The sequence below is a fragment of the Petaurus breviceps genome, unplaced genomic scaffold, assembly GCF_028583685.1.
Source record: "Petaurus breviceps papuanus isolate PSGF00001 unplaced genomic scaffold, PetGlider_PUasm1.0 90847, whole genome shotgun sequence".
Taxonomy (NCBI): domain Eukaryota; kingdom Metazoa; phylum Chordata; class Mammalia; order Diprotodontia; family Petauridae; genus Petaurus; species Petaurus breviceps.
Window position 1 is genome coordinate 23,184,859 of NW_027187360.1, and position 72,089 is coordinate 23,256,947.

At 38.0% G+C, this 72,089-nt stretch overlaps 1 protein-coding gene across 4 annotated transcripts; it reads right to left on the minus strand.

Moving 5' to 3' along the window:
• Positions 1 to 34,144: 34,144 nt before the first annotated feature.
• YTHDF1 (YTH N6-methyladenosine RNA binding protein F1) lies at positions 34,145 to 58,713 on the minus strand. 4 transcript variants are annotated; one of them, XM_069072582.1, is made up of 6 exons: positions 58,626 to 58,712; positions 58,049 to 58,073; positions 56,564 to 56,643; positions 54,549 to 54,593; positions 40,499 to 42,022; positions 34,145 to 35,625 (listed from the first exon to the last, which is right to left on the minus strand). In XM_069072582.1, the coding sequence occupies exons 1-6, from the start codon at positions 58,650 to 58,652 to the stop codon at positions 35,599 to 35,601; spliced, it is 1,728 nt and encodes a 575-aa protein (XP_068928683.1). In that variant the 5' UTR covers positions 58,653 to 58,712; the 3' UTR covers positions 34,145 to 35,598. The 4 variants fall into 4 exon arrangements, with proteins under 4 accessions (XP_068928683.1, XP_068928684.1, XP_068928685.1 ...); XM_069072584.1 differs by lacking the exon at positions 34,145 to 35,625 and adding an exon at positions 40,220 to 40,319 and having other exon boundaries at positions 40,491 to 42,022; positions 58,626 to 58,713; XM_069072583.1 differs by lacking the exon at positions 54,549 to 54,593.
• Positions 58,714 to 72,089: the final 13,376 nt, after the last annotated feature.

Consider the following 72,089-nt stretch of genomic DNA (forward strand, 5'->3'; position numbering starts at 1 on the left):
GTTTTACCTACATTACATGGGGATTGTGAGAATCAAAGGGGATTGGAAAGTGCGTTTAAAGGCACAAAGTGATAATCACACATAAGAAGTTATTGTTAGAAACCTGGGGGTGGGGGTGGGGACCGCAGCTAGGTGGAGCAGTGAATAGAGCACCAGCCCTGGAGTCAGGAGGACCTGAGTTCAAATCCAGCCTCAGACACTTAACTAGCCGTGTGACCTTGGGAAAGTCACTTAACCCCAATTGTCCTCCCTTACCCCCTCCAAAAAGACAAAAAAAAAAGAGAAAGCTGGGACCCAGCACCCTCAAAACCTGTCTTTAAACAAGAAGTAGGTAAGTGGTGCAGTGGAGAGCACTGGGAAGAAGAAGGAAGAAGAGTTCAGGTTCTGTCTCAGATACTAGTGGTCACTTTACTTGGTCACTCAGTTTCTTCATCTATAAAATGGGGATAGTAATTGAGCCTCTATTTTGGTGCTCTTATGAGGATACAATGAGATATTTGTAAAGTGCTTTGTAAACCTTAAAGTTCTATATAATTGCTAGCTATTATCATTATTAAATAGATTTAGTTTCATGTTGCAGGTGCACCCTCCAAATCATATTTCTTCTTTTTTTTTTTTTTTGGGTGGAAGGCAATTGGTGTTAAGTGACTTACCCAGAATCACACAGCTAGTGTCTGAGGACAGATTTGAATTCAGGTCCTCCTAACTCCAGAGCTGGTGCCACCTAGCTGTTACTGTGCCACCTAGCTGCCCCAAAATCATATTTCTTTGACTCGTGCTGCCCTGACCCAGAGTTTCTTTTGGAAATCTCTGATGATAGATTATATAAAGGGTTCCACAGATGTGGGTTAAAGGGCCCCTGGCTTCCAAGAGAGCTCTCAAGGTAACAATACAAATTAGATACAGCATAACTTTCAAGTAACCCCATAAAAATACAGAGAACAAATCAAGGATTTGAATTAGCCCAATGATACATATTATCTTTCCTTTATGATAAATATCACTTCCTTCCCAGACACCTATATAATCCCCATATTCATAGTACACCCTAAGTCTGAACTCCCCTTAGAGGGAAGAAGGAAGGGAACTTGGGATTCTTAAAGAAGCCACTTCTATCCCTAACATGCTGGAAAGTTCTTTCTTCATTCTAAGAGTCAGCAAAGGTAACAGGAGCCAGGAAGGTGTGGTATCTCACATGTATCTGCAGTTTGGAGATCTCTCAAGCCTGAGCTCCAGAGTCAGATCAGAGACACCTGGCACCTCACAGGGCTCATTTCCCAAGGAAGGTCCAAACTAGATCCTCCTTTAAAATGAATGAAAAGGGCATTTATTAAATGCTTAGTATGTGCTAAGCACTGTGTCCTGGGGACACAAATACAAGTGAGAAAGTTTGTCCCCTTAAGAAACTTACTTTCTGACAGGAGGAAACAGTATACCTAATGGCTTGGGGGCTGGGCAGGAGGATGGGCTGGGAGGGTGTCTGGAAAGTCACCTAAACAGTGAATGAAACAATAGGCAGTCATAGCAAACAGAACTGAGTATCCACTCCTTGATGAGATATACCACTCTCTTTTCTAATACTTGCCATTACTTCTGTGTCACCTTTAATGTGTCCTGATCTCTTCCCAATTGTTTAATGTATGAATATTCCCCACTCCTGATCCTTTTCTCCTTTGTCCAAATTCTCTTATTGACAATTTTCTTCACTCCCTTCAAGGACCATTTCTCTGTAAAAGACTTTGGACTCTATTTTCTGCCCTGACCTACCTGCTGAGTTTGATGTTTGTATGTCCACCTTGCTTTCTGGACAACTCTAACTAGATGGACCAGCAATACTTCAAACTCACCTCAAAATCAAGTTCATTACTTTTTCCCCTAAACTTTTCCCCTTCCTTCTTGATTCAATATGTCTAAATGTGCCACCTCATTTGCCTGGTTCCCTGTAACAAATAATACTATGGGTTCCTTATTGGACCTCTCCCTCTACTTCACCCTTACCTTTCATGTCTAGGCAGTTACCAGGTTCTACAGATTCCACCTCTACAACATTTAATGAATCTCTTCCTTTATCCTTAGCTCATTGTTACTGCCACTAAACAAGTCCTCAGTACCACTTATCTGGTCTAGCCTTCTAACAATTCTTCCTTCCTCTACTCTTTTCTAATCCAATCCATCCTTAATACTCCTGCTGGAATAAATTTCTTAGGCCTGGATCTGGCCTTGTCACTGCTCTACTTAAAAATATTTAATAGTTCCTTATTCCTGGGGCGGCCACATAGCACAGCGAGTAAGAGCATCGGCTCCAGTGTTGAGAAGACCTGGAGATAGAATCCCGGGCTCAGACACTTGGCACCCACCCAGAAACACCTGGCTATGTAACCTTGAGCAAGTTACTTAACCCCGATTGCTTTAAAAAAAAAATAGTTCCTTATTCCTGCCCCACCCTCATCTCATTCCTAGCAATGTTCAAACTCATTTGACTGGAATTTAAGGCCTTTGGGTGCTATCCCTTCCAGAATTGTCTGGTGTTTCTCCCCTCTATGAACTCTATTCTCCAACCAAACTAGCCATGTTCTGTTCCCTAAATATATGCTATACTGACCCATCTGTGCCTTTGTTCAGGCTGTTATTTATATCTAAGATAAATACTAAATATACTGTCTCCTCCATGAAGTCCTCCTGGATAACTTACAAATGGTAATGACCTTTTTCATATGTTATGTAGCATGGGGTGGGGGTAGGGGTGATCTCTTACAAATTTTTTATATGATACTGTGATTCTGGATTATTTCCCTCCTATACTACTGAAGAGAAGGGACAGTGTCTTACCTAAACATTCTAACTTTCCCAACATTGTGGTCTTCATATTTTTATTCATTTTTAATTTTTTATTGCATTTTAAGGTTTTGTGTAAGCAGCACTATAGGGGGGATGAGGAAAGTATATAGAAACAAAATTGTGTTTTTTAATTGGCAGGACCTTGAAGGATATCTAATCTAAAATATCCCTAACAGCAGTACTCTCTTTAATATCCCTGACAAGTTGCCATCCAGTTTCCAATGAAAATGAATCCATTACCTCCCAAAGCAAACCTTTTCACTTTAGACAGCTCTAATCTCAGCCGTGCTCTTTGGTACTGGTGACCTTGGGCAAGTCACTTAACTTTTTTTTTCAAATGCTTTATTAACTTCTGATTTTTACATCATTCATTTCCACCAGATTTTGAGTTACAAATTTTCTCCCCGTTTTTCCCCTACCCTGCCCCAAAATAGCAGTCCCACAGGATATCCCCTCCTCCAATCTGCTCTCTCCCATATTTTCTCCCATACCCCTTTCCACTTTTCCAGTAGGGCATGGTGGATCTCTATGCCCCAGTACCTGTATATCTTATTTCACAATTACATGTAAAATAGTATTAATAATACTATATATATATATATATATATATATATATGTACATATCTATATTTAAACATTTGATTTTAAAACTGAATTCCAGATTAATTCCGTTCCTCCCTTGTCACCCACCCTTACTGGGAAGATAAGAAGCTCAGTATAGGTTGTACATGTGTGGCTAATGCAAAACAATAACATAGTAGATACATTGTAAAAGACTGACTATATTTCCCTCCCTCATATCCCACCTCCCACTTGCTCTATTCTCTATTTTGATCCTGTCCCTTTTCAAAAGTGGGTGCTTTCAACTTCCCTCCCCCTCAGCCTGCCTTCCCTCTCATCCTCTTCCCCCCTACTCTCCTGGAGGGTGAGATACCCTATTTAGTGTGTATTTCACTCCCTCCTCAAGCCAAATTCAATGGGAATAAGGTTGACCCATTCCCTTTTGCCTTCCTATTCTTCTCCTCTATTGTAACCATTTTCCCTTGCCTCTTCTATATGAGATAGTTTACCCCATTCTGTCTCTCTCCATCTCCTCTCATTATATTCCTCTCTTACCTCTTAATTTCACCTTTTAAGTATCATCCCTTCCTGTTAAGTTGGTCCTGTGCCCTCTATCTATATATACCTGTAAACATATATACACACATTCACATATGTATTCATATGCCCATATACCCTCATATATAGACATAAATATATTTCTATTCCCTTCAACTATTTTCATACTGAGAAAAGTTTCATCAGTTACAATTATTGTTTTTCCATGTAGGAATGTTAATAGTTCAACTTTGATAAGTTCCTTATGATTTCTTTTCCCTGTTTACCTTCTCATGCTTCTCTTGCTTCTTGTATCTGAATGTCAAATTTTCTATTCAACTCTGGTTTTTTCATCAAGAATGCTTGAAAGTTCTCTATTCCACTGAATGACCATATTTTCCCCTGAAACATGATACTCAGTTTTGCAGGGTAGGTGATTCTTGGTTTTAACCCCAGTTCCTTTGACCTCCAGAATATCATATTCCAAGCCCTTTGATCCCTCAGTTAGAAGCTGCCAGATCCTGGGTTATCTTGATTGTGTTTCCACAATATTCAAATTGTTTCTTCCTGGCTGCTTGTAATATTCTCTCCTTAATCTGGGAATTCTGGAACCTGGCTATAATATTCCTAGGAGTTTTCTTTTTGGGATCTTTTTCAGGAGGTGATTGGTGGATTCTTTCAACCTCTATTTTGTCCTCTGGTTCTAAAACATCAGGGCAGTTTTCTTTGAGAACTTCCTGGAGGATGGTTTCTAGGTTCTTACTTTGATCATGGCCTTCAGGTAGTCCAATAATTTTTAAATTATCTCTCCTGGATCTATTTTCCAGGTCAGTGGTTTTTCCATTGATATATTTCACATTGCCTTCTATTCTTTCATTTTTTTGGATCTGTTTAATAGCATCTTAATTTCTCATAAAGTCATTAGCCTCCATTTGCTCCAATCTAATTCTGAAGCAATGATTCTCCTCAGTGAGCTTTTGAGATTTTTTTTCCATCTGGCAAATTTGGCTTTTTAAGGCATTCTTCTCCTCATTGCCTTTTTGAGCCTCTTTTGCCATTTGAGTTAGTCTGTTTTTTAAGGTGTTATTTTTCTCAGTCAGGCTATTGACTCTCATTTCATAATTTTCTTGTATCATTCTCATTTCTCTTCCCAATTTTTCCTCCACTTCTCTTATCTGCTTCTTAAAGTCCTCTATGGCATGTAACCAGCTAGTATTTTCCTTTGAAGCTTTTGGTGCAGGAGTTCTGACTTCACTGTCTTCCTCCTGTTCCATGCTTTGCTCCTTTTTGTCCCCAAAATAGGAGTCTAACATTAGAATCTTCTGTCTGCTCTGTTTCCTTTGCATGGTCATGTTGCCCCTTAGTCACTTGACCCCTGGGCTTTTTGCCACAGTAGGACTCTGCCACCAGACAGGGGAGCTTTCGTCCCAAACATTGGCGTTTTCTCAGCTGCTGGAGGTATTAGATGGATGCCCTCTCTGAGGTCTCCACACACTCTGGAAAGCTAGACTCACACCCCAGGACCTCCACCCTAGACTGCAATCCAGACCCAAGCAGGTTAAAGCAAGAGCGATTACCCCTCAGACTGGTCACTTGCTCCCACTACACTCTGCAGGCCAGGAGCTGAAGTTGCTATGTGGCGCTGGCACAGTGTCTCAGAGGCTTCTCACCCTGGGGGCAAAAGCCACGTACTCCCTCTTACTGGGTCCCAAAGTCCAGACTGCACTGACCTCTCACTTTGTCCTTCGCATCCATGTGTTGATAATTCTGGAAACTGCCAAAGCCTGGAGTCCCTCCTGCCAGTGGTTCCACTTAACTTCTTTAAGCATCACTTTCTTAATCTATAAAATGGGAAGAGGGATATTATAATAGATTAATCTTAAGATCCCTTATAGGTCCAGATTCTCTAAGCCTATCATCATCACCAGGAACTTTGTCCTTATCTGGAGCCTGAGTCTCTCTATGTAACTTCCACCTATCATTTCTAGTTCTCTCTGAAACCAAGAATTACAAATCTAACCCCCTTCTGCATAGTGGTCCTTAAAGTATTAGAGGAAAGTTAGCATTTGACTTCCAAATTTTCTCCTCTCAGGGGCAGCTAGGTGGCACAGTAAATAGAGCACTAGCCCTGGAGTCAGGAGGACCTGAGTTCAAATCCAGCCTCAGACACTTAACACAAACACAAAACTAGCCATGTGACCTTGGGCAAGTCACAACCCCAATTGCCCTACCTTCCCCCCTCCAAAAAGGAAAAAAAAACCTAAATTTTCTCCTCTCTGGTGTGGACACCAAAAGTCCCTTTAACTGATAACCTTCTAACTACTGATCTCCCTGCCTCTAGACTTTCTCTCCTCAAATCTTACAGACTAACTACTTCCAGATAAATCTTCTTTAAACATAATCCTAATCACATCATTGCTCCCTCTCAAAAACCTTCAATGGCTCCCTACTAAATTAAGCTTAAATTCTTTATCTCAGTATTCAAGACTTTCTACAATTTGGAACCAACTTATCTTTATAACTTTGTCTCCCATTCCACCCCTTCACACTCTTCCATATGCCTTTGTTCACTTATTATTTAAATTCTCCATTAAATCTGAGATTTTAATGATATGGGTATTCCCTCCAATGATACACACTGTAACTCATCTATGCTTGCCCATATTATAAGACTCTCATCCACCATGAGTCAATCACCTCCCCGGTATTCAGAGGTCCTTCATTGACTTCTGACATCCCAAGGACAGCAGTGTAAGACAAGACATGAGTTATTTATTAACTATCTCTCATTCTTATAATATGAACAGGCTCTCTTTTAGAACCTAAAGATTTTGATGATATCATTTATATTACTTCTTTTTTTGTAACATGTTCCTAACTGTTTGCATTGACCATGTTCTCTTTCATTGCCTTTTTAGGTATCCTTAACTTGAGTTATTCAGTCATTGTTGTTTTCTCTGTTTTGTGTCTACAAATCACAGAGTACTGCTAAAAAGATGGACCTTTGTTTTAGGGAAAAAACTTGGGATTATTAAAAGTATTTCACTATTTACCAGAGCCAATACAGCCTGCTCTACTCCTGTTCAATATTGCCCATTCATTCATAGTTTTCAAGATACACACATATCTATCTACCTATTATCTATATATGTGTATATACATACATATAGGCATATGTGTATATACACATGCATATATGTATATGTGTGTATGAGGAGCAAATGATAGATGAAAATATATAGAACTCTTACTAAAGGAAGAGTTCTATAATGTATCCACCCAGCTGCACATCATAGCATGTATTGAAAACAGGCATTCCTTATACATATGGATTTTCCTATGTGGAGAGTTAGGTCAGAGCCTTTTGAGTGACTGTGGATCTCATATTAGAGTCCTCATACAAGGTCCTAATAAAAGCATTCACAAACAGAAGCAGATATCAGGAAGACTTCCCCATCTTGGAATTCTTCCACTTTGACTCTGCTCTAAATCTCTTCCATGTCAGTGGCAAGCCCTTCCAAGAGTTTTCTCAACTTTATGCCTTATTTGATAATAATGATTAGAGGGTCATCAAACAAGAATATCTCTGTTGTTATATCTTTCAAGGAATCTTATATTCCTTGGACATAGGGCATAGGAGACACTTTGATGGAGAAAACTGTTAAGGTAATATTTTGTTTTACTGTATAAAATGTTTTTATAATAAACAAAAATAATATATAAAAAGGGATTTTATATTTTCTACATCTTTCATCTAATTGTATAATTACAAAATGTGGCATATCATGTAATATTTCTTATGGAAACTTTCCTGTATACTTCTAATATCATCACCTAGAATGCATTCCCCAACTGATAGTCAAAGGTTATGTATAGACAATTTTCAAAGAAATCTAATTGATTTAGATTAATGACTAATTGATAGTCATTTTTTAAAACTGCTCCAAATTACTAATATTTAGAGAAATCTAAATTAAGTAAAAGTCTGAGATTTCACTCCACACTCATCAAGTTGACAAAGATGACAAAAGAGGAAAATGACAAATGTTGAAGGGGCTATGGGAAAATGGACACACTAATGCACTATTAGTGAAGCTGTGAATTGGTCCCAGCCATTCTGGAAAGCAACTTGGAACTATATCCCCAAAGCTGTTAACCTTTAATCCAGTGATTCTACTACTAGGCCTAAACCCTAAAGAGATCAAAGAATGAGGGAAAGGACATATAAGTATAAAATATTTATAGCAGTTTATTTTCCCCTGGTGGCAAAGAATTGGAAATGAAGGAGGTGCCCATTAATTGGGAAATGGCTGAAAAATTATGGTACATGAATATAATGGAATATTACTATGCCCTAAGAAATAATAAAAGGGACAGTTTCAAAGAAACTTGGGGAGACAGATGAACTAATGCAGAGTGAAGTGAGTAGAGCCACTTAAGTAATGACAATGCAAAAATAAAAGCAACTTTAAAAAACTTACAAAAATCTGATTAATATAATAAACATTTGTGATTCCAGAGTATGGATCATGAAGCATAGTGCCCATGCCCTGACACAGAGCTGATGGACTCAAGATGAAAAATGAGATAACAGTTTCAGACAGGACCAATCTAAGAATTTTTTTGACTATGCCTACTTTGTTACTAGGATTTTTCTTTCTTTTTTTTCTTTTTTCAAATGGGGTGAGGGGAGGATATCAGAGGGAAATGGTAAAGAAGGTTCCAAACAAAATAAAAAGAGAATATAAGAAGACTAGAAGAAGTCACACTCCTCCTTTTCTGTTCCACAGTGCATATGGAAATGCTCATTTTATTTGGAGTTTAAGTTCAGAAAAAAAAAGCATTAAAAATAAATGACACGGAAAGCTCAGGAGGACTGAGATAGGTATGCACAGGGCCACAGGGGAAGTAGGGACAAATCCAGAAGTCTGGCCCCATTGCTTTAGCACTCCCTTCTAATTTCAATTTGTTCTTCTCTCTGTGGCTTATGAAAGAATAATAACTAATGTTTATACAGAAATTTAATTATTGTGAAATTCTTATATATCATCTCATTAGAGTTTATAAAGCATTCAAATTATAATTCATTCAGTACATCTATAGGTTATTTTCATTAAAAATGTATGTATAAGGGGAGGCTAGGTGGCACAGTCAATAGAGCACAGGCCCTGGAGTCAGGAGGACCTGAGTTCAAATCTGGCCTCAGACACTTCACACTATCTGTGTGACCTTGGGTAGGTCATTTAACCCCAATCACCCTAACCAAAAAAAAATGTATGTTCAAGAGATAGAGCCAAGATGGCAGAGTAAAGGCAGGGACTCACCTGAGATCTCTCTCAAACCTCTCCAAATACCTTTAAGTAATGACTTTAAGCAAATTCTAGAGCAGCAGAATCCACAAAAAAACAGAGTGAAACAATTTTCTAGTCCAAGACAACATAGAGGTCTGCAGGAAAGATCTGTCACAACAGTGTGAGAGAGGAGTGCAGTCCAGCACAGGCTGCACCAGCACAGATGGAGTCAGTGAAGGCTGGGCACAGACCAAGCCCCAGAAGAACCAGGAGCAGGCCTCTGAATGACTGAATCAGTGGCAGCAGCAATAATTTCTAGGCCTCTCAGGTCACAGATGGTAAGGGGACAGGACAATGGGTCAGAAAGAGATTTGCAGGGGTCTATTTGCTGGCACCAGGGGCAAAACTCTGCTGCATTATCTATACTTAGATTTGGGTTGCAGTGCTGGGTCTTAGCCCAAGTGTGAGGAAGAGCACTAGCACAGCAGAGCTTTCAACTAAAGGGGAGCAGGGACCCTGGTCACAGTTGCATTGTTGACAAGAGTGCTTGTGGTAGTTCAAAAACCAGTGCACAGTTCAGGAGAGGAGTAAATACACCTCTCCCTAGATCATACCACCTTGGAAAAGCAAAAAACTTACAGGTCCCCAGAATTACCTCTGAAAAGAGCTGCACAAAAGACTTGAGGTTTGGGACAGTGCTCCTTCCACTTGGAAAGAATAGCCCCACTTTAGCATAGCATTAAAAGTCAAGAAATAGGCTAATAATGAGAAAGCAACAGAAAAAAAAATCTGACCATAGAAAGCTACTATGTTAACAAGATCAAAACACACACTCAGAAGAAGACAACAAAGTCAAAATTCTTGCATCCAAAGCCTCAAAGAAAAATATGAATTGATTTCAGGACATGGAAGAACTCAAAAAGGATTTTTAAAATCAAGTAAGAGAGATAGAGGAAAAATGGGAAGATAAATGAGTGTTGCAAGAAAATCATGAAAAAAGAGTCAACAGCTTGGTAAAGGAGGTACAAAAAAAAGTACTGAAGAAAGCAATGTCTTGAAAAAAATAGAACAGACACAAAAATCCAATGAAGAGAAGAATGTCTTAAAAAGCAGAATTGACCAAATGGAAAAAGACACACAAAAATTCTCTGAAGAGAATTCCTTTAAAAAGTAGAAATGGCCAAATGGGAAAGGAGGTACAAAAGTTTACTGAAGGAAACAATACCCCAAAATTTAGAACTGGGCAAGTGGAAGCTAATGGTTTTACAAGACATCAAGAAACAAACAAAATCAAAAGAATGAAAAAATAGAAGAAAATGTCTCATTAGAAAAACAACTGACTTGGAAAATAGATCCAGGAGAAATAAATTAAGAATTACTGAACTACCTGAAAGTCACGATTATAAAAAGAGACTAGACATTGTCTTTCAAGAAATTATCAAGAAAAAACTGCCCTGATATTCTAGAACCAGAGGGTAAAATAGAAATTGAAAGAACCCACTGATCACTTCCTGAAAAAGATTCCAAAATGAAAACTCTCAGGAATATTATAGCCAAATTCCAGACCTCCCAGAACAAGGAGAAAATACTACAAGCAGCCAAAAAGAAACAATTTAAATATCATGGAACCACCGTCAGGATAACACAAGATTTAGAAGCTTTTATATTAAAGGGTTAGAGGGTTTTGAATATGATATTCCAAAGAGCAAAAGAGCTAGGATTACAACCAAGAATCACCTAGACAGCAAAATTGAATATAACCCTTCTGGTGAAAAATGGATATTCAATAAAATAAAGAACTTTCAAGCATTCTTGATGAAAAGACCAGAGCTGAATAGAAAATTTGCCTTTCATATACAAGATGAAAAAGAAGTATATAAAGGTAAACAAGAAAGAAAAATCATAAGGGATTTGATAAGGTTAAATTGTTTACATCCCCACATGGGAAAATTATATGTATAACTCCTAAAAACTTTCTTTTTATTAGGGCAGTTAGAAGAAGTATACATAGACAGAAAGCCAAGGCATGAGTTTAATGTGATGGTATGATTGTCTTAAAAAATAAAATTAAAGTACGAGGAAGAAAAATTGCACTAGGAGAAAAGGAAAGGTAGAATAGGATAAATTATCTGACGCAGAAAAGACCTGAAAGAGATTTTACTGCAGAGGAGAAAATGGGGCAAGGGGGGGGGGGGGGGAGCACATGACCTTGCTCTCATTGAAATTGACTCAAAGAGGGAATAACATAAACACTCATTTGCATGTGGAAATCTATCTTACCATACAGGAAAATAGGAAGGGAAGGGGATCAGAGAAGGGGGTGAAGCTAATAGGTGGGAGGGCAGTTTGGAAGAGGTAAAAATTAGAAGCAAAACACTTTTGGGAATGTACAGGGTAAAAAGAGAGAGAACAGGATAAATGGGAGGGACATAGGATAAGAAAAATACATAGTTGGTAATGATTACTGTGAAAAAAAATTTTACAGTAAGTTTCTCTGATAAAGACTTCATTTCTCAAACATACAGAAAACTGAGTCAAATTTATAGAAATAAGAACTATTCCTCAGTTGATAAATGGTTGAGGGATATGAACAGGCAATTTTCAGATAAAGTAATCAAAACTATCAATAGTCATATTAAAAAACATGCTCTGAATCACTATTGATAGGAGAAATGCAAATTAAATGTCTCTGAGCTACTACCTCACACCTGTTGGATTGAGTGGTATGACAGAGGAGAAGGATGGCAGATGTTAGAGGGGATATGGGAAAATTAAAACACCAATGTACTATTGGTGAACTTGTATATGATTCAGTCATTCTGGAGAGCAGTTTGGAACTAAACCCAAAGGGTTATAAAACCATGCATGCCCTTTGACCAAGCAAAACCACTGCTAGGTGTGCATCCCAAAGAGATAGAAAAAAGAAGGAAAGGGACTTATGTGTACAAAGATATTTGTAGCAATCAGTTGTTTTGGTGGTGGCAAGGTGTTGGAAGTTAAGGTGGTGTCCATCAATTGGGGAATGGCTGAACATGTTGCTGTCCATGATTGCAATGGAATACTATTATGCAATGGAGATGATAAGTTTCAGAGAAACCTGGGAATATTTACATGAACTGATGCAAAGTGAAATGAACAGAATCAGGGTGACATCATAGAGAGCAGCAGTAGTACAGTATGACGATCTGCTATGAATAACTTGGCTATTCTCAGCAATACATTGATCCAAGACAGTTCTGTAGACTTATGATGAGGGGTATTGTCCATCTCCAGAGAGAAAACTGCTTAAAGCCTAAATGCAGATCAAAGATACTTTTTCTTTACTTTCTTTATTTTTCTTGGGGGGGGGGTTGTCTTTTTCTTTCACAGAATGACTCACATGGAAATGTGTTTTGCATGACTACACATGTAAAGCCTATGTCAACTTGCTTGCCTTCTCAATGGGAGGGGGAGGAGAAGGAGTGAGAGTATGTAGAGCTCAAGATTTGAAAATAAAGGAATGTTAAAATTGCTTTTACATGTAATTGGGAAAAAATAAAATATTAGATATATGAAAAAGTATGTAAACAGAGGCAACTAGGTGGTGCAGTGGAAACAGTACCAGCCCTGGAGTCAAAAGGACCTGAGTTCAAATCCAACCTCAGACGCTTACTAGCTACGTGACCTGAGGCAAGTCATTTAACTCCAATTGCCTCCAAAAATAAAAATAAAAAATATGTGTGTATACATCATGGGCATGACCAAGGCATGTGAGCACCTAACCTTAAACTCTCCTCTTTCTAGGCAATCTTGCTAGCTCAACCTGCAAGATGCTGGAAAGTCAAGGAGATTTTTCTAGAGAGAGTCAGTCATGCTGCTGCTACTACAACTTACTCTCGGGGTCCTAGTGGAAAACTTACTGTTAAGGAGCTACAAATTTATTATACACAAGTGTAGCTTGGGAGCACTCACCCATGTATTTTCATTTACACCATCAGCCAAGATGATACTATTAATTCTTAGTCATAAAACATAAACTATACTAAATACAAAATAATAATAATAACCTGATCATTCACTCATGATCCTGAGTCACTCTCCCACAAATGCAAATAGTAACATCCATTGGGAAACAGGTATAAACTTGTAAAAACCTTGCAAGGAGTAATATGAGTAGGAAAACATATGTCCCTGGAGAAACTCATAATTTTTACATCCCCAAGCTCTTTAGTAGAATAGTCTACCCCAAAAGTCATCTAATGGGAAGGATTGCTCCTCTACAGGCTACTTTACTCAAACCCTTCCTTGTCTACCTTCTAAGACAATTACATGCTTGTTTTGTGGTGTGATTTTTTGGGAGGTTTTTTGGTTTGGGTTTTGGTTTTTTAATAAAAGCATTTCCAAAAGCTTGGAATCTGCAGAGTTATTCATGTTTGCACTCTTGGCTTGGGCTCTGGGGAGTTTTCTTTTTCTTGAGCCTGATGTTCCAACAAAGAACAAGGTAGAAAAGCCTCTGATGGGATTTTCCTCCACTCTTGATGCAGATGACATTGAAAGGGAAGACAAACAATCCTCCACTTGCCCTAAAAAAAGTTCTGTTAAGGTGCAGATAAATTTTTTTCTTCCAATCAGCTCTCAGCAACAATACTTTTCTTTCAATCATCTCTTCCAGTCAGTACAATTGTTCTTCCAACCAAGTCCCAGAAGCAATAAAAGCAGTGTCTGTCTTTTTCCAATTAGCTTAGGAAGTAGGGGTTATAGACTCTAGGCCTTTCTCTCAGTTCTCAAGATTTTTTTTATGTTTGTTTGGTTTTGGTTCTTAATGAGCCATCCATTCAGCTGGGCTCTGTAGTAAAGGTATGACACTAAATAGGTAAATTGATTTAGGCCTTACTGAACTTTTTATTATATTGGTTCAGTCTATTAATGAGTCATGAATATTTCTTTAAAATTTTATTTTTGTCTTTATTTCTGTAAGCAATGATCTTGTGTTTAGCTTAGTAGATGCCCAAGTATTTAATACATCATATAATTATTCTAAATGGAAATTTTCTAGCTCTTCTTGCTGGGTATATTAGTATCATAAAGAAACACTTGGGGTGGGGGGAAGAAATGCTGATGATTTCTGTAAATGTTTTTTATACCTTACAACTTTACTGAAGTTATTGTTCATTTAATTTTAGGTGACTCTCTAGGGTTTTCTAAGTATACCATGGATACTTACATAAAATTATCATTTTGTTTCTTCTTTACCTAGGCTTTTTCCTCAACTCCTTTTTCTTCATTTGTGTGTCAAATAGAAGTAGAGACAATGGACATCCTTGCTTCACCCTGGATCTTATTGTAAAGGACTTTATCTCATTTCTACTATGTATTAAGGTTCACTCTTGGTTTCAGGTATATTCTATTTGCCATGAAAGTTAAAGTCCATTTATTCTTGTATTTTTCTAGTTTATTTTTAAACAGATTTGTTAAAAAAAAAAACTTTTTTCAGCATCTATTGATAAAATAATGTGATTTTTGTTTTCTCACTATGAATCTAGTCAATTATTTTTATAGTTTTCCTAATATTAAACAACCCTGCATTCCAGGTATTCAACCTGGCCATAGTTTATAATCTTTGTGATATGTTGCTGTAGTCTCTGCTAATATTTTATTTAAATTTTGCATCTATGCCTCAGTTCTGAGCTCACCATTCAATGGAGCTTAGCTCTCTTCAAATAAATGGGGCAATCCATTCTCTAATTCATTTTTTCAGGTTTTTCCCTGTTTCTCTGCTTTTGTTTCTAGTCTCCTTTGGTCTCCCTCAGTTTCTGTCTCAGTCTCATGAACACCAAAGCAGGGTCTCCTTATGTGAAGTGATTCATCTTTCTTTTAATGTAAGACACCAAATTCACATGTCTTTCATATAAATAAGAAATGTCAATTATTAAATAGCCATCAAAAAGTAAATTTTCAGAATTTCCCAGCTATCAACCTCAAAGTCTTCATAACAGTCATATGCAAATTAGCCGTTAAGAAACAAGACATTTCCTTGATCTTTGCCTTCTGCAAGTACTTTTCTCTGAAGATTATTTTTCTCTCTCAGGTCCTCTGAAGAGCTGCCTTCTCAGTGGTTCTCTCAGAACTGTTCATGTTTCTGCCTTTTTTCTACAAATGAAATTGTCCAAATATGAAAGAGGAAGTAATTTACATGTAAATGCGAAAGTAAAACAAAACAAAACAAAACAAAACAGAAACAAAAAAATGAAAAAGCAAAAAGCCATAGATGAAAAAATAATCTTATGAGTAGGTTGTTGCTGATGTTCTTTTAGTCAGTCTTTGTGGGTAGTAATAAGGTTTGAAATTTTTTCCATGTCTTTTGTGTCTTCTTCTATTTCAAGTGAAAGAATATATTAGAAAATATGGTTCAAGAGTAAAGAATGACAGAGTCCAAAGGACTTTAAGCTACATTTCACCTATGCACACCCTTGCATTGATACTAAAAGATAAAAGATGAAAAAAGCAGTCAGACTAGATCAGGTATATAGAGAGGAGGCCATTGTTAAGGATAAGACAATTTTGAGGGATTTGATGTTAGAGTCTAAAATGTGGTGGCTCCATTGTCCTCGATGGTGAAAAGAGTTTGTAATAACATTCTTTATAGATCTTTTTCATATTTGATATATTCATTGTTCTCTTTCCAGTTTTACTGTGAAAAACAAACAAAGTGAACTAAAGATTCTAAAAATTTGACCTCAGAAGTGACATGGAAACTTTAAGAAATGATATCCATGACTAGAATATGGCTCAGAAAAAGTATAGTTTATTGAGAAGGAATGGGGCAAGTAAAGGGGTTTGTGAAAGTAGAATATCATAGCATATTTAAAAGATAGAAATTCAGGAAAAAGAGCAAGAAAAAGTGACCAAAAGCATTTGAGTAAAGATCAATGGAGCCATAAGTAAAAGTTAGAGCATAATATAAAATACTTGCAAAGAAAGAGCAGATAGCCGAAGAGTTCAGAAAATAGATCACAAGTCTGGTATGGATACACAATGGAGCAGTAATAAAGAACTTCAATCATCTATATACTGAATTTCTTTTTCTCTTCCCCTTACCTTTTTCTCCTCCCCCCCCCCCCTTTCTCTTTCTCTTCCTTTCCCTCTCTCTTATCTTTTCCTCTCCCTCTCATTCTCCTCCCTTTCTCCCTTCCTCTCTCTCATGCCTTTATCCCTCCCCCCCCTTTCTGTCAATAGTAGAACAATTAAGGATTTCTCCACTTTTCTTAATAAGGATTTCATACTTTAAAAAGTGTATGGAACAATGAGATAACTTCTATTTTGATTCTCATGAACAAAGAGTAAACTGTTGCAGGGGCAAGAATGATATGGACTTTGGAGGGCAGGCTCCACTTTAGCATTTGTGATAAAGGAAAAATCTTGGAATAGTTTCATATGTATCCCAGATTTGGGAATAGTAAATTTCAAAGGGTTCAAATAAAAAAACATATAGGATCCTATAAAACTTAAATTCCATGAGAAACAGTAACGTGGAAGAAATGGAAAGCTCTCAAAAATGAAATTTGAAGACAAAAAAAAATTAATTCCATTGATAAGAAAAAAGGGGAACTATCCAAAAAGACCAGTGTATAAGTTCAAGAAATCTATAAACCAATTTAGATTAAATATTCATATGTGTGTATGCATACATACATATATGTGTGTATATACACATAAATGTATGTGTATATACAGGTAATGGAGGCTTCCACTCTATACTGGGGGTACTCATACTATCCTTGGATTCAGAGTAAAAGATGAAAATATATTTTTGCTAGAGCCCCAATTCAGGACATATTCTGCTCACAGAGCAGACAAGTAACCAGAAATCAAATCATAAAGCATTTTGTTTGTTTGGAATAGTTTTTATATTCCATTGTCCTCTTCTTCCCCCAATAGAATGCAAGCTCCTTGGGGGAAAGGGTTGTTTTATTTTGCTTTTGTATCCCCAATGACTAGCACAGTACCTGGCCTATAGCAGGCACTTAATGAAAGTTTGTTGGATCAAATTGAATTGAAGGGAATCACACAAACAAAACACTAACCAACAGGGGGGAAAATGTCATAAAATCTTTCTTAGCTTCCTTATAAATCATTGGAAAACAATTTTTCTTACTGACTTCCATACCATTGGGGGAAAAGAGCAAACCTGGGAGGAAAATTCATTTTCTAAATCATTGGAAATAGGCTCTATAGGAGTAGTTCTTTACCTTCTAACATAACCTGGGGAGACTGGAGGTTGAACTACTTTAAAATGATCCTAGAACAGCTATTTGGACAATTCCCTGCCTCCTCAATTGTCAGTTACTACAGCTCTGTTTGTCACAGCCCATCAATGAAAAAGCATTCATTAAGCTACAAGCAGTATGTTAAGTGCTAGGGTAAATAAGAACTAAGAAATAAACAATCCCTACCCTTAAAGAACCTCCATTCTAATCAAGGAGTAAACAAGCCCAGAAATAAGTATACAGAAATAATATAAAGAGAATAAACATAAAGTGATTAGATACAAGGTAGGGAGGGCATTTGTATTTGTGAGGACTGGGGAAGGTTTCTTGTAGGAGCTGGTGCCTAAACTGTATCTTGAAGACATTCCACAAGATGTTAGTGAGAAGGGATAGCATGGAGCCATTTCAAAGGCACACATGGAAGAAGAGAGGGCATGTGTTTGGGAGGGGAAGAGTAACAGAATGACAGTTTGGTAGGATCATAGAAAGCAGGGAAAGCAGTAATGTGCAATGAGCCTTTGAAGAAAAGTTGAGGCCAGGTTGTGAAGGGTTTTAAAAGGTAAATAGGGAAGTTTAGCTTATGAATTCCAGTGACAATAAGGAGTCACTTGAGTTTACTAAATAGGAGAATGACATTGTCAGATCTGGCTTAAGGAAAATCACTTTGGTAGCTGTGAGAGAGATAGCCTGGAGTGGAAAGAGACTTAAGGAAGGTGAGCAAGTAAGATATTGTTATAATAATCTAAGTAAGAGGACCTGAGCTAAGGTAGTGGCTATGTAGAAAGGTCTTGTGAAGGTAAAAATGACCAGATTTGACAGTTAATTGCATGTGTGGAATGAGGGAGAATGAGGACTTGAAGATAGCAGTTGAAGATATTTATGATGTACATAAACCTAGGAGACTGAAAGAATAGTGGTCCCTTCATTAGAAATAGGAATGTTGGGGCGGCTAGATGGCGCAGTTAATAGAACATTGGCCCTGGAGTCAGGACCTGAGTTCAAATTCCGCCTCAGACACGTAACACTTACTAACTATGTGACCTTGGGCAAGTCACTTAACCCCAATTGGCCTGCTTTCCCCCCTCCAAAAAGCAAAAAAAAAAAAGAAATAAGAACATTTATGAGAGGGTTGGTTTTGGGGAGGGGGGGAGACAATGAGTTGTGTTTTAGACACATTGAGTCTGAGATATCTATGGGCCATCCAAATTGAAATATATAATAGGCAGCTTGTGATATGGACCTGAAATTCTAGAGAGAGATTGGAAATCATCTCCATAGACCCTATAATTAAATCCAGGAGAGTTGATAAGGTCACCTAAAAAGACTGCCTATGGAAAGGAGAAAAGAGAGACAAGGAGAGAGTCTTTGAGAATACATTCATTTAGGGTGTGAGCTAATGATGAGTCCGCAAAGGAGGATGATAAGGAGTGGTCAGGCAAGTAAGAGACAACCAGGAGAGAACAGACATGAAAATCATAAGCAATGAGAGTAGCCAGGATCAGAGGGTTATCGATAGTGATAAATGCAGCTGTAAAGTCAAGGAGAATGAGGACTAAAAAAAGGCTATCGCGCTGACAAACTAAGAGGTTACTGATACCTTTAGAGAAAGCAATTTCAGTTAAGTGATGAGAATAGAAGTCATTTTGCTAAGAGTTTAAATAGTGAAGGAAATGAGTATAGATAATTTTTTCTAAGGGTTTAGTTGAGAAAAGGAGACGATAAAAGATAGAACAATAACTTGAAGGGTTAGTAGGATCTAGTGAAGATTTTCCAGGGATCAGGAGTCAGGATACTTAGGCATGGTTTATGATAGTAGGGACAGAACCTAGGTAGGCAGAGCTGAAGATTGGAAAGGAGGGGAAGGATAATTGAGGAGACAATCTGTAAAAGATGTTAGGGGACATGATGAAAGTCATATGTAGAAGGACTGGTGTTGGCAAGTAAAAGGACTATCTCATCATAAACTGGAAAAAAGGAGGACAGAATAGGGGATTGTGCTAAGGGGTTTTGAATTGAAAAGAAAGGCACAAGAGGGATATCATGGTAAATGCCCATAATTTTCTAGTAAAGAGGGAAGGCACTCAGCTGAGAGAAACTGGGGACAGGAAGATATGAGAGGCTTAAGGAAAGAAGCAAAGGTTCAGAATAGTTCCATGAGTGAGATAGAAATTCAATTAAAGAGAAATAAAAGGCTTGATTTGTTACAGTAAAGACCCAGTTGAAGTTGTTTAATATGAATTTATCTTGCACACAGTCAGCATAACTGTGTGATTTCCTCTAGCTCTGTTCAGTATCACAAGTAGGAGGAGCAGAAGAGACTTTTCCCATCCAGCAGGAATAATTCAGGGATGAGATTTGGCAAGAGATGGCTGGTGTTAGGACAAAAAAGAGAGGGACCTGAGAACAGATGAAAGTATAGAATTGAACAGGATAACTATATGATCAAGATTGGGAAGGGGGAAATGTAAACTCAGAGCTTGAGAAAGTATTGAGAGACAGAAGGATGGTGTGTCCTTTCCCTCTTTCTCTGCTCTTCTCCTCAACTGAATTTCTTACAAAAGTGATCTATGCTAGGTCCCTCTCCTTTTTCTCCTCTCACTCAATTCTAAACCCTCAAAAATCTAGCCTCTGACCTAATCAATCAATTGAAAGCATTTTCTTCAAAGTTACTAATGATTTCTTTAGGCCAAATCTAATGGCCTTTTGTCAATCCTCATCCTTTTTTTTTCTTTTAACTTTTTAAATTTTAGACTTTACTAACACTTAAATACATAATAAGAAAAGAAAAAGAAACATTATCAACTTAAATATTAAAGCTTAAATAAAAAATAAGAAAAGAGAAAATATGTCATGTGCACAGCAGAATGTAAGAGAAAGCCTATATAATAAATACTATTTGTTGTGTTGAGAGCTGTCCATCTTTTCTTTGCTCCCTTGTAAGTTTTCTTTTGTTCTCTGCTATACACCTTTTACTTTGTTCTTTTTCCCCTCTTCCTCCCTGCCCCCTCAAAAGGCTATTAAGCATGGATATATTAATATATATAGACATCTATATATGCATACGTACATATGTAAATCCATGAATGGATTCTGCTCCTAATCTTTGTTTTAGTCATACATTTTACATACATAAAAAGGTAAATGGTCTGTACTTATTGAATCCCTTGTAATTGGTCTTTGTGATCTACCTTATGTTTCTCTTGGCTCTTGTATTCTGTGTGTACATATTTGTATGTATACTATTGTATTGTATTGTATGTGTGTATTACATGTTTGTATTACATATGAATGTGTAATCTTCTATTAAGTTCAGGTTGTTGTGTTTTTAAACAAAGTCCTGAAAGTAATCCTCATCCTTCTCAACCTCTCAGCAGCCTTGGACACTCCTGAGCCCCCTCTTTTCCTTGAGACTTTCTTTTCTCTAGGCTTTCATGACATTAATCTATTCTGACCAGCTCTCCTTAGCATCCTCTTCATCCAGGCCATACCTTTTAACTATGGGCGTTCTCCAGTGCTCTGTCCTAGACTCTCTTCTCTTCTCCCTCTGTGATATTTCACTTGGTGATCTCAATAGCTTCCACAGATTTAATCATCTCTGTGCTGATGTTTCTCAAATGTTCAGCCCTACACTCTCTGTTGATATATCTCTAACTCCCTATTGGATATCTTGAAATGAACGTCCTATAAACACATTAAATTCAACATGTCCAAAACTGAACTTTTCCTCAAACTTTTCCTGAATCTTTTCCTCAAACCTGTCCTAAGAACTTTCCTATTATTTCTTCCTTTTTTTTTCTTTTTGGAGGGCAACTGGGGTTAAGTGACTTGCCCAAGATCACATGGCTAGTTTTTGTGTGAAGTGTATGAGGCCGGATTTGAACTCAGTCCTCCTGACTCCAGGGCCAGTGTTCTATTCACTGCACCACCTAGCCACCCCTTTCCTATTATTTCTGAAGGCACCACAATGCCTCAGTCACCCAGGCTTACAACTTAGGTGTCATCTATCTTCACAAAATTTCTTATATAATATGTAATCTCTTATATATCTTATTTTTAAGTTTTTTGACAATTGGGGTAACTTAACCCTGATTGCCTTGCCAAAAAAAAAAAAAAAGAGGCAGCTAGATTGTTCAATAGTTAGAGCACTGGCCCTGGAGTCAGCAGGACTTGAGTTCAAATCAGTCCTCAGACACTGGACACTAGCTGTGTGACCCTGGGCAAGTCACTTAACCTTGTTTGCCTTGCCAAAAAAGGGGGTGGGGCAGCTAGGTTGAAGAATGGTTAGAGCACTGGCCCTGGAATCAGGACAAATGCCCTATCCTCTGTGCCACCTTGCTGCTCAATTGTTCATAGCAGCTCAGGTGAGAGGTGATGAACATCTGAAATAAAGTGATATCCATGTTAGTGGAGAGAAGGGGAAATTATACAAGACTTCTAAATAAAATGAGGAAATAATGTACGAAAAAATTGGGGGCAGTTTGGTGGTGCAGTGGATAGAGTGCCAGGCTAGGTGCCAGTAGGACTGATCTTCCTGAGTTCAAATCTGGCCTCAGACCTTTACTAGCTATGTGACCCTGGGTAAATCACTTAACTTTTGTTTGCCTCAGTTTCCTCATCTGTAAAATGGGGATAATAAATGTGAGAATCAAGGGAGGCAATAATCATAAAGCACTTAGCACAGTGGTAAGCACCATGTAAATGTGCTATGGTTATTACTACAACAGACCACTAATTTCCTTGCCTTCCTCTTCCTTTTCCAAGTCATTCTCTACATAGTATGCACTCATTTTCCTAAACTGAAAACCTGACCATGATGTTCCCTGTTCGGTAAACTGCAGTGGCTTTCCAATCCCTCTAGGATCAAATCGAAAGTCTTCTGTTTAAAATTTTAAATTCTCCATAACCTGGTCCCTTCCTCTCCTTTTAAGCTTCTTACATAACCTCACAATCTGGCCACACAGGTCTACTTGCCATGTCTCACCCACGATGCTCCATCTTCCATGTCCATCCTTCGCCCTGGCTAATTCCCACGTCGGTCACAGTCCTCTTCATCTCCTGGAATCCTGGCTTCCACCAAGTCAGGTGGACTATTTCAATAGCTTCCTAGCTGTTTCTCCTCCTGCCAGTCTGTCCCTTTGCCAAGCTATCCTCTACACAGCTGCCCCACTGATTTTCCCAAGTGTTGGTCTGACCCTCTCACTCCTGCTCAGTAAACTCCAATGGTTCTCTATTTATCTCAATACAATCTCCTCTGGGGGGTACTCAAAGACCTATACAACTTGCCTCCAACCTTTCAGGTACCTTTCCAGTTCAATAGTACACGACTTTCATTTATGGATTCTACAATCCAGCCAAATTTGCTTTCTTATTCCTCACACATGACATTTCATTGCCTATCTCTGGGCTTTTTCCCAGGCTGTCCCAACCACCCCTGCCTCTATTTCCCTCAAAGCTCAACTGAAACAGGACCATCTACATGAAGCTTTTCCTGATTCTCCCAGGTACTAATGCCTTTCCTTAACTTCCCCCTTCCCCTCCACATCTGCATATTTATTTTGCAAATACTGCACATGTGCTTATATTTGTTTAGGTTTTCTCCCCCTCAAAGAATGTAAGCTCCTTGCAGGCAGGAACTGTCTTATTTGACATGCTATCTGACCCTTGTGCTAGTACTAGTTTCAGCATCAGACACCATTTGGTAGTTGCATAGCCTATTACTCTGTTCCAGGGTGGAGAGGAACAGTCGCGATTGTAAAGGCAAAGAGGCCCTACCTGGGCAAGGACCATAGCTCAGACCAGGAGGGCAGTGAGCAGACCTCTCTCCAGATCGCAATGCCTTGGAAGTAGCAAAAACCTACCATTCCCCAGACAGCCACAGAAGCTCAAGCTAGCCATCTACCCCAGAGGTGAATACAGCCCAGCTCTAACATAAAGTCCAAAGTCAAGGAATAAACAGACTGGAAAATGAGCAAACAACAAAAACAAAAAGAACCTGACCTTAAAATACTTCTATGGTGATAGGGAAGCTCAGGACATAAATTCAAAAGAGAAAAAACTGATAAATATAAGTATGTATGAGATAATTTTACCTATATATACTTATTTGTGTTTAACAGAAGCCATCTGCAGGGCATGGGGGGTGGAGAGGAAAGTCACCTAACCCCAATTGCTTTGCCCTCCCCCCTCCAAAACATAAACAAACAAAAAAAAGTGGATGGCTTAGATATGATTTTCTGGGAGGCAATGGAGCTAGGATTATAATCAAGAAGAACTAACTATAATGGGGGAAAGGGGAGGAAGGAGGAATGACTACTTAATGAAATAAAGACTTGCAAGAATTTCCACTGAAAAGACCAGAGTTGAATAGAAAATATGACAATCAAACACACGATTTGAGAAAAGCATAAAGAGGTAAATATGAGTGAGAAATCATAAGGGATTTAACAAAGTTAAACTGTTTACATTCCCATATGGGAAAATGATACATGCAACCCTAAGAACATTATCATCATCAGGGCAGTTAGAAGGTGTCTATTAGACAGAGAGAGAGCATGAGTATGAGTCTATAATATTGGGATGATCTCAAAAAGAAAATGGAAGGGTGAGAAAGGGATGAGCTGGGAGAATGGAGAAGGTGAATAGGGAAAATTATCTCACATAAGAGGCATACAAGGAAGAGTTTTAGAATGGAGGAGATAATGGGGGGGGGGGGCAATGCTTGAACATAACTCTCATCTGAACTAGTTCAAGGAGGTAAAAAAAAAATACACACAGCCCCAAACCCACACACCCTTACACAGTTGGGTTGAGAAATTCTTACCCAGCAGGGAAGAAGGGGAAGGGGCTAAGAGAAAAAGGTGGTGATAAGAGGAAAGACAGATTAAGGAATACATTGGTCAGCAGCAAAATAGACTTTTGAGGAAGGAACATGGTAGAAAAAAGAAATATACTGGAAGGAAAGAGGGAAGCCAGCCTAAAATTAAGCACACATGAAAAATAGACAGCTGATTACATTTATAATAAAGAGCTCCTATAATCTAAATGATTCTAAAGGAAATGATTCTATAGGAAACAATTCAAGGGAGGATTGAGTTCCATAAGGTTCTTTCCAAGCTATTAGATTGTGTATTACTGTACACAACTTGATATTCCTTTCAGCCAAATTGATGGGCCTCCTGGAGTAGAACTAAAACCCCATGAGATACAAAGAATATTTACAAAGAATCAAATAATTCCAGAGTGAAAAGGGATCTCATTAGCTCTCTAGTGCAATCTATACCTGAAAAATAATCACCACTACAATACAACTATTAGGTCGTCTTGTCTTTGACTGAAAACCTCCAATGAAGGAAATGCCACTAGCTTCTGGGGTATCCCATTCCACTTTTTGTTAGGTCTAGTTGTTAGGAAGATCTTTTTTATTTCAAGCCGAAATTCTCTCTTTTCATCTCTACCTTTGTCTCCTAGTTCCAATGCAACAAATATTTATTAAATGATTAATATGTGCAAGGCACAGTGCTAGACAGTGGGATACAATGACAAAAATGAAAAACATTAGAGCCAAACAGAACAAGTCATGAATAATTATTCTTCCATATGTCAGTTTTTCAGTACTTAAAGAGTTATCATGTCGCCTTCATCCCCTCCGCCATATTCTCCAAGATAAATATCCCAGTTCCTACAATTCATTCTCATATGGTATAAAGTCAAAAGCTTTTCCCCACTCTAGTGGCATCCCTTAGGACATCCTTCAGCTTATCAATTCCCTTTCTAAGCTGTTGTTTCATGGACCATCACTTCCATATTCCTGGTGAGTTCTTTCTCAATATATTCTAAAATTAGTCTTTTGGCTGCCATATTACAGTATTGACTTGTATTGCATTTATGTACGCTAAAGAATTCCTCATATTTTCAGGAGCTGTCTAACCACACCTCATCCATATTATTCTTGTGAAGTCATTTTTTTTTTAACAGAAGCTTTGGACTTTACATTTATCCCCATTAAATTTCATCTTATTAGCTTTGGCCCAAAGTTCTAGGCTGTGAAGATTATTTTTAACCCTGTGAATTGCTATATTAGCTATTCTTCCTAGATTTGGGTCATCTGTAAATTTGATAAGGATTTCATCTCTGCTTTCACCCAAGTTATTGACAAAAATATGCTATTTGGTCCTGTGCTATTGAACAGACCAAGCACAAATCCCTGGAGCTTCCCACTATGGATTCCTGCCCAGGATAACATAGAAACATCAGCAACTACTTTTGAGTCTGGTCATTCATCCAGTTTTGAATCATACTATAGTCTAGGTTACATGTCTTCATGTTTTCAAAAAGAATAGCACATGAGTGAGAAGAGCAGAATCAGGAGAAATTTGTACACAATTACAGACACAACATATGTGTGACAACCAACTTTGATAGACTGGACTCTTCTCAGCAATGCAAGGTCATAAGACAACTCCAAAAGACTCATGATGGAAGGAGATGTCTACATTCTGAGAAAGAACTAGAAAGAACTGGAAAGAACAGAGGTTGAATGCAGAATGAAGCAAACTGCCTGCTCTCTTTCTTTTTCTTGTTGGTTTTGTTTCCTCTTTCTCATCCTTCACTCCATTAGTTACAATCCTTCTTTACAACCTGACAAAAGTCTAATGTGAAAGTATTTGTAGATCCTATATTTGATTACATGCTATCATCAGGGAAGAAGAGGAGAGGGAGGGAGAGAAAATTTGAAGCTCAAGGTATTGTGGAACCAAATCTTGTAAACTAAAAGTAAACAAACAAATTAATAAAGACAAAAAAAAGTTAAAAAAAAAAAAAAGAATTGCACAAGATACTTTATCAAAGCCTTGCTAAAATCTAGGTAAAGTATGAAGCATTTCCTTGGGGTTAGTAACCTTATCAAAAAAGAAAAGAAAATTAGGTTAGTCTGACACAGTCTTTTTTTTAATCTAGACCTGCCAGCTCTTGGCGATAGCTATTTCCTTTTCTAGATGTTCATTAGTCATTTCTTTAATAATGAATTCTAGAATTTTGCCAGAAAATGAAGTGAAACTCATCAGCTTATAGTTTGCAGATTATTTTTTCTTAGGGTGGGCCACAGGAATGGAACTAAAAAATGTAAAAGCTGATTTTTCATTGGCTTTTTCAGAATCTATTAAAATAAAAGAGTATGAGAGAAGGACATTAACTTCAAGTTGCCCAAGGGAATCTTTTGACAATGTCTAAACTACCAAGGAAGAGATCCAGATTGATAATTCAGCATTGTAGAAATAGTAACAGTGGCAAGCTACTGTCAGTAGTGATACACAGCTGAGTTCTGATGGAGGTTGGTACAAGGATTACCCAGAGGTGATGCAAGTAGGAAGCAATAAAGCTTGACTTCCAAGCTGAAAACAAGGAGAATTTCTACACTAAATCAAGCCTAGGCCCAGGTGAAACAAAAATCCTCCAATCACTGATGAGAGGGGCAAATGATAACAGAACTTTGATCAAAGTTCATGCCAATCTTGCAAGAAATCTATAAATCTTGTCTAGATCACAAGCTCATTAATTTCGAGTTAGAAGGGACTTTTAAAGGACATTGAGTCCAGCTCCCTTGTTTTACAAATAAGGAAACTGAGGCAGAGAACAGTTTTTCCAGAGCACAGTTAGTGTCTTAAGTGTGTGTTTGAACCCAAATATTTCTAATTCTATTATACTCAAGTCATTGATAATGACCATTTTTAGTAAAGGAAGACAATGCTAAGTTGCTTCAAGCTCCCTCTGTAATTGGCTTTAAGACAATACTTTATTATACAAAAGTAAACTGCAGAGAAATCTGGAGGGCACACTAGTCAAGTTTGGGGGATTCCTTCACTGGAGATGAAGTCACACACTTCACATTGATATCATGCAGATATCAGGTGGCAGTGAAGTTCTAGAGCAAGGTGGACAATTGGACTCAGATATCCCAATCTAGGGAGAGTCAACTCCAGCTGCCTTTTTGAATAGGCCATACATGAGTTTAATCCATCTAGGATTTTGTTCATTTTGTTTTATTCCATCTGGATATAGGTCTGAGTTCTTTCTTTGCTCTATGAGTTCACAGAAGTCTTCATGATTCGCTGAATCCTTGCTATCAATTATATTATCATGTAATAATCCATTACAAAAATATGCCATAGTTTGCTCAGCCCCTCTTAGTCACTGGGCAAACATTTTGTTTCTGGGTTTTTGATACCACAAATAATGTGGCTATCTTTATAGTTAAACATATTTGGTTCTTTTCTTGATGTCAGCAACTTCCTTGAGATATGATTATTAGTACAATCTCTGGATGCAATGAAAAAAAAATTGGCAAATCTTTCTGCCTTTTTCCAAATTGGCTTCTAGAATGTTTGAAATAGGTCATGGCTCTGGCTAGCAGTGAATTATCACCTTTCTTTTCATGGTTCCTCCTATGATGAATTTACCTGAATAAGCTAAACATAGGGGTTAGTATCCTACCTTTGGAGGCAGAGACTAGGAAGGGAAAAAACTTACTAAGTCCTAACTGTATGGCATATATTGTGCCATGCACTTAACAAATATCATCTAATTTGATCCTTACAAAAACCCTGAGGTTTTTTAATTATGCTATAATTATCTCCATTTTACAGATGAGGAAACTGAGGCAAAGGTCAGATGACTTCCCCAAGGTCACACAGCTAGGAAATGTCAGTCTGGAGGCTGGATTTGAATTCAGGTCTTCCTGACTACCAGACCCAGCACGCTATACACTGTGCCAACTAGCTGCCAGCGCTGCCAGTAAACTGTACTGTACTGTCAGTGGATTGTACTAAGGGATATTTCCCAATCACTTTAGATGTCTCTAGGTATATTTACTCCTTCCTCTGGATAAAAGGGCTGGTAAAAAAAAAACAAACAGGCTTCATTAGAGAGAGAAGGGACCTTCTTATCTGAAACTATCTCCCATGGAACTTTTTCAGTTCTTACTGGTATAGTAAGAGCGACACCTAGTAATTTACCAAAAGTCAAAGTAAGTGAAAAAATTTCTTTGTTCCTATGGAGTTCTACCTCACTCATACCTATGAAATTGGCAAAAGATGACAGAAAATTAGTTGTTTCTTATCATGAGAGCTGTGAGGAGACAAGTACTTAGTTACTACCTATGCTGGAAGGAGTAAGGAGAGGGTGTGGTTGTTGTGTGTGCACCCTAAAACTGTGTGCAACAGAGGTCCTTACCCAAATAATATGCAGAGACTTCTCAAGGTAGGAAGCAGAAAAGAATGGTTTATTACAATCTCAAGAAAAGGGCAAACCCCCCCCCTCCCCAAACAGTCAGGGAGGAGAAGCAATTTACAAAAGGAAATGGCAAACTTATAAAGCCCTGACTCGGAATTCTCCCCCACACTCCTTCTGACCCTTTTTTTCCATTGGCTGGAAGTCAGATGCACAATCCAAGCATGGCAATCTACCTCGAGTACTGGAACAAGGGAACAGTAGACTACCCAATGTACATTGGAGAAAAGCACTTCAGTCCTTCTTTGGCATATCTTATGTGGTGTCACTGAGGAGAGGGGTGACTCCCTACTGCTCTGAGTTTTGAGTCCTTGCAAATCATGTGATTTCCGGTGAAGGGGAACTTGGGCCTGTTTCCCAAGAAAAGCTTTACCAGATTTTAGGGTATAGTCTGAGAAGTTTTCACCTCTCTCACTCAATTGGAAAGTGGATGGTCAAAAAATGTATAAAGAAAAATACTTGGAAAATGCAAAAATAAGTTAAAATATACATACTTTTAAAGGCAGAATGGTGTAGTGGTTAGATCACCAGACTAGGAGTCCAAAAACCTGAGTTCAAATTCTGATTCCTACTTACTGTGGACCTGAGGGCTTCTGTGCCACCTGGTCTCTCTAAACTTGTTTCCTCATTTGTAAAATGAGGGAATCGGACTAGAAGACGCTAAGGTCCCTTGCAGATCTAATCCATCCTTGCATTCAGTTAATAAGTTAGTAAACTTCCAGTGTCGAAAGTGACATATACTACTATGAGTCACAATCAGTCAGTGACTTTACACAACCCTCCTTCACCTAAATCCAATTCATTTGCTATTATATCACCTTCTGGATGTCATGGTCCTCTTCAAGAATGAAGGATAATCTGTGAGTAAGAGTAGCTGACCCACTGGGAACCCAGCTGGCCAGTTCCACATGCCCAATGCAGCTCCTTCCGTCCTTCCTTTCTTTCCTCTCCCTCCATCCACAGAGGGAATCATACCCTTACCTGTGGGTGCTCTGCCCAAAGGAATATAAATTTTGATCGCTGAAACCTAGCAAGATATTTTGGAGTTTACAGGGTAGGTTTCTATTTTTATGGACCATGCCTTAAGCCCAAATCACTCTGATTCTCATTGGTTAGTCAACAATAGGTAGCCCAACCCTCACTTGGTCATTTTTTCTATTACTATGGCTCAGAGTAGGTATAAATAGCAATTGTTTCTGTTTTGGCCAGAAATCCTAAAGACCTTCCCCTCCCAGACTGATTGTTTTTTTCCTTTGCCTCATTTTTACCTAGCCTTAATCACTGAATGGGCGTTGCCTCAGACAAACTGAGACCAGGGAAAGATCTTAGCTTAGAAAAGGCCAAGGTCCCCCACTGCTTCAGGGCCATCTTCAGTCATCCCAATCTATATCTTGTGAGGCTAGTGACTTTGCACATCCCTCCCTCACTTAAATCCAATCACTTGCAAGTCTTGACATCTCCTTCCTAAAGTCAGGAAGAACAAACAATTAGGTAGTTTTGCATAATTGCTTTTGGGAAGTACACATTGTAGGGATTTTGGTGACAAGTATCTTGTTTAAAAACAAAATAAATCAACAAAAATCTTTAAATGTAGAAAAAAAAACCCGTTTCATCTTATTTTTTAAATGCTTTTTAATATAGTACTTAAGCTATTTGGACTTTTTTTTTAGATTATGAGAGCAAGTCATATATCTTTGCTGTAGCTTAAAATAAAACATTCATGCAAACTTCATGACACATTTTAGGCTGGAAAAAAAGGTCAAGAATGAATCCATGACAATAAATGAATACCAAAAAGGCAATGAAATATAAAATATGAACTGAGAATCTGCCAAGTATAGAATGAAAATTTGATATACTGCACATTCTTTTAAAATCCCATCTAGCAATTATGATATATACCTCTTCAGAAAAGCTCCTTTTTAGTCTTTTTTTCTTTTTTATTCATTTATTTTTAGTTTCCAACATTCACTTCCACAAGATTTTGAGTTCGAAACTTTCTCCCCATCTCTCCCCTCTCCCCTCCCCAAGACTGAAAAGTCCCTTTACTGTATCCTCACATCAACTATTTGAGATAGACAAGGGTCTAAGTACTAACATTTTTTACTGATACAAAAACAAGATATTAATCAACCAACAAGCATTTATTAAGCACCTATTATTTGCTAGGCACTGGCATTACTTGATATCACATAGTTAAGAGGAAGCCCTGAACTAAGATTCTAAGTAGAATTCTAGTCTTGATGCACACTCACCATTAATGGCCAACTTTCTTCTCAACCTGACTGGTGGAAAGGCTTCCTGTAATGAAGCTAGAAGCTCAGTAGAGAAATTGACTTTGCATAACTGCTGTTTTTTTTTTTTTAATGGCAAGACTGTTTCAATGACATACTTTTTGGGGGGGTGCTTTTTGGAGGGGGGAAGAAGGCAGGACATTTGGGGTTAAGTGACTTGCCCGAGGTCACATGGCTAGTATTAAGTATCTGCAGCTGAATTTGAACTCAGGTCCTCCTGACTCCAGGGCCAATGCCCTATTCACTGTACCACCTAGCTGCCCTGACATACTTTTTTTTTTTTTAAGTGCTTCTGTCTTGAGGTACAGAATGGGTCATTTTCAGACATTCATTCGTATTTGAAAAGTCTCAGGAACTAACAATGATTTCAGTACCAAATGAGTAATCTATACACTGCCCCTTCCAACACACATGGTTTCAATACCATGCTTGCTTGCTGCATGCCTCCCTTGACTTTTGCTCATAAAAGACCATTAGGGCAAACGTTACATACATTGATCACAACATAAACAAGCTTTTGCTATTCTGTATTAGACCTACATAGAAAACCTTCCCCAAACTTTACTCGGCATAGACAAGAATAGACCAGTATCTTGAATACTTTTTTTTAGTGGAACCATGCTCTTTTACCATAACATTTAATAATTGTTCACAATTTAAGGAAACGGAAGGGTTTGTTTTTTTCTTACTTTAAAGGACTTCTCCAGGTGTGATTTTGGCAGATCTGGAGAAAATTTTCGACTGAGGTACTAGTTTGTGGAAGACATTTATTAATGAGTAATATTAGCATTATTATATATCTCCCCAGACCACTGGTCATGATTCCAGGTCAGCCTTCAATAATCATTTGAGGAAGCAATCCCTGTGAAGGGGTCAGTCACTCTCACCAACTGACAAACAAGTGCCACCTTTGAGCAGGAAAGCCAACACAGCTAAAGCACCTTCAGGGAAACAAGAAGTAGAAAGCTCCACGCAAGTCAAACCAGCAGTACCACCACCACTTTGAGCACCATCATCTCCCCTTGTACCCAGAGACAGGCCAGGACCTTGAACCCAAGAATCTTCAGGCGTATTTGCAGTCTGCTGCCCTGAGCTATTATCCCAGGAAGCAGCCTCTGTGCAGAATGGAGCCTGGTCACTGCAGAAGTTACAGCCACAGGTACTAAAGCCCCAGATAAGTAAAGGTCTTACAACCAAATTCAATTGGTGTTGTCAAATGTTTCAATATCAAAAACTGGTATGATTTATCAGTGGAAGTGCCAAATTAGAGGTATTACCACTTGCTCTGCTTCTGAAGTACCTTAAACACCCTGCCATCTGACTTGCAGCTAAAATATTCCATGTGTGGCCTTTCCCATTGGAATGAGATTTTTTGAGAGCAGGACCTACCTTCCTTTTCTATTGGTATCCTCAGTGTTTAATAATGCTTTGCACATAGGAAACATGTAATGCTTCATTCAAAATCCACTGGTAGTAGGCAAAAATTTACTTGGGAGGATATTGCAGGAAAAAAAAACTGCTATATTGACTAATATACTAAAGCATATTAGTAATTTGGAAGATTCCTTCATTCACATGTCCTGGTTTTGTTTCATCTTTCATCAAAATGTCTGGATGTCTGCTCAAAGTCCTATCATCTTTTAAGTCGTACAGGTTTATTCCTAACCCACCATAAAATCATCAACTCTTGTCCACATTTCTCAAAGGTCACCTGTCCTCTCACACAATCACTACCCCATGTTTAGGCCTTCGTCACCTCTCACATGAACAAGAGACTCACCTCCTTGACTCTTGCTCCACAGCAATCCATCCTCTATCATAGGTTCCCAAAGTGGGTGATGCCACCCACTGGGGGGTACTGGAACAATATTGGGGGTATGTTGGGGGCGTGTGTGGAAGACCTGAATAAAAATAAGGGGGCAGTGGAAGCATAAGGAAAGAAAATTTATGTATTTTCATCTGTTGTTTAACAAGAGTTCAAGTTGTAGTGATTTCGTTATTTTCAAAAAAACTGACAAAATGCAACTTATAACTGATTAGCAGTCAAGTCTGATCACAGGTCTAAACAAGCAAATGTTGGCAGAGGAGTGTGTCGCATGCATTGTCAGTAAGTGTAGCATGCCTTGGCAGGAATATGTGTGTATGATGACTTCTTTACAATACTACATAGTTATGATGCAATATTGTGTCACCAAAATTTCAATGCAAGAAAAAAACCAAATCTACAATAAATTAAAGACACATCATTTTTAAAAAAAATTTTGTATTTTTTTGAAATGACACAAATTTCAAAAAACAAAAACATTAAAGGACTAAAGAAAGTAGATTTCGGGGGGGGGGGGGAGGGGTAGGTAGGCACTGAGCAATCTTTTTTTTTATTTAAAGGAGGCAGTAGACCAAATAAGTTTGGGACCCTCTGCTCTATACAGCCACTAAAGTGATATTCCTAAAATGCAAATATGGCTGTCATCCTCTACTCAAACTCCAATAGCCTTCCTTGAGAAGATTAAAGTAGATTTACTAGATGCCAGACACTAGGTGCTAAGCACTGGGGATACATGGAAAGGCAAAAACAATCCCTCCCCTCAAAGATAAGTACTTAATAAAAGTTGGTTTATTACTTGGATTCATAGTAAAAATAATTAATTCTGTGGACCATTTTATTATGATTTTCTTTTAAGTTTAAATATACAGAATAAGCATAAGAAAATGCACTAATTTCTCTGAAGTCCTTATGCTTTATAATTCTCTACCAAGCAGTTAAAATATATGCTTAAGGAGTGGCTGGGTGGCACAGTGAATAGAGTGCTGGCCCTGAAGTCAGGAGGACCTGAGTTCAAATCCAACCTCAGACACTTAACACTTACTAGCCATGTGACTTTGGACAGGTCGCTTAACCCCAAACTGCCCTCCAAAAAGAAAAAAAAGATATGTGCTTAAGATGATTACCCAGGAAAAACCTATCAAAGAAGGGCAAAAAACCACAGAAACACAAAGGAATATTTCTTGAAATAAGGATACCACTAATTAGCTCTGGGATTTGAATTTTAAGATACTTCCCCATTCAAGGGGAAAAAATGAAATGACATCAAACTTGCTAAATAGGTATTGTTTATTAAGGCTTGTATTCTCCTAGAGGAAAAAAGTTAGTCTGATGTCCATTACTCCATACAGGCAGTAATAGTTTAGAGACAAGAGTTATACCTACTAAACACAAGTCTAAATGATACAGTTTAAACTTTAAATCAGAGGATCTTTTGGAGTAAATAGTTTTCAGAAGTTATTTGCGTTCTAATATAGTAAAGATCCTCTACAATAAACACGTGCAGATTCAGTGGGCTAGATCAACAGGCATGAGCACCATTTTCATGCTTAATTCCAATTCCATTTGGTGTTGAGTTCTTCATTGGTTCCCTCATTCCACAAAAACATGACAGCAAATTGAGTTTTTAAAACTTTTCCTTTTACTCATCCAACAGAAAAAAATTAGACATATACACTGTCAAATTTAAACATGTGAGGCATAATCCATCATCCTTTCCATCCTATTAGGTCCTACATTAAAGCTCAGCATTATTGGTATAAAAACTTAAAATGGCATTAGGAATCTCGAGTAAAGAATAAGGGGAAAAATTAAAAATGTCTGCAATAAACTAAGAACACCTGAAAGCTGAACCAGGTTTAAAACACATTTTCAAAAACCCTGCATGTTGATAGCATCACATCATTATTATTAAGCTATATAAACAATAAAGCAATTATGGCTGTGAAAAGTAATATTCTCTGCAGGATATGGGAATAACAAATGAACTCAAAAAGCTCTGGTTAACAGAACTTGAAAGGGATTCTTTTGTTTGTGTTAAAGAAATCTAAACAATTTTCCACAGCATGTGAAAACTTAAAATTTAATTTTTCCCCATTTAGTAGAAAATCAAACTGACAATCCTGGCTTTTTTGTATAATCACAGACAAAATAAATGGCATAACATTTGCACAAAGTGATCTGATTTACCTTTTGATTTCAGTATTTTTAAGAGAAAATATTTTAATACAATGTTTTACATGACAAAACAATGCATGGTTTCTTATGTTTGCCATAAATCTGTAAAAGGGGGGAATATACGAAGGTGCATATTTATGAATATATAAAATTACTGCGAATATAAGAAAAGGAACATAATTTGTGCCAAAACTTAAAAAAAAAAATCTTTGGGAAGCATTAGGCCTGTTCTTTTTTGTTTTTAAGGATGTTTGTCTTATTGTTTATTAGGTCAATCTGATTAATAGCTGACTTAAAAAAAATACAACTTTATTAATGGGTTCTAGAGCACTATACATAAAAAAAATACAAATTAATGCAGATCCACCTGTGGGGGAAAAAAAACCTACAAAGTAATTAAAAGATGCAACAACTTAATTTCCCCTGCATGAGAAGATGTATTGGAGCTGAAAGCTTTAGTCAGTCCTGATGCCTAGATACAGCACCAGCATTTTTTAGTTTGTTTTTTCATAGTTGAGTTTGTGAACAGTTCTAGTTTTTCTTTATTCTTATTGTTTGTTTCGATTCTGCCGTTCCTATAAAAAAGAAAATAAGCGAAGGTTAAATATATTAAAACAGTATTATATACTCCATAGGTCTATTAAAAAGGTAAAATATAAAACTCACCCACCATAACAAAATTTACCTACCATATTACTGGAGTTTTTACCCACTGCATGCCTAAAATACAGATTCCCAATGTGTCAAACTATAAATTGCATTTAAAGCCCCAAGACAAAATTAGTGATACCTTGTCAAATCAGGTTAGCTTTTTAGTTAAACTAAAATACTTCCTCTTTAAAAAATCAAGTTTGGACACATCAAAGCTTTTTCTGAAAGCAGAAATAATTAATATTTCTGGTTAACAGGGTTATTTGCTTAAGTGATCAAGTTTTTTTAACCTGAATTATCTGATTAAATATGAATGACATTTTGCATGGGGAAAATACTAAGATTATTTGTACCCTTGGGGTGCTGGCTAGGTGGCCCAGTGAATATAGAGTGCTGGTCCTGGAGTCAGGAGGACCTGAGTTCAAATCCGACCTCAGAAACAACACACACACACACACAACCAACAACAAACCTAGCTGTGTGACCTTGGGCAAGTCACTTAACCCCAATTGCCCTACCTTCCCCCCTCCAAAAACCAAAAAATAAAGAAAAAAAAAGATTATTTCTACCCATAAGAGCTGTTAACACTGTAGAGAAAATGCCATTGCTTCCATTCAATTATTCCTTTATGTATTCTATTCACTCACACTTTATTCAGTTTATTTCCATTACAAAGAGAATTTATATTCCCTTTCAAACAACTTCATTTTATTGCCAAAGTATAACCAACTAGTTCTGGCACTATCTAGAAACAATTTCCATTTTTTCCTGGCATATTCGGTACAGAATTTAAGCACTGAAGAATAATCCAATTTTTAAAATAAATTATTTGATTTATGACTACTCAGAAAAAATAGCTCTCGTACACTTCCATTTCCAAGAATGAAACTGCTAATCATGATGTATAGAAAAGCACTATACTAACAGTATAAAATCCTGAACCTTTACTTCCTACCCCTAAATACACAAACAAAACAAAACAAAATCCTAGGCTTGTTAAAGTATAATTTAAACACACTAGAGTCTTTAGTTAATTTCAGTTGCTTACATTATACATGTGAAATACAATACATAGAAATAGCATTTTACTGAAAATGTTCTTTATTCTGCCTTATCTGGAGTTTTACGCTAGGATAAATAACAGCTCACATATCTAGGAAGATTTTAATTTCCTCTAACTTCACCTCTTAAAAAAATAAGAAAAATTAACCAAATCTAAGACCATGAAAGCAAAATAATTATGTTTTATTTAACTCTACAACATGTACTATATTCCTCTAAGAAATGAAGTCATTTCCTCCTATGAGATAGATGGCTCCTCTCAAAGGAAACTGTTCCTCTTTCTCCCCTACCATTATTAATAATCTTCATATTTACAATGTGTAACTTTTCTTTTTTGCTATGTAATGCCTCATTCAATTTTTCTGACAATATATCTCTTGTTCATCTGGTACAAATAATCATCAAAAAATCATTATCCACTAAGCAGTTAAGTATCATCTCCTCTATATAAGTAAAATGGTAACAAAAAAAGATTGATTCAACCTTACTAGCTGAATGCTCAAGAATGAACATTTCAGCAACTGCTTACTCTTCTTAATTTACTTTCTCTTGCCCTTATCCAGTTTTTCAGTCAAAATGCTGTTATCCTGAGATTACAGCCTTCTTATTAATAAGGCGATGATCCAAAATGTTCTAGACTGGTTCATGTCAGTAGAATCTATGATTGGTACTAGATTTTGAAATGTGGATGGGGAATTTTTTGGTTCAATTTTATACTTAAATTGAATACTCAAGTTTTCAGTAATCTTAAGTACAATATGACTGAAGATAACCCAAGACAATACAATTGTTTGTTCACAGTTAAGTAAACTTTTGTCAAATCTGGAACCTGGTGGCTTTACTATGAAATTAGAGGTAATTCCAAAGTTGAATTTCTTCAATTTATAGCATTAGGGCTGAATGCTTTTATGAAATTTTAGAGAATCTTTAAAATTATTTTCACTATATCATGCTTTATGAACTGTGTCCATCAAACATTATTACAAGTCTATAAAAGTTGATAGCTTAAAAATGAAATTTTTGAAATTTATCTTATATGTATTAAAAAGCAAAAATTTTAATTTTAAAATAAAACAGAAGCCCAAGTGCAAAGGGTAGCTTCAAATACCATTTAAATTTACTGAGTAAAACTAAATAAAAATTATACCAAAATTTTACAACCAGGATAAGAATTAATTTTCCCTTTCCTAATTATTTCATTTGTTTACTCCACATTTAAGAATGTACTATTTACTGGAAATCCACAGAAATAAAATTTTAGAAAACCAAATTTAAATCCAATATGAAAATATATCAAACTCTCAGTTCTTAATTTTTTAAAATGCTATTATCCTGTTACCTAAAATATACATTCAGTCTCTTAACTTCAAACATGCATTTTAAGAAGTTCAAAAGATATTTATATCATGTGGTATACTGTTCAATGTATCTGAGATGAAAAACTTTAAGCTTTCTGAAAATATTAACAAGAAGTGGAACAGATAAGGTAGGGGTAGAGAGCATGATTAGATTTGCCTTAATGATTGTGCTTAATTAGAAAATGCCAAAATTGGTTTGCATTTTCTGACACACTTCAAGGGAAGCAACCAGAAGAAAGAGGTACTGCCAACTTCTGCACTAAGGAAGGAGACAGATTATTAAAATAAATAATAAAGTCTGACCTAATAAATTTTCCAGGTTTAGCAAAAATAGATGTATAACCCATGGGCAAGTCACTAAACTTATCTGAGACTCAGTGAAAAGGTTTTGTAACCTTTAAAAGACTACATAATTATGAGTTAAAGCATGATTACTATTTTCATGCTAAGCATACTGCATATATACACATATACATGTATATCTGACATGTTTGTGTGTGACGTGTGTGAGTTCTGAAAAGCTAGAAGAGTTAAAAAATTTTATACAATTTCATTTAGACTTCAAATATCTAGGTTAGAAAAGGTAGATTATTAGCAGAGCCATTTCAGAGAAGTAAACTAAGATATAGCTATTAAATGAATTAGCCAAGGGTCACACACACTGTGATGAAACCACAGAATTTAACTATTTTAAAAAGATAGGTCTCTCCCAACTCCCATTTTCTTTCATAAAAGTATGAGCTCCTTTTCTAAAATTAAAAAATTATAATAAAATAGATATATCAATAGTCAAAAGTTTCCTGATCTGAGCATCACTTAGGAACAATACCAACCATCTTTTTTATGTTACAACTGTGACCAATTAAGAATTGAAAGGGACTACAGAGGCCATTTAAATTCAATCCCTTCAAGCTACCCCTTACTTCAAATGGAATACTGATATAAAGTTACTATTAAATAAAACTACAAGTAGTTTTACCTTAAAAGTTGTCCCTTTTACATCATTTCCTTACTAGTTACACAAACACACTGTGCTCAAAAACTCAGATGTCAAAAAAAGCAAACTGTCAATTTTATTTAACTTGTATATAAATATTTTCTTAAAATAAAAATTTAAGAATGTGTTATCCTCGATGTCAGGAATAGCTTGATCTACAGGACTTCCCTTAGTAGACTGCCCATACCTGAAAAATTAAGCCTGAAGATTGGAGACAATCACACATGAATGACTATACTACATCACCAGGATGTCACTTTGCTTGCTCATGGACCCCAGCTTTGATCATCCATGCAGTCTTATCCTAAAAATTATTCAAACATATTAAAGCTATTTTGCATAGCACAATCATTTTAGTCATTTAATCCCATGTTTCCCTTATAACAATGGAAATGAATTAGACTAAAAGGTAGATGAACAAATGAAAGTTCTTAATTGATGAATGGAGTAGAGAAATGTTAAAATAACTACTGTTCAAATTAGAACACTAGAAAAAGGCCACATAAAGTCAAATTCCCATTCAAATTTATATTCCATTCCAAAATTTTACAAGAAAAAAATGAAATAGTTGAAATAAATGTGATTAGCCTAGGAATGGAGAAATGAGAGTGGCCTGTTACTCATGAGTCAGTCTATGGCATTAGATAGGAAATAGTCAAATTCAAATTCTCTATCTTAAATCTTCATCTGCTATGACATGGATAAAGAAAAGCACCATATTCCCCCCTACTTATTCTCAACCCCAAGAAAACCTCAAATAATTATCAAAACACTTAAAAACCAAAGCACATTATCATGTTTCTAAATACTGAATAAGACGGCTAAAAATCCAAACAGGAAATTATTCTTAGTTTATAAATTTCTGTCTTGTAAAAATAGCAAATCCATAGAAGGTGGAAGTTCTCCACAAAACTTAAAGAGTGTAAGGCAGAATTGATGCTACCTTACACTTTTTTTTTCCTATTTGTACTATTGTACTAGAAGAGCCTCTGAGGTTAACTACTGAATTTCTATGATTATTAAACCAAAGAAAACCATCAGGTCTCCCTAAGTTTGCCATTACAATACCTAACATTTCCTTGACTTTTCTATTTTCATGACCTGTACTTTAATAATTCAAGGATCTGTAATTTCATCAGTGTGGATATGCCTCCCACTGATGCAGATCACAACTGCTCTGTAACTTAGATGGTATGAGTTGCTGTGGCAAAAAAAAGAAAATTCAACCTTTGGCCAACCTGGTGATTTTTATGATTATAGTGCTCAAATTTTAATTACTCATACCAACGATTACATAATAATTTCCATTTCTATCCTACTCCCCTCTTTAGATGGCATATTTATCTTTTCTGAAAACTAAGAAATCAAATACAAATTTACCTTGCGCACTACTTCTTCTTCTTCTTGGCGCTTTTCATAATGAGAAAAATCATCAAAGATGGAGGTTGTGTGCTTGTAAGTGGAAATAATTTTAAGCACTTGTTTAGCTTTTTCTAAGGGTACCTCCTGTGTGTCACGGGAGTTTGTAACTGGTTTGTTGTCATTATTCTCCAGCCTGATGTGTCGAAGTTGGTTGTTGGGCACATCCTTGACAAAGATCCACTTGACATCAAATTTCCCCTTCCATTTGTCCTGAGACCAGACACCAGCACTAGTGCCATAGTCCACAGGTGACTTCATCTCTGCTACTCCACAAAAATGTCCACTACCATTGACACTGAAGAGCAAATAGACAGGACCCTTACTGTTCATAGAGCGGAAAGCACTGTCCAAACGTTTGTTTCCATGTTCTGTGCTACACCAAATGGAGTATTTAATGGAACGATGAATATCATCCTCAGAATAGCTCTTTATTATGAACACACGTCCATTTTTAAGGTTCCATTCAAATTCTTTAGGATTATAACTATGGGCAGCTTTCAGTTTTTCAAGGACAGGGTGTGATTCTCCACTTGGAACAGAATTAGTTTGGGCATTTCCAGTAGAGTTGCTATCGCTACTGGTTCCTCCACTTTGTCCAAAAGCTGCATTTCGGTTTCGAGGGGCTACCCAGCGGTTTGGGGGTGGTTGCTGAGGGTTCTGATATTGTGTCTGGGCCAAAGGAGGAAGCTGAGTTGGAATAGGCTGAACAATCTGTTGTTGTGGCTGTGGGAGAGACTGAGGTGATGGAATCTGTTGGGGAGCAGGAGCCTTGCTCACAGGCCCCTTATTATCCCAAGTACCAATGTCCATATTATGTTTTATAGGTGGTGGAGGTAAAGCACCTCCAATTATAGGTCCACTTTTTGTTTTCATTTTAGGTTGTGGTTTTGCAGGTTTGCTGGCAATGGCAGCCCAAGATGTTGGTTTTGAAACTGGTAAGTTTACACTTGATCCACCATTACCAGAAAGAGCACCAGTCATTACAGCACTGTTAACAGATCCTACTGTCTTAACTGCAGATGTTGTCACATCTCCACCAATCTTAAGTCCAACCATTCCCTGCTCAATGCTATTCATTCCAGGTGCTTTATTTAAAGTGTCATTATGAAATCCTGTCTGTCCATCAACAATAGTACCACCCAAAGAACTGGGTGGATAACTATAACTGCTTCCATAAGCTGAACTTTGAGTCTGTTGTCCTTGGGATCCACTTGTTCCCCATGCTGAAAATGCAGGGTTTTCTGGGAAAAAATTAAACCTGTGTTGATAGATATTGTTTCCCAGACCCCCAGGTTGTCCAAAAACAGCATCATGCATGAAATGATGGTCGCCATTACTAAGCTGTCCATAGGTGGTGAGATATGGAATAGGTGGATCACCACCAGTAGACCATGGTGCTTCACTGAGTGAGTAAGGAAATCCAATTGATGGTGGATAGTAACTGGAAAGGTAGGGATCAGTCATTGAGGGATAGCTATTATTCTGTTAAAGAAAATCAAAATTATTTTTAGAGTTAGGTCTGTATTTATAAAAATATAAAGAATTTATTAAAATTATGTGATTAATTTTCCTTTTTAGAGTGCTATATTTTGTTTAAACCACAGATAAATTAGAGCTTCAAGCTGGGTAAGGTTACTAATTTATTATCAAAATAGCTATCAATGGCATATTAAAAGCTAAAGGCTTAAGAATGACATAAGGTTTTAAAGGCAGATTGAGAATTCAAACATTTCAGATCAGTCTCAAAGTACAAAGCAATTTCATTTATGACTATCTGAATTTAAATAAAAAGTGACAATTATACTAAAATTACTCTAAAATTAAATATTTTATTAAGTTCATCTGATTACATCATGATTGACTTAACACACTTCATCATCTCTGGGGCTAAAATCTTTCTACCCTTAACTTTCCAAGATGGAATCAGGGCTGGAACTATCTTTCTGTACTCTTTAACAGTGAAATTTATAGAACTCATTATTCCACAGGTAGGACACACTTAAGAGAGCGAGCAAATAGCTCAAAAAAGGAGTCACGTACATTCATGACGAATTTCTTATAATTTATAATGGAAATTAGGCTATTTTGAGGGCATTTTTCTAAGCTAAAATCAACAAGGAAGACAATTATACCTTTTGTGTCACTTAATAACACTATCAGATGAAGAATAGTGGATTGGAAGGCAACACAATATAACGGACAGAATACTGGCTTTGGATTATTTTGTTTTGAGAACTAGTTCTGAAACTTAGTAGCTATATGATCACAGCATTAAGTAAACTGTGCATATTATAGCTCTTTGGATGAAATTTTTATTGTTTTTTAGAATAGAAGGTAAATTTCTGTTATGCCAGACCACAAGGCCAAGTTTCTGTGGTCAGCAGACTACTAGAATACCTCATTCTGTTATCACCTCTCCCTCTTACCCTCCAAATCCAAGGAAGAGAGAAGACAACAGATATCCAGCTGCTCCAAGAGAGACCTATAATATTGATCACACTCATTTTATTAGCTCTCATCTCCCTAAGTAAATCAGCCTTCTATAACTGTTGAGCTTGAGAAATTTTAAGGAGCTATCTGGAACATGTCTTTCTCAGGCACTGTAAAATTTGATGCTATAACCACATCCCTTCTTCCCATTCCAACCACTATTAATAGCTAATATTTATACAGCACTATGTGCCGGGCACTGTGCTAAATGTTTTATGATTATTATCTCATTTGGTGCTCACAACAACCCTGGGAGGTAGATGCTATTATGATTCCCATTTTACAGATGAGAAAACCGAGGCAAACAGAAGTAAAGTGACTTGCCCAGAATCACTGAGTTAGTAGGTCACTTTTAAACTCAGATCTTCCTGACTCCAGTCCCAGCACTCTATTCAATGCACCACCCAGCTGCCTACCAAAACCATTCTGGTATAGGTAGTGGCCCTAAGCAATCATATTAGTGGTAGTTTGTGGTCATAAGGTGAAAACCTCCATCTCATGCAGAATTCAGAAATTCTATGAAAAATGTATTTCCTTTCTTTTTCAATTTGTCACGAATGAATATAATATACCAATTTTCTTTACTTAAGAAGTAAGGGATTGGGGCGGCCAGGTAGCACAGCAAGTAAGAGCACCGGCTCCAGTGAGATCGAATCCCGGGCTCAGACACTTAGCACCCACCCAGAAACATCTGGCCGTGTAACCTTGAGCAAGTTACTTAACCCCAATTGCTTAGGAGCGGCCAGGTGGCTCAGCGAGTAAGAGTACCGGCTCCAGTGTTGGGACGACCTGGAGATCGAATCCCGGGCTCAGACACTCAGCACCACACCCAGAAATAACTGGCCGTGTAACCTAGAGCAAGTTACTTAACCCCGATTGCTTAAAAATATAAAAAAAAAAAAAGAAGTAAGGGATTATGGAGGCGGAATAAAGTCAATGACTAGGTTTTCTGAATTTAAAAAGAATCTTTGTTATAATGTTAACGGTGGGGTGGGATGGAAGGGGAGTAGTGTGCATATCCAAATGAATATAAATGTAAAAACAAAAGGCATCAAATAATTTTTTTTTAATTCTGCTGCTTCTCAAGGCCATCTCTTTTACTCACTTTTTCATTCCTAACCATTCATTACCCAACAAGCAGTCTGGAATCTTACTTAACAAGAGCCCAAGAGTAGACTTATTCTTTCATTATAAGGCCCTCCACAGTCCCCTCAGACAACCCAAGATGATCAAAGTCTCCCTCTTTCTACTAAAACCATCTCCTTAGATTTCTATTATGGCCTTTTCCTTCAAGATAAAGTTCTCTTCCAAATATCAAAGTTACTCCATAATTAAGATGTAAAATGTCAATATAATCTACTCTCAGATGCAACTGTAATGCTGAATATCCACTCTGAAATATATGGAGAGAGAGGATGGTAAAATAGAATAAGCACAGTATCTGGGTTTGAATACCATTATTCTACTTTAGTATTACTGAGACCATTGGTAAGTCATTTTGCTATATGCCTAAAGGTTCTCCTGTACTCCCTCCCCCCCAAATATATGGAATAGATGATCTCTTACATTCCTTTTAATTCTAACTCCTATATTCCTAACTGGAAGCTATTTTAAAAACTTGATGACTGTAATAAACTGTGACAAGCCTGGAAGAGTTAAGGGCCTAGTCTGTAGCAATAGCAAAGACTGAACGGATTAGAAGCAAAGAGAAAACAGTGACACAATTAAAATTCTGCAGAAGTAATGGCTGCTTCTGACATAATATTTAAATCTTGACTGAACTGCTAATCAAATCCAAGTATATGTTCAAACACATATAAAATAGCACAATGGACCAAGGTTACTTTTACCATAACCACTAAGTTGATAAGGTTGAAATTTACACACACACACACACACTTAAACCACTACCTTCCATCTCTGATGTTAGGGGTTTAAACATAAACTCTTTGTGTGAAGTGTATTATTCCTTCCATCTCCCTACCTTACATACTATATTAAGTGTATGTGCCCATCTTTTAGAATCTGAGAAAAACCCCACTGATCATTGTTAGGTTGGACCTGAAGTCAATGGTATCATTTATCATTCAGTAAAAAGCTTCTTCCAACAAGAATCTGTCTGCCTTTATCACATTGCAAAAAATTGTTAAATTTCATCTTTAATAAATTTAAACTCAGAACATATCCTTGCTCAAGCAAAGTCCACAGATCAAGAATTACTTAATCTCAGCGACACTCCTAAATAGGGTTGGTAACCAACAGATCAACATAATAAAGGTAGGCCAAAAGAGGACACAGACACAGGCACACACAAGCTGCTTGATTAAGTAGATGTTAACTATCCCCTTCTCTCTGCTCACACATTCACCATCTTAGTATGGGTCTTCATCACCTGTTGTACTAATCAGTCTCCCTGCCTTTAGTCTTTCCCCACTATAATCCATTCTCCACACAGCACTCAAGGTGAATTTCCTGAGATTCAAGTCTGACCACATCATTTTCCTAACCCAGTAAACTCTAATGCCTCCACATTGTAACTAGGACCAAATATAACTTTGCTTAAAGTTTAAAATCCCTCACAGCCTAGCCCTGAACTACCTTTCCAACCTTATTTTATACAGTATTCCTATTACCAGTCAAATATGCCTTCTTGCTATTCTTTGCACAAGATATTCCATCTCCTGTCTCTTTTGCACTGGATACCTGTCACATCTGGAACGCATTCTCTCATATTGTCCCATCTCTTAGAATCCCTTGTTTCTTTCAAAACTACTAAGTTGACATATTCTACCCAAACCTCTTCCTGATCCCCAAAACTACTAATGTGTCACCCCCAATTTATCTCATATTTCTCTTGCATATATTTTTCCTATACAAAGAACAAACTAGGGAGAATACAGGCATGCTCCTATTTTAAGTAAATCAAATACAAATTAACTGAAGGTGATTATTATTTATGAATCCTCCTTCACAAAGATTTCTCAGAAAGTTTATGTAGCAAATTTCCCTAACATATTTAAGTTCCTTTATAAAGATGCAGTTTATATGAGTTATCTTTTAATGAATCTGTACTAGAATGTAATTCCCTAGTGCACAGGAACTGTGTCTTCTATTTCTCTCTAACTCCTATATATTGAATGCTTCTTAATGGAGGGAAGAAATAGATAAGATTTCATTTACATGGTATTTTCCTTCTTTACTTTTTGTATAGCTATTTACAATATTCAAGAAAGCTGAGATGCAGTTTACTTAAAAGTATTGCTAACAAGAAACAATGATAGGTCTAAAAATGGAAGGGAGCCTCAGACATCATCTATTTAAATATGTTCATTTTTCAGATGAGGAAAATGAGGCCCAGAAGTCAAATAACTTGACCAGGTCTTCTAATTTCAAATCCAACAACTTTTCCACAAGAGGCTCTTATCAGTCCTTGGACCAGCCCTCCAAGATGCTATTTGTCTGTCTGTCTCTCTTTCTCCTCTCTCCCTCCAGCCCTACATATTACTTCTCCTCACATTTACATAAACATAAAATTTACTCATTGATTTCCAGTCTTGTGTAGGTCTACCACAAAAATAATACACAAAACACACCCCAGGAACCAATCTTGTAGCATTCCCTTTCATTCATGCACATGCTTACAAAATCAAACTCATTCTCACTCTGTGCTCACACAGGTTATCTGTAGAGCCTCCTTTCCCCTACTTTAGTTTATGATTTTTGTTCCCTCTTGTCTATACACATTCAGCATGCATATGAACATACAGAAAGCACAGACAAGATTATCTATAAGATCTCTTCTGGCTCAAAAAATTCTGTTCCAAACTAAAAACTCCTTAATTTTATTTTTTCATGTAACAAATAAATTAGCTCTGTACTTCCTCAATGCATTAGACTGTAAATTTAATTCAGTTTTAACAGTAGTGGAGTTCCTTAGGAGTACTACATATGAATGCCTCATTATGACATGACTGGCAACTCTGAATTCTCAAAGGCTATGGCACTGATGCCCAAGCTATGGTAAGTCTCAGCAACTTGAAAAGATAACAAGTATAGGAGCAGTAAAGAATTATCATCAAGAATTGGTCTGGCTAAATCTAGAGAAGCTGGCATAAGGAGATATCCCACCAGGGTGATTCACTTGGTCACAGTTACTCATGAAGACTATATACAGAGTGTACCGAAAAAGTTTTAAGTTATTAAAGCTTAAAACTACACTAAGACTTTTGGAACAACTTACATAGAAGAAGTAGAAAGAATACCCACACAAATGACCTTAGACTTTTTGAAGAGTAAGGAAAACATTTACATGGGTTAATTATTAAAGATAGGAAAACAAAATAAAACTTTTTATCATACTTTTGTGATGTTTCATAAAATGTATATTTCTGTTCCCAGAAGCAATAACAAAAACAATTCTTGAGGAGCATATTAGATTACTAAGAGTTAAAACCAAAACTACCAATTCTTTTGGCCTAAGCATTACCTCAAACAACTAATAGCCTTAGATAACAAAATATTATAATCCCAGTCTCTGGGATGAATCAAGATCTCCAAAAAAAAAAATCCCTTGAAATCTGCATAAAGACAGTAATTTCCTCTTTAAAATAGAAAATATTAACAGTTTCCTCCAAACTGCAAAGCCTTATCTTGGCTTTGTAAATCAGGTGCTAAAAAAAGGAGTTTCTTTGCAGAAGTTTATAAACTCACTAATAGACAATGAAAATTTAAGTAATCACTGGTTATCATCCTTAGTCAATTTACTTTTGTTACTCTAAAAAGGATGGCTTACAAAAACAAATATTCAAAAGTTAAAATTGGTATATATTGGCTCCAGAACTAGAAGCAGGAAAGGGTGTTTCCATACTCACTAGAAATTTAATCATATAAAAAGGTCATAGAACTGAAATCTTTTATTTCCTATATCCTTTTTTCTGAGAAGCAAGACCCAAAATTATGTAAATACTTAAGTTTCATGAACAATAAAATGACTCAGACATTACAGTGACATAGAGGAGGGACTCAGAGAAAAGGAAGAGAATTATTTAAGCAAAACACTGTTAAAGGCATACTGGAAAGCATCTGATAAATTTGATTACTTTAATAATTTCTTTAAAAGACAGAGCAAAATCACCAAATATAAGAAGAGGCTTTGCTCCCTATAAAATAATTCATATAGGCCAGGAACTCCAAGGTGAAAGAGTATCTTAAACTCACAAAAACTTAAGAAGGAATCCCTGTGGGTAGATACCATGTATGGCAAGTATATCATTAAAATTCCTTTACTTGATTAGTAATTTTTAATAATTATTCATAAGGATTTTTCTCCCTTGAATTCTTTATTTATTCTTCAGAATTAAAAAGATCAATAACATGCAGAGACAGCAGTTTCTGACATATACCATTTCTCAGTATGTTTTATGACACAATATGCTTACTGTCTTTGAAAACTTGTCTACCAACAAGAATAACAGAAACTTACTGATCATTCTATCAGCGTGTTTGGTTCTAAGTAACCTGGCAAAGTTAATATGCACCTTTATTACATACTTTAAGGCAATTTCAATTTTAAAGATTCACTATAAGAAATCTAGAGAAAAAATGACTTGAGAGATTAAAAGCTGTTTAAATCTCTAAAATATTTGTGTTCTCCCAGACAGATGGCCCAAATGTTAATTCCCTAGACCTACCAATAAGCGATCGTATTTTAAGATATTCTACTAGGGATAGAGAAAATATAATTAAGAATTCACTTTGATAAAGAAGCACATCAATTTGTCTTTGTTCTGAGAAGCTAAATAAAAACCCTAAAACAATCTTCACTTAAAAGTATCAAGAACTGTACTTTTAGCAATATATAAAAACCATTGTTGGGAAACTTCCTCTTAAGATCAAGGATACCTTCTAACAGCATTAAAAAAACGGGTAAAAATAAAGTCAGAATAACAGTTTTCAACTTATCCCTATCAATAATATAACTAAAGTATTTACAAACATATGGTACTGCGAGAGGCATTAGAGAGTTAAGTCTCAAAGCTGAATCATGAGTCTTCTAGCTGTTTTAATTATAAAAACCTACTTAATGTTATCACAGATAAATCAATTCTGAAACCTGAAAATGTTGTCTAATTACAGGACGTTTTTCTGAAACAAAAGTTTAGAATGGGCCAAATTTATTCTGATTACATAACAGAAACTGAAAAACTCACAAGTAAAAGCACTATATGTATATTTGACAATGCTAGTTCCTAATCAGTCTAGTCCAGCTGAGTAACTCATGGACCACACACAGTATGCAGTATGTTGTGGAAACAACTCTTGATTTACAGTCAGAGGGGCCTGGATTCAGATCACTAACTCTGTGACCTTAGGCAAATCACTTCCTTTCTTTGGGTCTCAGAAGTATCTGTAAAATGAAGTGGTTGTCTAGTCTAGTACTAACTGACCATTAACATCCCATACACAACCAAAACCTATGATTTTCAAACAGTCTATACTACTGAACTTTTACAAAATTATTTTTCCTCCTCAGTCACTGCTCAACTGACTGCTTTACACCTAATTCTGAAAGTCATTCTTGAAGAGGTGATCTTGTCAAGTTGTGAAAAATTAAAATAAAGATAAAAGACTTCTAATAAACACACGAATTTTCTTCTTCCTCAATTATTACGCATACAATACCTTTTCATATTTTTCAACCATTCTACATATTACTGCCTATCATTAAATCTCTCTAAGCCTCAGTTTCTTCACATGTTAAATGGGGGAGAGGGGAAATTAGATAAAACCTATGAAGTCCTTTTCAGTTCCATGAGCCATGATCCTAAAAACATATGGTCCACTAGTCACCTGCATGGTTGTTTCATCTGTTGATTTTCTTCAAAAGTTCAATGGATTTGAACTTCTAGGGGAGAAAAAATTGAGAGAGCCTGTTCTAAATGACTAAGCTAAAAAGTAATGTGGGCAGTTAGGTGGTGAAATGGATAGATAGCCAGGCCTGGAGTCAGGAAAACATCTTCCTGAGTTCAAATTTGGCCTTAGACACTTACTAGTTGTATGACCTTGGGCAAGTCACTTAACCCTATTTGCCTCATCTGTAAAATGAGCTGGAGAAGGAAATGGCAAACCACTCCAGTATCTTTGCCAAGAAAACCCCAAATGGGGTCACAAAGAGTCAGACACAACTATTTTTAATTTAATTAATGGGAATTAATTTAACTAATGGGACCTTTTCAAAGAAAACAAAATTTGGTTCTATTCCCTTCTGTGTCTATATGATAAAAGGCAGCATGTCACAGTGAACAGAGAGCTAACCTCAAAGCTAGCAACATCTAGGTATAAGTCGTACCTCTGAGTTATACTGGCTATGTGCCCCTGGGCAAATCACTGTATCTCTCAATGTTTCAGGAAATTCTTCAAGACCAAAAGATGAAGAGAAGGTGTCACCCTGCCTTGGTAGAAAGCATTTCCTCACCTGGGAGTTTACCATACAAATAAAAACACAAGTCTAGTCTCTATCCTGATCACAATCCTTCCGAGTATTTGAATTCTAAAAACTACTGAAACCCAGTTCTGGAACCAGAAAAACTGTCAAATTCTGAGAATTCAGAATAGACCAAATCATTAAATATGGCAAAGTTTAAGAGTCTTTCTTGCAGTTAAGTTTTTAAAATTTGGCAATGTACACCTGTACAATTTCAGAAAGTAATCTAAACCAAATCATTTCACCAGACATCTATTGGTAGGCTGAAGTTAACTATTCTCTCAACACTGCTTGCAGAATGATAAAATTGTATTTTTATAACATTACAAAACAAACTCAATATTAATCACTTATCATTAATGACCATCTATCTGCCATCCCCAATTCAGAATACCTAAAACCATGTTGCTTCTTGCAAGAATTTTCAACATTAGATGGTGAAATTTTGAATAAGACCTAAACCTTTATCGCTCATATTTATATAGTGCCATAAGGTCGACAAAGATCTTTTTTCATAAACTCTGTAAAATAGGTAACTAATTATTATTTTCATTTTACAGATGAGGAAATGGAGTGGTTGTGATTTGCCCAGGGTTATAAAGATAATGAGCAGGAAAACAGGAGTGAAAGTGTGATGTACTTAAAGAACACATTCATTAGATGTGGAAAATATTTAGAGTTCCCAGTTCGGTTACTTACTACCTATGTGACCTTGAGTGAATTATTTCCCCTCTCTGGACCTCAACATCATCATCTGTCATATGGGAGTGGAGGAATTAAGAGACATTTGTACTATATGATCCCAAAAGTTCCTTCCAGCTCTAAATCCTATGATCCTAGTACCTTATTTAGAACATAAATAAGAACCACTAAAGTAAAAACAGGCTTCAACACAGCTAAAATAAATGTTACAAAGTTCATGCTCTGTAACTTATTCTACATATGAGAACCCCTCACTACAGGCAGAATCTATTTCCTCTTCCCTACATACTAAGAGCTAACAGAAGCACACTTGATTGCAAGAAGTGATAACTGACAGAAAGCAAGGGACAAGAAAAATGGAAAAGCAAGACACAAATTGGGGTGAAAGAGTCTTAGGCCACTCAGCCCTACACTATTCAAAAACTTATAGGTGGGGTGGCTAGATGGCACAGTGAATAGAGCACTGGCCCTGGAATCAGGAAGACTTGAGTTCAAATCCAGCCTCAGACACCTGACAGACTTACTAGCCTTGTGACCTTGGGCAAGTCACCTAACTCCAATTGCCCTGCCTTCCCTCCTCCAAAAAAGCAAAAAAATACATTCTTAAAAAAAAACAAAACACTTATAGGTATCACTGTATTTACCTGCCCCAGCCCATCTATTAACCTCCAATCTCATATCTCCAACTGTCTTTCAGACACCTCTAACTGGATGTCTAACAGACATCTTAAACTACTCATGTCCAAAGCAAAACTTATTATTTTTCCTCCTAAGCCCTCATTCCACCCCCCAATTTCCTTATTACTAGAGAGGGTGACACCATCCTCCTAGTCCTTCAGACTTACAACTGAGAAGTCATACTGGATTCTTTACTACCTTGCACCCCCATATCTGAGCTGTTGCTAAGGCCTGTCGAACTCACCTTCACAATATATGCATAAGCCCCCTTCCTTCTCTGCTCTGACACCAATAACACTCCAGTGCAAGTCCTTATTACCTCATGGCTAGACTACTGCAGAAGCCTGCTGGTAGATTAGTCTGTCTCAAGTCCCTTCCTACTCCAATTCATCCTTCCATTCTGCCACCAAAGTGATTTCCTAAAGTGCAATTCTGACCATGTCATCCCCACCATTCAATAAATTCCAGTGGCTTCCTTTTGTCTCCAGAAGCACATACAGAATGCTGTTTGGAATTCAAAGCCCTTTATAACATAAACCCCTCTTATCTTTCCAGTTTTCTTACTCCTTACTGCCCACCACTCTGATCCAAAAACACTGCCCTCTTCGCTATTCTACATCTGTTTGCTCCAGGCAATTTCACTGACTGTTCCCCCCCCATGTCTGGAACACTCTCCTTCCTAAACTCCATCTCCTGACTTCTCTGGGCTCCTTTAAGTCCCAACTAAACCCCATCTTCTAAAGGAAGTCTTTTCCCAACCCCCTTAATTCTAGTGTCTCATCTGTTAATTATTTCCTATTTGTCTTGTATATATTTGTTTACATGTTGTTTCCCCCATTAGATGGTGAGCCCCCCGAAGGCAGGGGCTGTCTTTTTCCTCTTTTTGTATCTCCAAAGCTTAATACAGTGTTTGGCACCTAGTAGGCACTTAATAAGTGTTTACTGATCGAGTGAAATTATGAACAGTACGGTTAACTAACACATTCATAATGATACTCCACCTCCATCCCAGCATTAAGAAAATGCTTGTGGAGCAGCTAGGTGGCACAGTGAATAGAACACTAGCCCTGGAGTCAGGAGAACCTGAATTCAAATCCAGCCTCAGACACTTAACACAAAAACTAGCCAAGTGACTTTGGGCAAGTCACTTAACCCCAATCGCCCTCCAAAAAGCAAAAAATAGATAGATAAATTAAAATGCTTGTGTTAAGTAAAACCCCAGAAGACAGAATAATACAGTTTACACCAGCATAGTATCGTATTCATTTTTTTTTTAAACTGGATCTATGCTTTCACTGGTATAGGGAGCTCCAGGTGAAAAATTTCCTCCACCAATCCAGACTGGTACCCATATTGCAATTTATTGTTTAAAAAGTTTCCTGGCATAATGGGAGGTCAATTGATTTGCCCAAGATGACATAGCCAGAGACAACACTTGAACCCATGTCTTTTTCATTCTAAGATCAACTCTCTATCCCTTATACTAAACTGTCTCCCTTATATTGCTCACACATAGCAGGTATTTGACAAACATTGTATTAAATAAAAAGACTTTTCAAAACTTTTTAATGTCTGGATCTTTAAAGGGGTGAGTAAGCCCTCAGACATACAGAAAAATTGACTACTACAATTCTGTGAAGTTCAGGATAGCCAAGATCTTAATATTACTATAGTTTATTGCACTATACAAGACAGTAAGAAACCAGATAGGGCAGAACCTTTAAAACTAAAGATTTTAAGTTCATAGAAGACCATTTTATAAATGATGAATGCCTTATTTCATTCCATTCCAATTCAATTTAACTTCCAACAAAATGAGAAATTTGCAAAAAGAGACTCGTGTCTAAAAGTGCATAATGTTCTATAAAATTTACAAAGGCATTCTTTGTTATTTTGTCTAAATTGTTCAGGTTTTGTAGTAAACATTAGTATATCTAGTCTGAATATTACCAACAATATCTAGATACCTAGAATACAATCAAGGCATCTAGAAATATCTTGGTTGGCAAGATTATTGTCTGCTATATATCAACCAAACAGGTCTCACTACAATGATCAGACAATCACTACTGAAAAAATGGATTAGCATATTACATCTTGAAAATAAGCTTGAAAATTCAGGATTGTCTGAAATAAGAAAACTCTGTAATGACCTACTCAAGGAAAGTTAGAATCCAAAAACAAAAGGGCAGTATCTCAAATAGTTCACAATTATAACAATAATTTAAGGACATTTTAAATAGAAATGAAACCATGAATGATTTATATATAAAAATCAAATTTTTTTTAAAGATAAAAGGTTTCTGGTTCCAACTCTAGTTTTGGGCAAGGAAATTAACCTCTCAGCCACAATTTCCTGAATCCTCTAAAAAAAAATCGGAGGATGGGGTACTGGTAGATGGGTTAAGCCAGATGACCTGAGATCTCAGCCAGTTCTTATACTGGTGTATAATGATAACAGGAATAGCTTACATTTATGTATAAGGATTGCAAATAAGCATTAGCTCCACCATCTCATTTGTAGTGGAAAGAACCCTGGTTTTGAATGCTAAATATAATACTTACTAGCTATGTAACCATGGGCAAGTCCCTTCACCTCTTTGACCCTATTGCTCAATCTATAAAATCAAGATCAATAAAAAGAACACTGCCTACCTCAAAGAGCTGTAGTAAGGAGATGGCTTGGTAAACCTGAAAGTACTATAGAAATATGAATTGTCACTGTAATATTCTATAGTTCTACAAGCATCAAGAATCTAGCATCCTCCATGCAGCCAATAACATTTCTAAATGACTTCCACATCAGTTGGGTATTTGGATAATATTTTATTATCGATTATTAGTTTTACTCTATCTCACTAAGAATTTTAAAACTTCATATAAATTAACCAAAATTGTTGTGGTAATGGCCAATGGTACATACTTTTTCTACATTACCTTGAGAACAATACAGAATTGTGGCCAGGATATTCAGTTAGTTTTAAAAAACTTTTTTTTGCTAAAATTCAGCATACACATAAAAATTTAACTGTCCAAACATATGTGAAGCACTTACTATGTGCAAAGTACTGTGCTACGTGTTCAGAATGCACACATGAAACAAAACCATCTTTGCCCTCAATGAACTTATAAAGTAATTGGAATCATTAGATATATGCAAAATAGTTAAGGATAAGTTGAGTGTCCAAGACAAAGCCAAACATAGTGGTATAATAGAGAAATCCAAAATTAAGTTAAAGTAAAATATAATTATGATGGACAAAGAAAGTTTCATTGCAAAGTCTCCAAAATGAACCTGAAGCTAAAGAAAATTGAGCCTTTTGTCATTGACCTGAGGGAAGATAGTGAAGAGGAAAGAATGTTGGATCTACAGAGTGGACAGAACCCAGGTCTACCACTTACTATTATGTGACCTTGCGAAAATCACAACTTCCCTGGGCTTCAGTTTCCTCATCATAAAGTGAGGGAGTGGAACTAAATTACTTCTGAGGCTCCTCTTCCAGTTCCAAATCTATGATCTATGATCCTGACTTGAACTGAGGTCATCTCTGCTTCTCAAGCCCAGGGCAAGGCTTTGCTAACTCGAGAGGCAGTAGGCTAGATTATTCTGAGTCTGGTTGGCTCTGGAGGAGTTAGACTAACCAAGAAGCAGCAGAAGAATTCTGGATGGCCTGTACTCATCTCTATGGGACTTGTCAGCCTACTGGGGCTATTAATAGCTTAGTCCCTGACTTAACACCTGGCAAGGAGCCAGTATTAAGAGAGCCAGGAAAAAAAAGTCATCAGAAGTGGGTGCTCTGTGGAAGGTCAAAGTATGTGGGGTGGGAGGAGGAGCATTCGTCTAAAGTAAGCTATGTTCCAAGTTTAAAACTAAGAAAACAAGGCTTTTTCATAATTCTAAATATAAGTCACAGGACCAAAGCTTTTTAGGGTTGCAAAGAACCTCAGAGATAATTTAGTCTAAATCTTGCATTTTACAGATGGAAAAAACAAGGGCCAGAGATATTAAGTGACTTGCCCAAAGTTAAACTGGATGAAGGAGCAGAGGGCAAGATTTAAGTCCAAGTCATCTAATTCAAACCTAGTGCTCTGGAAGCTTTTGAAGGTATGCTTGCTACAATGGCCAAAGACTGGCTAAAGACACCATATTAAACAACAATTTTCAAAATCACTGGCAGACTCCTTTATCTATTCTACTCCATAGGAGGCAGTTCTACCAGAAAGAACCATAAGACCTTAGAGATGGAACAGATCTTAGAAGCCAAACTAGTTCATTCCTTCCCACCCCCACCTCCACTTTACTGATGAGGAGACCCAACCCAGAGAAGTTAAGTGATTTATCTAAGGCCTTTCAGGTAATCGTCAGAGGTAAAACTTGAACCAGGGTCTTCCTGACTCCAAATCCAGCGCTCTAATCCACTATTGCATGCTATTTATTGAAATAAAGACCTTCATCTTCACTGTATTTGTGATCCATGTTTCATACAGAATCATATTTTTAAGAGTCAAAAGTCTAGTCAGGCCTCTGATTTAAAGTTTTCTCAGGACTTCTTTCACTTCAAACTACATTGTTTTATTTATTCTTTGGGGATTTTAAAAAAATAGCCCCAAAACAGAAAGCAAAAAAATTTTCAATCCAAACAAATTTTTAAACACATTAATATACTAACCTGATTTGACTGTCCAGTAAGGTAGGGTTCAAAGTCATTGTCATGCACAGTATCCTTCTGATGTAATGAACCATTTTGTACTAGAATAAGAAATTGCAAAATATTACACCTTAAAAGTTCATCAACAATCACCTCCCTGTATAAAACAATGCAAGCTAAAAAATGTTAAGTTCCTTTTCCCATTTATTTTTATGAAAAATTCTATGGTTTCCAGTATGTAAAAATGGAAATAACCATTAATTAGTACTGTACATAACCGTACAGAACTTTCAATAACCTTACTGTATTTTTATAAATTTTGGAAAATCTAGAAATATATAGAAAGTATATAAATGATCAAGAATGTGGTCCAGCTATATTGGTCTACTTGCAGTTCCTCACACACTAAGCTCCATTTCTCATCTCTGAGCCTTTCCACTAACTGTCCCCTATCCCTGGAATGTTCTTCGGCATTTCCACTTCTTAGAATCCTTGGTTTCTTTCAAGCCTCCACCCAAAAATCACAAAGCCTTTCCCAGACTACTCTACCCCTACCTCAAGACAGGTACATAGTATTTACTTAATAAATGCACACACCTGCCACAGAAACTACCTCCTAATAAATAAAAGCTAAGCTCAATTTGCGGTAAATGGGACTCAAATTCCATCCTAAACTAGGGACACAACAAAAAATTTATTTCAGGAAAACATAAAGAATTTGTAATACACATCTAGCTGAGACAAATAACTACAATTACATGACAAAAAATTCTGGAAGTCGCATAAACTGAGTTCCAACCCCATTTAGGATTTTGACAAAGTAAAAAGAGTCTTCTGGAAAAATATGAAGATTTCTGATTATTTGTTTTATAATTTTTAAAAAACAATATTTCAACTATTCTAAAAGATTTTTAAAGTGTGAGACCACAAAAAAGAATTAAACTTCCTTCCCAGAAAAGCACATATTAAATCAGTGCAGAGACTTGAGATAACAATTCTACAGAAAGTTATCTTAGAACTAGGTTATTCATTTAAAATCATTCAATTCTGTGATGATTCAGTATGACAACTCCTTCACTATTCTATCATTAAAAAAGAATATAGGGAAAAGCACTGAATCAAAGAAATTTAAACCTTAGCGTGAATCCAAGTTCTACTCTTTACTAATGAGGTAAATGAGGTCTAATGACTTGCCCAAGGTCACACAGTGGAAAAAGCTGTGATGAAAAGGCTTGTGACTTTCAGGCCTGTGCTTTCCAGTATATCACAATACCTTTCTTTCACGGGACTGTTTGTTTGAAAATGTATCTTCTTCGACAAGTTAATAATATTATCCTGCATGTAACCCAAAGCATTTCTTAAAAATCTAAAGAAAAAAAAACAACTTTGGTAGCTCACTAGGTGGTTTCCATATGGTCTTTACTGCAAACATGAATCATTTTCAAAGAAAGAGCTTCATCATATACTATTATACAATCAAATGCAAATTCCCAGAACTTTCCTTACCTTTATTATCTTGTCCTTTTGTTCTCTGTAAAGCCATAGCCGAGGAGACCAAATACAGAAAAAGTCCAAGAAAGGAGGAAAGAAAGTTACTCGTGGAGGGATTCATTTAAGTCCAGTAAAATAAGTTTAAAAGAAAAACACCAAAGTCATAAATGTCTTGTTTAAAAGAATGTTTTTGTTTCATTTTTTCTTAACAATGGAAAGTAACCTGTATTCACTCCTCATCGCAATTATCAATCCAAACCTAGGTTTAGTTTACATGTCGCGTGGGGAAATTTCTCTAACCTTCCAGGACAGAGACATAGTTTTTTCCTCCTCCCCCCCCCCCAAAAAAAAGCTTCACCATAACTGGAGAAGACTGGGAATTAACGAAGGCGGGGAGAAAAGGAATGGAAGGAAGATCTCCGAAAAGCAGCCCAGACAGAGAAAGGGGGGTGGGGGGTGGGGGTGATGAATGAGCAGCGGAAAGGAGGGGGAACAGCCCAGAGGAGTTCTCCCTCCCCCCTCCCCTAATACGCACTCCGGGGGCGGGGACCCCGAAGGTAACTCCAGCCTCTCCCCAATACCCCTGACTTACCTGAGGGTCGACGCTGGTGGCCGACATAATTCATGAACCAGGCCCTGGGGGTGGGAGGGGGAGGGGGAGGGGAGGGGAAGAAGGGAGGGGACGGGCTGGCCCCGGGTCCCGGAGGCGGGGGCGCCGAGGGTCGGGTCGGGTCGGGCCGGGTCCCACGCGGGGCGGCTAAGGACGGCGCGGCGCTGAGGGCCTGCGCCCGCCGGGGCTACAAGGGTGGCACCGAGGCTCGGTCTCCGGCCGGGGTGGGGTGGGGGGCCCTGTCACTTCCCGCTCCTCACCGCCCGCCTGCCCACCGACCCCCCACCCTGTCCCACCCTCCCACCCACCCTCCGCCAGGGCAGCTTCTCCCTCGCGGCAGCAGGCTCCCGAAGCTGGGGCAAAACAGCAGTTAAGGACAAGGAAAAGGAAAGGCTGAGGAGGTAAAGACCCGAAACTCAAGATGGGGATGGACGGAGGAAGCGCCGACACCAATGGCGGCAGCGGCAGCGGGGACGAAGCTGTGCGGACGTCAACGCCTGCGCGGGGCAAGCCGGGAAACCATCCGGCCCCGGCCGGGAAGGAGGTGGGAGGGGGTGGGGGGAAGGAAAGGAGCATGGGAAAGAACCGACTGGCGGCCCGCTACGTGCCGCGCGCCTGCGCGCTGCCGCCTCGATGGGACTGCTCCCAACTTGGTAGGTTTTTCTCGCGCTAGGCTTGGGAGAAGGTAGAGGGAGGGAAACCAGGAAGTCACATGGGAGTGTATTTGCAGGGGGTAGGGTGCTGGGCTCCTGTGTTATATGTGTGTCTGCCGTCCAGAAGGCACCGAACTCATCCCGCAGTTCAAGGCCCCTCCTCTCAGAAGACTCTTCGGACTCTATTCATGGACTCCTGAGAAGTCGGTTCTGTAGGATTTCCTAAACCCACTGGATCATTTTGCAAGATGGAGAGACCGAGGCCCAGAGAAAATTACTTCCTCGAGCTCACACTAGTTAATGACATACCTGTGCCAGGTATCCTGGTTTCCAGTCTCCTATTCATTCATTCAGTTAGGTAGTGATCTTTTTCTTTTTTTTGGAAGAGGACCAAAGACATCATGGGTGATCGTGAATTCGATTTAAGTGAAGCAGAATTGCACAAAGTCATCAGCCTCACTCCCTCATCTAATCATCGAAGTCCAGTGGCAAGACAGAAGTCAGGATGACTGGAGATGACCCAGGATGCAGTGGGTGACTTTGCTGGCTTCAGTGTCTGACCAAGAGCTAAGCACTCCACAGGTGACATCTCCAGGTGTCCTGATCTATACTGGAGGAGAAAGTGAGGCTGGCGACTTTGCACAGCCCTCCCTTACTTAAATCTAAATTACTTGCAAGTCATGGTATCACCTTCCTGATGTCATGGTCATTTTCTGAAATGAAGGACAAACAGCAAGCACTCCATAGCACCTGCTTCAGCCACCGTGGGGGTTGGAACAAATTGTTTTCATCGGTCCATTCTGGTGGGTGAAGTCTTCATGTACTTGGGTTTGAGGCCTGTTGGTTCCCTTAACCTGTTTTAGCTTATCTACCTAGAGGATTTTTCAGGGGTGTGGCCTCTGAGCATGCCACAGCCTCCTGGAGCCACAGGTGAGCACCAAATGATATGTAGTGGGGTAGGGGGACCAGCACCTCTGATATAAGGGCTTGTTGAGCCTTTTTCAGGGCTGCTCCTCCACTTTCCTGTCATCCAACTCTCACCAGTGGCTCCAAGCAGCATACATCCCTGTAAGACTCTAAATCTAATTATCTTTCAGTTACATTGTTGCCTTTCTAAGTGATCTGCTGTAAAAGTAGGAAGCATTTGTTAAGTACCTACTATGTGCCAGAGCAAAAGAGTCAGTGTCCTCAAGGACCTTACAGTCTAATGAGGGAGACAACATGCAAATGGATACCAAGCAAGCTGTATACAGGATAAATAGGAAATAGTTAAAAGGGAGAAGGCATTGAAAATTAAGAAGGGTTGTGGAAGGCTTCCTTATAGGAGAAGGGATTTTAGTTGGGACTTCAAAGAAGCCAAGGAGTTCAGGAGTCAGAGGGGAGAAGAAAGAGAGAGCATTCTAGGCATGGGGGACCATCTAAGAGAATGGCCAGGAGATGGAGCATCTAGTTCATGGAATAGCCAGGAGGGCTAGTGTTACTGTATCAAAGATTAATTGTTGGAGAGTACGGTGTAAGAAGGCTGGAAGGGTATGGAAGGCTAGGTTGTGAAGGGCTTTGAATGCTGAACAAATACTTTCTATAGTTTTTCTGTAGACTTCTATAGACTTAAGGTTTACAGAGTGCACAACTCAGGTAGATAGTGCAAGTATTACCTCACCTGTTTTTACAGAGGTTAAACAATGTCCATAATTAGCCTGGTTTTAAGAGTTAAGTGACATCTATAATTTCCACTATATCCATTGTACTATATTTCCATCGTGCTCATTTCTGCTATATCCATGATGGTGCTGAGGGCAAGGATGGATTTTTTGTTTGTTTGTTTCAGGGACCAAGCCTAACCTTTGAGAGAGTCCTGGCCTTCCTACAAGATTTAGGGAGAAAATTCTAGGAATGGGCTTCATTGATTGTACCTTTGGTCAACTTAAAACAACAGCCTTGGGTGGCTGTTTGCTGATTGTGCTTCATGGTAAAATTGTGGTTTCCCACTTCCAGAGCCTAATACTGAAAAGCCTATAGTACAAGCTGATCTAAACTGAGGGACCAAAAAGAATCAGAGAGTGAATTTTCCTCATAGGACTGGGTGCCTCTGAATCAGACTGAACCAAACCTTACCCATCATCGTTTCTTTTAAGAAAATAGTCTGTCCTCTCCACAGTAATATTGAGTTAGAACACTGGTATAGAGTCTTTTGGGAGCCATGGAAGACTGAGGGAGGGGCTATAGCCCCCTGTTGCCTCAGCATGTGATGAAGTGAAAAAAACACAGAACACAGAATCGCAAGATCTAGATTGTCTCTGTCCAGCTTTACAACTTTAGACAAATAACTTCCCTGAGCCTCAGTTTCTTCATCTGTAAAGTGAGGATAATACTTGGCCTTGCCTACCTCATAGACCTGTTGTGAGGATGAAATGAGAAAAGTACTTCACAAACTATTGGATTTTAAGCTCCATTAGGGTAGGAACCACATTATTTGAACTTTTATCTCTACTACCCATCCGAGCACCTAACATAGTAATCTGCTTAATGAATGTCTATAGTTATTTTAAAGCATTTACCCTGAGAAAGAGAAGATTTAGGTTAGGAGTAGGGAGAGGGGGAAGAAGTATATGAAGGGCTGTAATGTACAACATAGCCAAGCCTCCTGCCTGGAACAGAAAAAGAATGGGTAGGAGTTAGGAAGAGATAAATTCTAGAAACATGGAAGGAAATATTTCCTGATAGATAGAACTTTCTGTGAGTAAAATGGGCTGCCATATAAAGTGGTGATTTTTTTTTTTTTGGTCACTGGAGGTCTCCAAGGAGAGTCTTGGTAGCAATTTGTTGGGTTTGTTGTCAAACAAGGACAACTCATGTACAAGTTGGACAAGGTAGCGTCTAAAGTATTGGCCAACACTATGATTCAATGAAAGTTTCAGGTCATTTTACATTTCTCAAGGAGTTCAGCAGCTGGCTTACAGTTTTCACAATCTTCCAGCTGGGATGTGGAGACCCTACCCTATGACCTCAGCCCTTCCATCTCTTGCTGTCCCTGTCTCAAGGCAAGAGGGAAAGGAAGAGTAAAGTTGTTGGGGGAACAGGATGTCTTTCTCCTGCTATGCAGATTCAGTTTCCATCCCTGCACCCTTTTCCTACCTAATCACTACCCTCTCCTGGCGCTTCTTACCTGTCTGACCACTCCTCAGTCTCCTTTGCTGGATCCTCATCAATATCACACCCTCTATCTGTAGAAGTCCCTCAAGGTTCTCTTCTGGGCCCTCTTCTCTTCTTCTATACTACTTCACTTGGTGGTTTTATCAGTTCCTATGGATTTAATTACCATTTCTATGCAGCTGATTCTCAAATCTACCTTTCCTACCCCAACATCTCTCTGGTCTCCAACCTTCTACTTGTACCCACCTTTTACACATCTCAAACTGGCTGCCTAATAGACATCTTAAACTCATTTGTGTCCAAAACAGAACTCAATCTTTCCTCCTAAGCCCTCTGCCTTATTACCTTCCCTTCCCTATTACTGTAGAAAGCAACACCATCTTCCCAGTTCCTCAGATCAAAACCTAGAAGTTATCCTAGGTTCTTTATATCTTTTACCCCTCTCCCCCATATCCAAGATGTTGCTAAGGCCTGTAGGTCTCACCTTTACAACATCTCTGAAATAAATCCCCTTTTCTCCTCTGAAACTTCCATTATTCTGGTACTGGCCATAATCACCTAACACCTGGGCCACTGGAGTAATTTGCTGATAGGTCTGCCTGCCTTAAATCTCTCCCCACTCCTATCCATCCTCCATTCAGCCACCAAAGTTATTTTCCTAAAGCACAAGTCCAGCCATGTCTCACACACACACTCTCTCTCTCTCTCTCTCTCTCTCAGAACAAACTTCATTGGCTCCCTGTCAGCTCCAGAATCAAATATAAAATCCTCTGCTCAGCATTCAAAGCTCTTAATTACTTAGCTCCCTCCTACCCTTCCAGTTTTCTTACCTTATTCTTTTCCATACACTCTTTAATCTAGTGACACCAAGCTTGTGGCTGTTCCACAAACAAGATACTCCATCACTGAGCATTTTCTTTGACTGTCCTCCATGCCTGGAATGCTTTCCCTCCGCAATTCTCTCTATTGACTTCTCCGGATTTAAGTCCCAACTAAAATCTTATCTAATCAGGAAGACGACATGCAAACAAATATATATAAAGCGAGCTATATATTAGGTTGAGGACAGGGACTGTCTTCTTTTTTTGTATTCCTGTATACTGCATACAGTGCCTGGCACGAGTAGTTGCTTCATAAGCGTTTATTAGTCGATTGATTTCCCAAGACGCCTTAAGGTTAATGCCTTCCCTCTGTTAATTATCTCCAGTTTATCCTGTCTGTATCTTCTCTGTGTGTAGTCGTTTGCACGGCATCTCTCCCATTAGACTGTAAGCTCCTTGAGAGCAGACTCTGTCTTTTGCTTTTCAGTGTGTCCCTGTATACCAACCCCAGCATAGGTGCTTAAAAAATACTTGTTGACTGATTAACTAGTTAAGATCTTTAGATTGATTAAATATTGGGCTGTGTTTATTTGCTTTGGTATTTTGTGTGCCTAGTTTGTTGCATTGATAGTATATTTTTTAACCAATACCAAATAGGCTTAATGATTATTGCTTTGTAGTATAATTACAAATCAGGTACTAGGAGGTCCTTTTGTTCTCATATTTTTCTCCCTTGAGATTGTTGTCCTTTTATTCCTCTGGAATCTCAAGTTTAGATTAGAGGTTCATAACCTAGGATACATGGACTTGTTTTTAAAATGTTTTGGTAACTGCTCTTCAATACAAATGACTTCCTTTGTAAATTCTACACATTTTATTTCATTCACTTAAAAAGATTATTCTGAAAAGGGGTTCGTTGGCTTCCTTTACCAGGCCAATAGAAGAGATGATCCATGATACAAAGAACAAAAAAAACACATGGTCAAGGTGGATCCTTTGGTAGTTTGATTGGGATAGTACTGAATAAGTATCACCTGGCCTTTCTTAAAAGCAAGAGTAAATAACACGTGTGGTTTTTTTCTTTTTCATATATGAAATTTTCATTTCTTTATAAGAACCTTGAATGAATAGTTAACAAGAGCCTGACCTTTCCAAGACAGTCTGCAAAGAGAATAGTTATCAGTAGCCTCTATTTTACAGAAAATAGCTAAGAGGAAGTAGCTGATGGTATTCTTCCACAGGAAGAACTGGACAAGCATACTATTAAAATATTTTTGCAAAGTTATTCTAACTTTTTAATGCAAACATGAACCATTCCCACCTTCTTTTCCACTTCTGATCCCCATCAAGGAAAAGCTTAAAAAAAAAAACCTACCCTGTATTTGCCAGGTTTTTCCTGTCAAAGCAGAATTTTCTAAATTGTACATTTTTATTTGTGCAGTTGTAAATTGTAAATTTTCTAAATTCTAAATTGTAAAACACCACTGTGGGTATCCAAGATGGGAGATGAGGGGGAGATGAGGAGCCTGAAACAAAGATGAAACCTCTTTTTTGAATATAAATGGATCAGACCTGTGTTCCATCCAGTTTGAACTGTCAAATAGGCAGTTGGCGATGCATGACTAGAGGTCAGAAGAGAGACTATTAACGATGATGTTGGAAGTTAGATTGCAAAGGGCTGAGAAGTAAGTGAAAGGAGAAATGCAGGCAACAAGTGTAGACATGCTGACTATTCACTGTGCTACTGCTGTCTCTCCCATATAAGTACATACACTTTTTTCAATGAAAACACAGTTGAAATAAAAATATACAGAAGTGAGGGTAAAATGATGAATATGCGCCTACTCCTGGGGTTTGGCAGAAGAGGAACATGCTATCCCCAGAGTGAGGGGTGGCTCTCAGCCAGAGCTGTCCTGGGATCCCAACTATTTCTTTTGCTCTTTTTTTTGGAGGCCCTGGCTGCAAGGGGAAAGGGCTGGGTCCCTGTATTGGGAAAATAGGTGTTTATGTCAGTACATTAGATGCCTATTGGATCCTGAGATTGAAGGGGCTGGAACCTATCGTGGTCTCTTTGAATACAAGCCCACAAATTGTCCCTGGTGATCAAGCACCTTTGAGTGTTTGAGAAACCTTCCAGTGCTGACTCAATGTGACCTGATCCCGGAGCTGAGACAGCCTGGGATGAGCAAGGCTGCTGCACAGCCAAGACCCACTCTAGCCCCCCACTGGAGGCTAGGACAGTCTCCTATCTTTTCTCCACCTTTAAACCTAGGTACTTGTTTCTCAGCTTAGAGGTTTCAATATTGAGTTAAGGGAGAAGGAAAGAGACCACTTCTCCCACCCACCTACCCTCATCCACTGACCACAGACTTTGGGAGACAGCATACTACAATCAAAAACATGCTATATTTGGAGTCAGAGGATCTAGTTTCAAGTCCTAGCTCTGCCACTTAGTACCTTGGTGACATTGAACAAGTCAGTTAAACTCTCTGGCTCTCATTTCCCCAGCATCAGGGTCATCCACTGCATCCTGAGCCACTGGACATCAGTGGCTCTGAGAGGATGAGGCTAAAAACTGTAACTCTGCCTCACTTGAATCCAATTCATGTGCAAGGCCAGATATCACCCCATGGTGTCATGAGTCCTCTTCAGAAATGAAGGATGTGGGGCGGCTAGGTGGTGCAGTGAATAGAGCACCGGCCCTGGAGTCAGGAGGACCTGAGTTCAAATCCAGCCTCAGACACTTAACACAAAAAAACCAGCAAGTCACAACCCCAATTTCCCTACCTTCCTTCCTGGAGGTAGGAAGTTTTGTTTTTATTTGTCCAGAGCCAAGCACTTTGCCAGTTATGTTGCTGGTGTTTAATAAATGCTTGTTGATTTAAAACATGGGTTTTAGTATTGATGATTAATGGTTTCAGAACATCTTTCGATCACCCCTCAAAACAAGGCATCCAGTTTTACCCACTTGCCCACAAGGAAAACCTCACTTTCATCTGAATTTGTCAGGGAAATAGGACAGAAAAGGGAGAAGGGCATAAGGGCAATAAGAGAGATTAGTCCTTAGCAAAATAAACTATAAGAATGTACAAAATTATTTATATATCTTTTTGATATGGCCAAGAATGAAATCTAAAGGGGGATCCTTCAGATTTGAACAACTTGTGGAGAACTGTTGTGATAAAAGTGAATATATTGTGAAATACTATTTATTATGATATAAAAATTAATGAAGCAGATGTTTTCAGAAAACCTGGGAAGACTTATAGAAACTGATTCAAAGTAAAGTTAGCAGAAGCAGAAGAAAAAAATATGCAATGATGATAATATTATGAAGACAACTTTGAAAGGCTTAGGAAATCTTTATAACCAACTATGCATCTTTGTAATGGGTTTTCTTTTTCTTTCATTCTTAGTGAGGGAATAGGAGAAAGAGGAGATAGATTTTTTTTCTGACTGAAAAAAAATTATAAAAGTACCTTCTATGTACAAGGTGTTGTGCTTGGCCATGGAAATGGAGATGGCTGTGGAAAATGAAAGAGTCTCTGTCCTGGAAGAACTTATGTTCTCGCTAGAGAGATAACATATCTATATATGTGTATACATTGGGGGTGGGAGGAGCAGTATCCTCAGGGCCCATGCCACAGCACCTTATGTATAGAAGAGGCATAACAAATGTTTGTTGATTTGATTTGAATAAAATATAGGCAGTTTCAGCCTCCTTATACACTGAGTGTCAGACTTCATGTATTAACAACTATGCTTTATAGTGATTCAGAGTTTCATTTAACACCTGGTAAATGGGGACTCACAAGAGTAGAACTTTGTATTTTCAAAATTCCCTTTTCCTCCATTTAAGTCAATCCCACCTGTTCCCATGATCCAGGTCTCATAGTTTCTACCCTAACCTAGATTTCATTGAACTTGAAAGTTGGGGATCTGACATTGGAAAAGAAACTCACTGTGTCAATGAAAAGGAGAATTTCAGCCAGTTTGAATTATGCATCATTACTTTTATGCTCTCTCTCTCTCTCTCTCTCTCTCTCTCTCTCTCTCTCTCTCTCTCTCTCTCTCAATATAGTCAGTCATGGAAAGGTTAGTTTCCAATGTGCCACTCTTTCCCAATAAAGCCTTCTGCCCCAGTTTCTATCCTTATATAACTATTGTAACTCTGACCACTATGGGGACTTAAAGTTTGGAGGATAGCTCAAGGGACAGAACCATCATTTAGTATCTATAGAGGAAAGGATCGTAATCTAAAGCAGTAGAAGCAAGGAAATGGTTATTCTGGAAGCATGAACCTGGGACAATGCATAAGATTTAAAGAATTCTGATGTGTGTTGCCGGAAAGTATGATCTTCTTAAAAAGTCCCCATCTGCAGATAGTCACAATGCACAGGGCACAGTTAGGTGTGGTGTTATCTCTTGATTGTAACACTGCTTTCTTCTAGTTCTCCTTCTACCTAGTCACCTTTCTTCTACCCCTTTCCCATCCTTAAGTATGAGTATCCCCCAAGATTCTGTCCTTGCTCCTCTTTTCTTTCCTCTGTATATATCCTGCCTTAACAATCTCATTCATCCTTATGGTTTTGGTGGCACTCTATGCCAGACAACTCCCAAATCTACCTCCAGCCTCATTACGGCTCCTGAGAACCAGACCCACAGTTCCAGCTGCCTCCTGGACATCTCCATCTAGATGTCCCACTGACACCTTAAGTTCAATGTGTCATAACAATTTCCCTTTGTCACATCTTCCATTGATCTGTTGATGGTGTCACCACAGTCCTAAGCATCCAGATTTGAAATTACTCTCTATCCCTTTCATTTCCCCAATCTAGTGAGCTACCAAATCTTTTCAATTCCCTCTACATGGTATAACTGCATTTGCTCCTTCCTCTCCACTCCTTGGCCAATGTGACAGTAGTTTAGTTCCTCATCCCCTCTTGTCTTCTCTTAAGAAATAGCCTTCTGATTTGTCTACTTGCCTCTATAGCCTCCCCTCCTCTCACCATTCTTCACATCAGTGTCAAAATAATCTTCCAAGTGTACAGGTATGACTATGTCACTCCTCTGTCCACTAACTTTCAAAGCTTCTCTGTTTCCTAGAGGGTAAAGCTCAAGGTGTTTGGCTTGGTGTAGTCTCTGTATATCCCAGCAATCTTTCTGTTTCTATTTCAGTTTACTACTCCCTGGTTTTGTTTGTTTGCTTGTGTTTGCATTCAGCCTTCTCTGTGTATTCATGAAGATTATCCTCCATGCCTGGTATGCACTTCTTCCATAACATATCTGTTCAATTCTCTTCAAGGCCCTGCTTGGGGACTTTTTCCATGAAGGCTTCTTTGAGCTCTGTCACCACCAGCAGCTCAAAGTGAACTATTCATCTGCAAATATCTCAGCAATTTCTTACTATAGACTTTTTTTTTTAACTTGCCATTTACCTTATTATAATTTGTAGCCTAATTATTTGTGTATATAACTTATCTCTACTATCAGATTATAATTTCCTTGAGATAAGCATTGTGTTTTATTATATCTTTGCATGGTGGGTGCTTCCTGGGGAGCATTTCTGGTAATGTTCCTTCAGAGACCATCTGACGGAGGATGAGCAAAGCTCCCCATGTGCTGGCTCAGCACTTAAGGTATCGGATGCTTTGTGACTATAAAGTAATCTTTTTATTGGTCCCTTGGCCCCATGATGGTGATGGAAAAAGGTTGTGTCAGTTTAAAAAATAGAGAATTTCTAGCGCCTATCTTCCTTTTTATCCCCGGAGTGTGTAGAAGTATTTTTCTCTCTCACCTGGGCTTCCTATAAGAGCTAAGAGACAAAGGTGGTTCCGTTTTTTTCTCCTTCCCCCCCAAAATGGTAAACTGATTACACTTGGTAGATTAAAGATTTGCTGGCTTAGGCAAGCTTCAGATTGGGTTTCAGAACCTTGGCTGTCTCCTGCGATTTGATGGTGGGGTTTTTTATCTCCTTGACTATAGATGATTGAACCCCAGAATTGAAGTATCTAGCCTTGCAGGCAATCTTGTCAAAATCCTACAGCCCTTGGTCAAACTAACTGATGGCAAAGAGAGTTTTCATATCCTAGAAGGTGACTACTGACAGAGAGAGGAGCTTAACTTCAGGATTGGCTTCTATCATGGTAATGGGAATTTGAAGATCTTTCCTGCCCCTTATAAGCCTAAAGGAATTTGAAGACATTTTCTGCTTTAAAAATGAACTCTTCTCCCCAATAGGCTAAATGTAATCACATGGAGCCTGTAGTGTGAGGAATTTGCTGAAGGGTAGAGCAGAGCTCACAGGAAGCTGGGAGTCAGAGCAAGCTGGAAAGTTAGGAGGAGAAGACGCTTCAAAGGGAGACAGACTTGTGACTAAATATTGGTCTTGGGTGGATTTGTGGGAAGGCTAAAGGATTCAGTGGCTCTCTGTGCTGTTCTGGTGTATTAACTTCTTTGCTACTATGATAGAATTGGCTTACTGATTTTGGGATTCTGTTTTCTGGTGTCTGAATAAATGTTTTGCTTCTGTCTTCTCTATGGAGAGTTTGTTATATTTTGCGATCAAGCACTATGCAGGTATATTTATTATGACTGTGGGCACTGTGAATATTGGATTGGCACTACACTTGCCAGAAGATTTAGACGTATAGGAGACTGTTGAGTCAGTGCAGAGTCAAGGTGAAATATCAAATGCCTTTTCAATAGTTTTGCGAACTATATCTTATCTTGATATTTTAAGTATCAACTCTCTGGGATAGTATAACAAAGCTACATTAACTAAAAGAGAGGTTTTTTTAAGTCTTTTGTTACTCTACATTTGTAAACCTTTTGCATTAAGCATTTCTTCTATCTTACTATACTGATGATTCTCAGATCTACTTATTCAGTCCTAATTTTCTCCTACCTCCAGACACCCATCTCCAGCTGCCTACTAGACATCTCTAACTGGAAGTCCCATAGACATCTTGAACTCAGTATGCCCAAAGTTGAAGTCATTATCTTTTTTCTTAAATATTACCCCATTTTGAACTTGCTTATTATTGTTTTCTCAAGAGAAATTCTGAGAGACAAAGTTCTGAGCATGATCCATTTATTAGCAAAGCTAGTAATTTCCAATAAATGGGATCAATGGACTTTCAATGACCAAAAACCCCAAGTGAGATCTGAAACAGTCTTGTATAGTGATTATAAAATCTTGAGCAACATAGGTGTGTTTTCTTCTGATTAGCTAGAAAGTAAAAACCTGTCATATCAGCTTGATATGACATTTGGATCTCACCTTCTGAAACCCCCTTAATCATAAATAAGACATGTGGTTTGGGGAATTTGGGAGTTGTCACAACAACTTAGACTGAATCAGCTTAAGCTTTAGATTAAGCAAGTTTCTCTGGAATGTGGGTGAGGGGTGAAGTTATTATAAAGGTGTAGCAGCAAGCACCCCAGCGTTCCCAGGGTGGCTGCTAGCACAGGTTCTTGGATCTGCTTTGATAAAGGAAAACAACTCAAAATGGGTTAACAAGCTTACTTTAATCAGTCAGACATATATCATTTACCTTGTTCAGGGGAAAAAGGTCAGCACCCCAAACTTCAAAATATACAGACAGAATTATCAAGACATTAACAGATCAAGTAGACAGCTTTCCAAACTGTCCAACCATTACATCCATACCCAGTCAACATCTGGGTTTCCACATCTGGGTTTTTCAAAGCGGGGGGGCTCAGGACAATGGCTTCCCAGAATCCATATCAAATCACAGAACACTTCTCAAAGTGAGTCCCAAAACAAAGCTACACATCAGGGCTTATATAGCCTTCTCCTGGCTCAGAGAATGTAACAACCTTATTGACTCACTGGCCAATCAAGAAGTATCTACTGAAAAACAAGCCTCCCTCCCCAGGCTTCAGGTGCATTTTAGCCTAGGGGCAGGGAAGATCTTACAAATTTGCATTCCCATTACATTCGGCCCCAAGATCTTTCATGCCCATAGCATAGACAATTTACTTTTGAATTAGCTCTGTACATTTCTTAGGTCACATTTTCAAAGTACAGAACTAAAGTTACCAAAGTGGCCACTGGCCCTTAAACAAACACAAAGTACGTAGATAGCATTATCACTTCAATTCAAAACAAGAGTTCAAATAAAGTTCTCTGGGGGAGTGGGGAGGGGTATCCTTCCCCTCACACAGCTCCAGCCCCTGCCTCCAAGCACAGAGAGGGGGCTGGGCAACAAAACCAACAAGGTGGGGTCCCTGGGGATCCAAGGCACTTCATCCCACCCACCATAGTCACAAGTCCATTCTCCCCCAGGGTCCCAAACTGTGGGATGCAGCCAGGAAACACATTCACTGCCCCTGCTTTGCTGCTCAGTTCTTATCTTTTCCTGTGGCTGAATTCCGAACTCCTGGGCTCCTTCTCCTCCCGCAGGTGGCAGCCGCTCCTGGCTTCTACCCAGGTCCCGATGCAGGCAGCTCACCATTCCTGCTCTCAGCTCAGTGAAGTCTGCATGCAGGCCACTCTTCTCTCCTGGTCCATGGCTCCACAGAGTCACAGCTACCACAACTGGGAAACAAACGATTATCCCAGCCCCCATACTTTCCTTTAACTCTGCAGATCCTGTTCGTGATGCCATTTTGTGATGGATAATTATATCAGCATATTTGTAATCTCCATAGGCATTGTGAATATGGCATTGCTGATACAAAAGGTGCAGGTGTAAGTCAAAAGATTGAGGTGGAGAAGTGACCCGAGGTTACCTGAGTAAACCTGCAAGGATAAGGAATAGAGAAGGGAGATATTAAATCTAGCTTGATTAAGT

Coding starts and splice junctions, on each gene's coding strand:
- YTHDF1 (XM_069072584.1), bottom strand. CDS start 58,652: ATGTCGGCCACCAGCGTCGACCCTCAG. Junction 56,644..58,048: donor AAAAGGACAAGATAATAAAG/GTAAGGAAAGTT, acceptor TTCTTATTCTAG/TACAAAATGGTTCATTACAT. Junction 42,023..54,548: donor CCTTACTACAGCTCTTTGAG/GTAGGCAGTGTT, acceptor TTTCTTTAACAG/AATAATAGCTATCCCTCAAT.